General features: G+C 51.5%; 2 protein-coding genes, 1 non-coding gene and 1 pseudogene across 5 annotated transcripts; 2 read left to right on the top strand and 2 right to left on the bottom strand.

Moving 5' to 3' along the window:
- The first annotated feature begins 1,743 nt into the window (after nucleotides 1-1,743).
- Nucleotides 1,744-2,062, top strand: LOC121455714 (annotated as a pseudogene).
- A 10,496-nt stretch (nucleotides 2,063-12,558) lies between these two features.
- Nucleotides 12,559-12,687, bottom strand: LOC121456028. Its single transcript, XR_005975580.1, has one exon.
- A 2,809-nt stretch (nucleotides 12,688-15,496) lies between these two features.
- Dcaf15 (DDB1 and CUL4 associated factor 15) lies at nucleotides 15,497-23,382 on the top strand. The gene is made up of 13 exons (XM_041663426.1): nucleotides 15,497-15,628; nucleotides 17,168-17,265; nucleotides 17,350-17,485; nucleotides 18,001-18,107; nucleotides 18,201-18,340; nucleotides 18,426-18,596; nucleotides 21,071-21,505; nucleotides 21,593-21,684; nucleotides 21,775-21,903; nucleotides 21,982-22,067; nucleotides 22,236-22,340; nucleotides 22,598-22,713; nucleotides 22,936-23,382. The coding sequence occupies exons 1-13, from the start codon at nucleotides 15,497-15,499 to the stop codon at nucleotides 22,989-22,991; spliced, it is 1,803 nt and encodes a 600-aa protein (XP_041519360.1). The 3' UTR covers nucleotides 22,992-23,382.
- Nucleotides 23,383-23,449: 67 nt separating this feature from the next.
- Rfx1 (regulatory factor X1) lies at nucleotides 23,450-53,987 on the bottom strand. Of its 3 annotated transcripts, none has more exons than XM_041663422.1 (21): nucleotides 53,703-53,987; nucleotides 46,327-46,671; nucleotides 41,141-41,250; nucleotides 40,909-40,992; nucleotides 39,940-40,047; nucleotides 38,245-38,358; nucleotides 36,809-36,901; nucleotides 35,312-35,406; nucleotides 32,883-33,246; nucleotides 30,354-30,535; nucleotides 29,614-29,733; nucleotides 29,188-29,300; nucleotides 28,090-28,208; nucleotides 27,854-27,963; nucleotides 27,616-27,767; nucleotides 27,444-27,541; nucleotides 25,566-25,715; nucleotides 25,273-25,481; nucleotides 24,919-25,072; nucleotides 24,798-24,843; nucleotides 23,450-24,675 (listed from the first exon to the last, which is right to left on the bottom strand). In XM_041663422.1, the coding sequence occupies exons 2-21, from the start codon at nucleotides 46,628-46,630 to the stop codon at nucleotides 24,506-24,508; spliced, it is 2,895 nt and encodes a 964-aa protein (XP_041519356.1). In that variant the 5' UTR covers nucleotides 46,631-46,671; nucleotides 53,703-53,987; the 3' UTR covers nucleotides 23,450-24,505. The 3 variants fall into 3 exon arrangements, with proteins under 3 accessions (XP_041519356.1, XP_041519357.1, XP_041519359.1); XM_041663423.1 differs by having other exon boundaries at nucleotides 38,284-38,358; XM_041663425.1 differs by lacking the exon at nucleotides 41,141-41,250.
- Between the last annotated feature and the right edge of the window lie 8,489 nt (nucleotides 53,988-62,476).

Below are 62,476 nucleotides of genomic sequence, written 5' to 3'. Positions count from 1 at the left end.
TTGAGTTCAATCCCTGGGCCCCACATGGTAGAGACAGCTACAAGTTGTCCTTAGACCTCCACACGCGCCATGGTACAAACACACTGGGGTAGTTTGAGTGTAATTGGCCCCCTGTAAGCTCATAAGGGAGTGGCCCTATTAGGAGGTTGTGGCTTTGTTGGAGGAGGGCAAGCTTTAAGGTCTCATATGCTCAAGTTGCATCCCATGTCTCAGTTCACTTCCTGTTCCCTGCACAAGATGTGGAACTCTCAGCTACCTCTTCAGTCCTTTGTCTGCCTGTAAAGTGCCATGACCCATCATGATGGTAATGGACTGAACCTCTGAACTATAAGACACCCAATTAAATGTTTACCTTTGTAAGAGCTGCTATGCTCATGGAGTCTCTTCACAGCAATAGAAACCCTAATGAAGCTACATATGCATAATAATAATAATAATAATAATAATAATAATAATAATAATAAATAACAAAGCCTGTGCTCTGTAGAATTTTTACTTTTCTTTCTTTCTCTCTCTCTCTCTCCCTTTCTTCCTTCCTTCCTTTCTTTTCTTTTTTTTTTTTTTAAGACAGGATTTCTCTGTGTAGCTCTGACTGTCCTGGAACTCGCTCTGTAGACCAGGCTGACCTTGAACTCACAGAGACCCACCTACCTTTGCCTCCCAAGTGCTGGGATTAAAGGCGAGCACCACCACTGCCCCACCTTTTTTTTTCTTTTTTGAGTTTTTTTTTAATTGATTTTAACCATATAGATGTATGTGCATGTATGCAGGTGCCCACAGGGGCTCTGGCATCGAGTTTAGAGTTACAGGCGGTTCTTAGCCACATGACATAGTTGTTGGAAGTCACCTGGGGTCTTCTGGAAGAGCAATACAGACTGTTAACCTGAGTCATCTCTCCAGCTCCCCACACTCCGTGGTTTGCACAAGAAAGGGAGGAAAGCCTCCAGGGAAGAGGGGAGAACGTTGGCAAAGGGAGAGGGTCACCTAGTTGAAGAAGGCAGATGTGAAAGAGGAGACAGAAGAGGTGGGTAGCTCTAGGCCGGCCTCTGGTATCTCAGAGGCCTCCTGGAGAGGTCAGAGGGGAAACATTACGGATCTATTGAGGTATTGAATACAATGTATTCTGTATTGGCAAGATGTCTCCAGGTCAAGGCCCTTACACAAAACCTGAAGACTAGAGTTCAGTCCCTGGGGTCCACATGATGGAAGGAGAGAAATGACCCCAAAATTGTTCTCTGACCATACACATGCCCTGGCATATGTGCACACACACACACACACACACACACACACACACACACACACAAATGTAATAATACATTTTTTAAAAATGTTTTCTAGGGGCTGGAGATATGGTTCCACAGTTAGAGCACTTGGGTTTTCCAGACGACCCAAGAAGTAGCTCACAGCCGTTTGTAATTCCAGCTCCCAAGAATCCAATGTCTTCTGAGCTCACCTGTGCCAGACACACACATAGTACACATATGTAGACAAAACACTCAAATAAATAAAGCTTTGTTGTTGTTTGTTTTTTTTTCATGACAGGGTTTCTCTGTGTAGCCCTGGCTGTCCTAGAATGTGTTCTGTAGACCAGGCTGGCCTTGAATGTAGAGATCCACCTGCCTCTGCCCCCCGAGTGCTAGGAATTAAGGCATATACCATCGCACCCAGCTCAAAATAAATATACACTAAAAAAGTTTATAAAAGTTTGTTCTTTCAGATCGCTCTCCATTCGCCGCTACTATGTCTGCGCTGACGGCGGCTGGCACCTTTTGGTCTGTCGCCTGGGAGACTGCCTGCTTGGGGCTGCCGAGCACAGGTGGCTGGAGACAGTGGAGTCCGTCATGCTGGCGGTGGGGTGCATATTCTGCCCACAGGGAATTTCTCCAGCTTACCGGGAAACAGGTGATCCAGGGGGAGTTCTTCAGCTCACTCATGTGGTTCTGGATTCTCTGGTGCTTTTGGCGTGACTCAGACGCTGTGCTGGGCCACTTTTCATATCTAGATTCTTCATAGTGGAAAGATGAAGAACTGGGGGGTCCCTCCTGATGATGAGGCCTGAAAGTATAAACTCAATTCTGTACAAGAGCAAGGTGAGAAGTTTCAAGAAATTACAGCCTTCATATTTAAAGTTGTAAATTAAAGTGGTTTGCCAAGTTAAAAAAAAAAGTTTCTTCTTTCATAGGACTGGGGTGCAGTTCAGCAGAAATCCTGCTTAGCATGCAGGGGGATTTGTTCCATCCCCAGAACCATAGAATAGAGTGTACCCTTTATGACGTTACGATAGTATTGAACACACCTAACACTGGGCTCTTGGACTGGTTGCTCGGCTGACTGAGACAGGGTCACACTGTGGAGTCCATACTGGCGTGTAACTCCTGATCCTCCTGGCCCAGTCTGAGGACTGACACACATCATAGCCACACAATAGAGTCTTCTCGATTTTTAAATACTGTGTCCCAGTGAGAAGAGCTGAGGGCTGGGAGAACCGGGTTCCAGGTAGATTGGTTATAGTGAGGATCCACCTCCAGGCTCACAGATGGCCAGGAGGGTCAAATGACCTCCTTGGGGTCCTGTTTATCCAGGCGCTGACCAAGTCCATTTCATTGCTACCACAGAACACCAGAGGCTGGGTCATTTCTAGAGTAAGAGATCCTGGATGCTGAAAGTCTAAGACCAGGCAGTTCATCTGCAGGGCTTTGAGTGAGAGCCTTGTGTCACGTTAAGTTCTGGTGGATGGCAGAAGGACAACAGAAAAGGGAGGTTGGATACCCAAGGTAGCTTGACAGTTCTTATGAGTAAAACAGTCATGACAATAACCCCTTTCTCCTTACAAACCTCTTAAAGTTCCCAACAGCTCAGCACTGATTCTGGAGACCAAGCATGCATGTGTGCACATGTGTCGTCGTGTGTATATACATTTGTGTGAGTATGTGTGTAGTTTGAACGAGAGTGGTCCTTTTAGGCTCTATGTTTGACTCTTTGGTCCTCAGTTGGTGGAACTGTTTGGGAAGGGTTAGGAGGTGTGACCTTTTTGGAGGAGGTGTGTCACTGAGGTGGGCTTTGAGATTCCAAGATGCTCAGTGCCCTCTGACTCCTGTTTGTGGATTGAGACGTGAGCTCTCAGCTGCTGCTCCAGCTGCTGCCACTATGTCCTGCTCTGCCTCTTACAAACTCTAACTAGAACTGTAAGCACAACTCAGCTCTTTCTTTTATAAGCTGCCTTGGTCATGGTGTCTTATCACACCAATTGCAAAGAAACTGAGAGAGTATACATGTGTGTAGGAGTTCATGTGTGTCCATGTGTGTAGGAGTAAGAAGTGAAGCCCAGAGTGAATGTTTGTTCTTTGACAAGGTGCCATGAACCTTGTTCATGCCTCAGAGCCATGGGAGTGGCAAAACCTTTCCCTGGTGAGAATGGGAGAGACAGCAAATCCTTCCTCTGCTCCGAGTGCCGACGCTGAGAGTTTACGTGGAAAACATCCACTGTGGTTTTCTTCCCCAGATGTTGACAACCTGAAGACTTCTTCCCTACGGAGCCTGCTTCTGCTAATGTTAGCCAACTCTGCCTTCTTGTTCAACCTCATATAATAACCCCACCTCCTGGTTTATCTGTTCCTAATAACATGCTGAGCTTCTAGAGTACTACTTCATCTGAGAGCCCAGACCACTTTACATCACTTTTTTCTCTCTTCATGTCTCTGTCTCTTCATTCCCTTGCCACCCCAGAGGTCAATACCTGGAGTCGTGCAGGCATGGTTCATGCATGCATGCATGCATGTGTGCACGCATTGTGTGCATATGGATATGTATGTGTATATGTGTATGTATGTGGTTATGCATGTGTATGGTTATGCATGTGTATGGGTATATGTGTGAGTATGCATGTATATGTGTATGTGTGTGTATGTGTGTATGCATGCATGTGTGTATGTGAGGTATATGCATGTGTATTGGGATGCATGGAGAGGTATACATAAGTGTGCATGTAGAGGCTCATTCACCTCAACTGTTGTTTCCCAGGTCTCATCATTGGCTTGGAGCTCATTGATTATGCTAGGCTGGCTGACCAGGCAGCCCCAGGGACCCATCTATCTCTGCCTCCCAAGTTCTAGGCTGGCAGATTTAAATGACCACACCTGGTGGTTTGAGGACTGAACTCAGGTCTTTGTCTTTGTATTACACGGGCTTTGACTACTGAGCCACCCCAAGCATTGAGTCACAAGCCATGTTCCAAGATCCACAAAAGGGTTTGGGAGTGGTGTGCTAGAACACAGGAGAATACACCAGAACACATGCAGTGTCCAAGTGCTGCAGCTGCAGCAATCTCTGCTGACATACGCGGGGTGCATCTTCTTGATAACTAGGAGACATTTGTAGTTCGGATGTTTCCGAGAGGACAGTTGATGCTGTGTACTGACTGGCGAAGAGCGCATCTAAAGAAGGCTGATTGAGCTGGGCATGGAGGCACACGCCTTTAACCCCAGCACTGGAGGCAGAGCAGGCGGATCTCTGAGTCCGTGGTCAGCCTGGTCTACAGAGCGAGTCCCAGGACAGCCAGGGCTACACAGAGAATCCCTGTCTCAAACAAACCGAAAACCAAACCAAACAACAGCAACCAGAAAAGAAGGCTGACTGTGTCAAGCATGCATGAGAAGTGAAGAAGCATGCAGGGAACGACTCAGACCATTTTACAGGCGGGGATGTGGACAGCTCCTGCAGTGCACAGAGGGCCCCATTGCAGTGCACAGAGGGCCCCATTGCAGTGCACAGAGGGCCCCATTGCAGTGCACAGAGGGCCCCATTGCAGTGCACAGTGGATGGGTTGTGACTCAATACCCAGTGGGTTAGATGTGCTCAATGCGCTGTCTACTCAATTAGCTTCAATTTATGATAGATTTATCTGGACGCAAACCTAAAAGCAAGGTAAATTACTCACATGAGTGTGTGTGTGTGTGTGTGTGTGTGTGTGCAAGTGTGTGTACGTGTGTGTGAACAGACAGCAGCCACAGCGGTTCTGAGGACCCAGCCGTCTCACGCTCTCCAGGCACGTGCTTTATCACTGAGGCACACCCTAGTCCCCTGTGGCTCTTTTATACTGTGCTTAGGTTGTTACACACCAGTGGTCTTCAGTATACAAAGAGCAGGTTCAGTTCCTGCCTCCAGGTTTCTGCCTAGAGTTCCTGCCCCGACTTCTCTTTCAGTGACGGGATGTGACCAGAGAGTTGAAAGATGAAATAAACCCTTTCTTCCTCAAGTTACGTTTGGTAGTGTTGTTTATCACAGCAACAGAAAAACCAAAGACAATGACTAATCAGAAATACATGTAGCAACATGTACTTGCAATTAGCATTGAGAACTGTGGCAGTCTTGTGGGACTAAGCCCTTAGCTGGTGGGATATGGTGCTACACCCAAGCAGAGTGTATCATAAGCTAGCTGTGGACATGAACTTGGACTGCAGGGAGCCCAGTAGCTTAGTGTGTACTCTACATCAACTACGCTAGAATTTATACTTTAAGAGCACATGTGCTAATTTTTTGTGGGATTGTTTTGCTTTTCTGAGACAGGGTTTCACTGTGTGACAACCCTGGCTATCCTAGAACTCACTTTGTAGACCAGGCTGACCTCACACTCGCAGAGATCTGCCTGACTCTGCCTCCCAAGTGCTGGGATTAAAAGTGTGTGCCGTCACTGCTTGGCTGCTAAAAATTTGTTAATGTTTAAAATTACATGCTGTTAATTTATTGTGTGTGCACATGTGTACACATTCTTGCAAGATGCTTATGTGAAGGTCAGAAAAACGTAAGCAATCAGGCCTCTCCCACCATCACACGGGGCCTGCAGATCCAGCTCAGGTCATTGGGCTCTGGACAGGCGCTTTTACCAATAGTTACTATCTCACTGGCAGGTGATGGTCTCCATGGGCAACTCTAAGATAATAGAAATATAATCTTTTTTTTTTTTTGAGACAATGTCTCACTATGTAGCCTTGGCTGTCCTAGAACTAGCTCTGTAGACCAGGCTGGCCTCGAATGCTCAGAGATCCATTTGCTTTCTGAGTGCTGGGTTTAAAGTAGTGCCCCCACTACTGTATTTACATGGATGAGTGTGCACATGTGTGTGGAAACTAGAGGACACTCTCAGGTACCATTTCTCAGGAACCACCCACCTTATTTTTTAAACAGGTCTTGCTGTGGGACATGGAACTCAGAAACTAGGTTAGACCGACTGGTCAGTGAGCCCCAGCATCCTAGAATGTACCTATCTGTGCCTTTCCAGGGCTGGGCTGATGAAGTGTACCCCTGTACCTAACTTTGTTTTGTTTGGTTTTTTTTTTAAATATTTATTTATTTATTTATTTATTTATTTTGTATACAATATTCTGTCTGTATGCCTGAAGGCCAGAAGAGGGCGCCAGACCTCTTTACAGATGGTTGTGAGCCACCATGTGGTTGCTGGGAATTGAACTCAGGACCTTTGGAAGAGCAGGCAATGCTCTTAACCACTCCCCCTTGTTTGGTTTTTTCTAGACAGGTTTTTTTTTTTTAAAGTATTTATTTGTTTGTTTATTATGTATGCAATATTCTGTCTGTATGCCTGAAGGCCAGAGGAGGGCGCCAGACCTCTTTACAGATGGTTGTGAGCCACCATGTGGTTGCTGGGAATTGAACTCAGGACCTTTGGAAGAGCAGGCAATGCTCTTAACCACTGAGCCATCTCTCCAGCCCCCCTTGTTTGGTTTTTTGAGATAGGGTTTCCCTGTGTAGCCCTGGCTGTCCTGGAACTCACTACACAGACCAGACTGGCACTATCAATGTCTGTATCTATCTTTCTTCCTTCCTTCCTTCCTTCCTTCCTTCCTTCCTTCCTTCCTTTCTTTTTTTGACATGGTTTCATTAAGAATATCTGGCTGGCCTGGGGATTTGCTATGTAGACTAAGCTGTCCTCAAACGCATCAAATGCATCGAGATCCGCCTGCCACTACCTCCTGTGGAACTCACAGAGATCCGCCTGCCTCTACCTCCTGAGGAACTCGCAGAGATCCGCCTGCCTCTACCTCCTGTGGAACTCGCAGAGATCCGCCTACCTCTACCTCCTGTGGAACTCGCAGAGATCCGCCTGCCTCTACCTCCCAAGTGCTGGGATTAAAGGCATGTGCCACCATGCCTGGCTCCCACCTGCCTTTTTTTTTAACACATGAATTCTGAGGATCAAACTCAGTTTCTCACATTTAAGTGACAGTCTACCGACTGAATCCCGTCAAGCTCAATATTAGTTGTTAACTTGACTCGGTCTGAGATCAACTAAGAGGCCCCTGGGTGTGTCTGTGAAGGCATTTCCAGGAAGGGTTGAGGGGGACTCACACACCAGAGAAGAAAACCTCACAGGCTGTCCTGTAACCTCCACACAGGTGCCATACACAAGCATGCACATGAACACACAAATAAATGTCATAAACATTTTTATAAAGAAGCCTGTGTTGCCAGCTCCCCAGAGGCAGCATACCTTGTACTGGTGAATTATCACTGCTGTGTGAGCTCACAGAGGAGCTGGCCTTAGAAGCGAGGCTGCCACCCTTAATTCAGGCCCAAATACTTCTGTGTTAAGTGTCCTCGAAGACTCCTTGTCTAGGGATGGGCTGCCCTCTTCCCCAAGCTGGTGTTTGCAAGGAAAGAACAGCAAAACAACCCAGGTGAAAAGGCCACGTCCTCGGGAGCAGCTGGCAGGTGAAGCACTTGCCGCAGTGCCGACTGCCCTGCCGTTCACACTGTTCACCCCACAATCCAGAAGTGCCAAGTGAGAGAGAGCTCAGTTCAGTGGAGAGAAGCTCAGCCGGAACCCCATCTGAGGTAAAATAAGGTCAGAAAGATCAGACTTACTTCCTTTTGTTTGTTTGGTTTTTGTTTTGTTTTTCAAGACAGGGTGTTAGATTTCCAAGCACGGAACTTGCTGCTTGGATCAGAATGACCTGGAGAAATAGCTGATACAATAGGTCCTGGCCCTTACTCACCTGAGCACCACAGCTTACACCTTAATAACCTAGCACACAGAAGCTTAGAACACATGCCTTTGAGAAGAAAAGGCTAACGGCCATGTATGACTCTGTAAAAACTTTCTGGCTTGCTCACCCAGTCTCCGGCTTTAGAGTATAAAGTGAGAATGCTCACTGGTCCTGGGCCCACGGTTTTCAGGAGCTGTCCTAGCTTTGGTCCATTAGTGACATCTCTCCTCTTCCACTCTCAATGATATTGGGATGTTTATTCCAAAAAGATTCCCGCAACACATCCATCCATCCACCCACCTATCCACCCATCCATCCATCCACCCATTCATCCACACACCCACCCACCCACTGATCCACCAATCCATCCATCTATCCATCCATTCATCCATCCATCCATTGATCTACCCACCATCCACCAATCCATCCATCCATCCATCCATCCACCCACTCAACCATCCGTCCATCCACCCATCCACCAATACATGCATACATACATACATCCACCCACCCATCCATCCATTAATACATACATACATACATATACCCACCCATCCATCCATCAATGCATACATACATACATCCACCCACCCATCTACCAATCCATCCATCCACCCATCCACCAATACATGCATACATACATACATACATACACTCACCCATCCACCAATATATACATACATACATACATACACCCACCCATCCACCAATACATACATACATACATACATACACCCATCCACCAATATATACATACATACATACATACACCTACCCATCCACCAATACATGCATACATACATACATACATACATACACCCACCCATCCACCAATATATACATACATACATACATACATACACCCATCCATCCATCCACCCATCTACCTGGCTATCATCTGTGTATCTATCATCACACTAACATCACTTGCTATTTATTATTTCACTATGAGTTGTTATATACTTAATGAACTCACTCATACAAAGGCCATAGCCAGATGCCCTTGGAAGCTAGAATTGCCTGGTAAGTTAACCTCTGGGTTGTTTTTCTCTTGTTATATACATTTCTATTTGCAATATAGTGTGTGTACGTGTGTGTGTGTGTGTGTGTGTGTGTGTGTGTGTGTGCCATAGCGTGGGCTTGTGAAACTTGGAGGGAAATTTGTAGGAGTCAGTTCTTTTCTCTCATCATGTTGGTTCCAGAGGTCAAATGTAGGTTGTTAGCAGGCTTGGTGGCAAGCACTTTTACCCAGTGGGGCACATCAAAGGCTCTAAAAGTGGTTTTCTTTTCTTTAGACAGAGTCTAAAGGCTATTGTAGTCCTGGCTGTCCTGGGACTCACTATGTAGACCAGGCTGGCCTTGAACTCACAGAAATCCACCTGTCTTTGCTGGGATTAAAGGCATGCACCACCATGCCCCACAGTCCTCAAGGTCTTATTTGGAAACCAGTTTATTTTATCTAAAATTTGCAAAGATGTTGAAAGGCATTCTTGTGCTGAACTCAGGGGGAGCCACCTGTAATCACAACGCTCAGAAGGCTGAGACAGAGGATGACTGTGAATTTGAGTCTCAAGAAGGAGAGGGAGGAGATTAGAGATTTTTTTTGTGGTATGTGCGGTAGATGCATGTATGCACACGCGGAGGATGCTGTCAGTGTATAAATACCAGCCCAAAGCCCAAGGACCCAGGCATCAAAGTAAGACCGAGCATTTAGCACCCCAGGAAGCTGTTTGTGGAGAGGCTGCCTGGCATTGAGGTTCTGGCAGCAGCAAGACCAGCTGGAAGCTGGCAGTGCCGTAACACACTTGCAGTCTAGATATATCGGAAGTAGAGTCTGGAGGATCAGAAGTTCAAAGCCAGCTTTGTCCTCACAGTGATTTAGAGTTCAGCCTGAGATCCATAAGATTCTGTCTCAAAACAAAACAAAACAAAAAACCCAAAACCAAGTAGTTCATGGCGGCCAATGCCTGTAATCCCAGCACTTGGAAGTGGGTGGAAGCAGAAGAATTCAAATTCACCATCAAAAACCCAAAACAAAAACAAGGCTTGGAGAGCTCAGCTGGAGGGGGTGGGGTTGTGGCAGTGTGGGGAGCAGGGGAAGCCTCTGTGACCTTCATTGGCAGCAGAGTGAGGAGCTTCAGGAGGCAAAAAGGCAGCTCAGCACACAACTCAGTAGCCACTGTTGGCTCAAACTTCGGGAGTCCGACCCTGAGTGGTTTATTTAAGCACAGCAACATCTACTGAAAATTACTTGTGATGTCTAACTCAGTCTCTCATGCACAGCAAAACATGCCTAAATCTCTTTGAGGAGCAAAGGAAGCTACATCCAGAACAGATGTGACTACAAGTCTCTGTAACATGTGATGCCTTCCATAAAGACAGGTTTCACAGACTGACTGAGAAGTGTATGAGAAGGGTATGGTGCTGGGAAGTCTCCAGTCACACAGACTGTGCACAGGTCACCAGGCCTTCTGGATGGAAAACAGGCTTTTTATTCCTTCCCTTGAAGGAGCAACCCTGTCCCTATAAGTGCGTATCTGTGAGCACCAAGGCCTCTGTGCCTCCTACAGACCCCTATCATTTGGGTTAGAAAGATGGGCGTATGAACAGATCCCTCCGGTTGTTAATTTAAGTGTACAGTGTTCTGCCTGCATGTATACCTGAAGGCCAGAAGAGGGCGCCATATCTCATTACAGATGGTTATGAGCCACCATGTGGTTGCTGGGAATTGAATTCAGGACCTCTGGGAGAGTAGCCAGTGCTCTTAACCTCTGAGCCATCTTTTCTGCCCCACCCCCACACATGGTTGTTTTAAGTAAAAGCCGGAGGCTCATCCCTGAGCAGAATCCACACACCTCTCAAGGCTGCCCATGGTGGTTTGCTGGGGAGTTGCACAGGAGAGACCCACAGCATCCCTTTCCAGCAGAGACGGCGGCTACAGCTCAAGCTGGTTACCATTGTATAGTATGCCAAGTCTGTAGTCACCCAGTTTCCTCTGTCAGTGTCATGTACGACCATGGAGCCTTTACCACTTCCAGAATTGTTGGTAACCGTGGGACCACATTCACTGAGCCACAGATTACTTAAATTTCATCAGTTTTCCCTTCTCTGGTCCAGGATTCCACCCAGAAAAGTCGCATTTGCTTGCTGACAATCTACATAATTTCACTCAGTTTTACGTCCTGACACCCTGGAAGTTCATTGTTCCCTGTGATGGGGCACACAGAGACCTGAACCCAACTCTGGGAGTCACTTTACTCCGTCTTCTGTGGGTGCTTTGCAGATTAAACTCAGGTCACCGTAGTTGGCCCCAGATACCTTCACCCCCTGAGATGGGGTGTGGATATATTGCACGGTTGGCTTTTCCCTCTCTGATGCTAGGATTGGAAAACACTCTAGGCCTTCCTTTCCTAACATGGGTTCTGGGGACTCAGACTCAGTCCTCATGCTCAAACTTGTTGCTTAGACCTGATTTTTTAAATTTTAATTAATTATTTTGAGACAGGGTTTCTCGATGTAGCGCTGGCTGCCTGGAACTCATTCTGTAGATCAGGCTGGCCTCGAACTCAGAGATCTGCCTGTCTCTGCCTCTGGAGTTCTGATATTAAATGTGTATGCCACCATTGTCTGGCTGTTTTTATTTATTCATATATAATTTTTTTTTTTTTTTTTTTTTGTTTTTCGAGACAGGGTTTCTCTGTGGCTTTGGAGCCTGTCCTGGAACTAGCTCTGTAGACCAGGCTGGTCTCGAACTCACAGAGATATAAATATTTTTTATTTATTTAATTTATTTATTATGTATACAATATTCTGTCTGTGTGTATGCCTGCAGGCCAGAAGAGGGCACCAGACCTCTTTACAGATGGTTGTGAGCCACCATGTGGTTGCTGGGAATTGAACTCAGGACCTTTGGAAGAGCAGGCAATGCTCTTAACCACTGAGCCATCTCTCCAGCCCCTATAAATATTTTTATCTGGAGATATTCTTCTTTTTTCTCTCTTTTTCCCCTCGGTTGCAAGTAGCTCTGGCTGGTCTTGACTCGCTACAGGACCACGAGTGACCCAGAACTCACAATCCTCTTCCCTCCACTGCCTGAGGACTGGGACCGTAAGTGTGTGCCCCCTTGCTCAGCTTGCTATTTTCCTTCAGGGTGTCTCTCTGTAATTCAACCCAGGATCTAACTCGAGGCAATCTTCTTGTTTTGGCTTCTTTTTAAAATAAAAAGAAAACGACTTAATTTTAATTACCTCTATGTGTATGTGGGGATGTACTGTGAGTGTAGGTACCCTCAGAGGCTAGAAGAGGGCAATGGATTTCCCCGGAGCTGGGTTTCCAGGCAGCGTGAGCCTCCTGACATGGGTACTGAGAACCGCTCAGTTCCTCTGTAAGAGCAGCAAACAGCCAGCAAACTGTCTCCCTGCAGCTATTTTAATTTCTTAAATGCTGGGATTACGGTCCTATGCTACCATACCCAGCCTCTGCTCATAGTTGATTTATTATTTCTTTGCTCTTCAATTGATGTGTAACTTAAAAAGAGCACTAAGATAATGCTGGAAAATGCTGGCTCGTAACTCAACCAACCCTCTGGTTTCCTCCAATCAGGGCTGCCTTCTCCATCCCTTTGCCTAGGAGGAGGGCTCAGCAAAGGCCTGCTCTTTCAGACTCAGACTCCTTGGTCCTCAGTTATTTTATTATAGGATGTTCTTGAAATGATGTGTTCTCAGGGTTAGATTGAGGTTATCAGATTAGGGTAAATGTTCTCAGAAGCCAAGAGTAGTGGCTTTACCTGTCATTCTAGCACTGAAGAGGCAAAGGCAGGAAGGAAGGCCCAGAGTTGAAGGCCAGCATTACATAACAAGACCATTTCTCAAGGAAAGAAAAGGAAAGAAAACAAAAGGGAAGAAAAGAAAAGAAGAAAAGGGGCTTGGGCATGGTGGCACACAGCTTTAACCCCAGCATTTGGGAGGTAGAGGCAGGTGTGAGTTCAAGATCAACCTGGTCTACACAGACAGTTCCAGAGCAGCCAAGGCTACATGGTTGAAACCCTCAAAATAAGGTGGGGTGTTTGTCATACAAGCCTTCCAAATGAATTCAATACAGGGAATTGGCCAGGCATGGTAGCAAACATTTTCATTCCTAGCACTCAGGAGGCAGAGACAGGAGGATCTCTGTGAGTTTCAGGCCAGCCTGGGCTACATAGTGAGTTCTACATAGCTAGAGCTATGTAGAGGGACCCTGCTTTTAAAAACATAAACAAACAAAGACTTAGGAATCTAAAGTAGGATAAGACCAAGTCATGAACGTTACCCTCTGACCTCCACAGAGTGCCATGATGTCCTTGCACACATACACACACATCAACGGTAACAAATGAAATAAGAAGAAAGAAAAAAAGGAAAAAAAAGTATTTTTCCTCAGACCCATCACAGGTCTCTGGATCACAGCTGGTGGCTTTGACCTTGGCCTCTTGGTTAAGGAACTTTCCACCAGGCCACTTTTCTTCTACTTTCCCTTTTATTTGTCCATTTGTTTAATTATTTATTTTGTGGCAAGTTCTCACAACATAACTCTGGTAGGCCTGGGACTCTCTCTGTAGACCAGACTGACCTGGAACTCCCAGAGATCACCCTGCCTCTGCTTCTCTAGGACTGGAGTTAAACGCAGGCAGCACCATGGATAGTTTCACTCTCTTGTAAAGACACTATTCTAATCCCTAAACCAAGGAGGAGGTAAGCCTCCCCTCCTGGAGGGAGGCGAGACTGTAGTACAAAGCTCCAGGGATGAATACAGAAGGTTGGCAAAGCCCACTAAAGTTTCATTCCCAGCCTTAGCATCCTTGAGTGGGTCTTGCCTCCTGGCTGAAATCATAAACTTCAGGCTCGGTGGGTCTGGAGAGATGGCTCAGCGGTTAAGAGCATTGCCTGCTCTTCCAAAGGTCCTGAGTTCAATTCCCAGCAACCACATGGTGGCTCACAACCATTTGTAATGAGGTCTGGTGCCCTCTTCTGGCCTTCAGGCATATGCACAGAAAGAATATAATAAATAAATAAATATTTAAAAAAAAAAAAAACTTCAGGCTCGGTGAAAGACTCAAGAGGTGGGGGGGGGGGCGGTCTCCTGAGTTTGAGGACAGCTTCATCTACATAGAAAGTTCCAGGCCAGCCAAGACTATACAGTGAGATCCTGCCAAAAAAAAAAAAAAAAAAAGGAAAGAAAAGAAAAAATCCCACCCCCAAATTAAGGTGGTCTCTGCATACACACTCATGGGTAAAGCACGCCTGCACATGTGTGAACACACGTGCCCCTTCCCTCCTGATAATTCCTGCCTTGGCCTCATCAGCCTACGACTCAGCTGACGTGAGGCTGTGGGTCTACACATGCAAGGTTATGTCGGCTCCTCACGCTGGAGGGCTTTTAGTGAGGACTCTGGGCTTTGCACTAAGATGAAATCACCTAAGGACAGTATTTCAGCACATCTCCATCAATAATCAATACCTCACTCCGGTTTAGTCGCAGTCTTGAAGCTCCCCAGAAGCCCTTGTCTTTGCTCCTACACTGCATAAATCTGTTTTCGAATTGTTTTTCTCCCCTTACCTGGAATTCAAGGACAGATGCTCATTTCCTTGTTTATGACCTGTCCAGCTCGTTGGGTTCTGAATAAACCCTATGGTGTATGTTGGCTCGTCTGCCGCTGTAATAAGAACAGCCAGCAGCCTCAGAACACAAGTGCCGTGTATTCAGGAGAGCTCGTTTTATGTCTGTTTCATGTGTAAAATAAAGGACCGTTGCAGAGACTGAGTGGATGCACGCAAAACTTGTGCACGAAGCAGTCGTGTCCAGTAATGTTTATTACTATCATTATCAATATGGTAGGCTTAACAGAGCTTCCCCAAGGATGTGCAAACACAGAACCATGCCATGCAGAGCATTTTTTTTTAAAACAGCCTGATATGTGACCGATGCTATCACTACCACTGTCGTCTGGAAGATGATATAATAGCAGCCATTATTTTTTTTTTCCCACCGTCGTTTCCTGGTCTCCTTGGCCGCCCAAGGATGCTTCTTAGGCCTCTGCCCTCCCGGCTTGAGCCAGAGCCAGAGTGAGGATTCAGGTCCTGTGGACCACTGGTTCCCATCGCCCCGCCCACAGGCCTGTACTGCTGTGGTCTCCACGGAAACCCACTCAGAGGCGGGTCAACGTCACGCCTGACAGGAATCTTCGCCTATTCAGTTAAAGTTTTCTGGCCGAGGAGCATCAGAATGGCTTCTGAGTGGTTTATCCTTAATGAAGGGCGGGGATAAGGCGGGAGCTGTTACCACCTCTACCAACCAAAAGCCGAGATAGCTTTGATGGACAGGCGTAGCGGGAAGAGGCCAGGAACGCCGGTTGTCACCCAACCGGCTGGCCGCTGTGAGGAAGAAAGGCCAATCAGAAAGCGGAGGGGGCGGGGCCAAGGGACCGGTTGCTCCGGAAGTGGAGGGAGGGGGTGAAAATGGCGCCCAGCTCGAAATCGGAGCGGAACAGCGGGGCCGGGAGCGGCGGCGGCGGCCCTGGGGGAGCCGGGGGGAAGCGGGCGGCGGGGCGGCGGCGGGAACACGTCCTCAAGCAGCTGGAGCGGGTCAAGGTGAGGCTTGGAGCCTGAGGCGAGCGCGCCCGGTGGTGAGGAGGAGGGGACGCGGGAGGCGACCGAGGGAGGGCGGCGCGGCGGGGTGGGGGGCGGGGCCGGGAGGGGGCTGGGCGGGCCGGGCGGTGGGGATGAGGAGGGGATGGCGGGGTTGCGGCTGGTGCCGAGGCGCGGTCTGGGGTGGCGAAGGTTGGTGACATGGATGGAGCAGACTGGGCGGGTCACCTGCAGGGGGCCTTGGATGAAGGCGGCCGGGCCAGAGCATCGGGGAAGGGGCTCTGGTGGAGGAGGCCGGGGCGAATCATGGAGGAAGCATTGGGGATGGAGGCGGCTGGGCGGGATACTGTAGAGGCCGCCCGAGGAATCTGGAGGAAGGGAAGCTCTGCCCCTTACTGGAGCTTGCCGCCCCACTCCCCAGCCCCCTTGCCGAGGTTCCTGCTGCCGGCTCTGGGCGTCCAGTGCCTGGTGCCCCCTCTGTCCCAGCTCTGACCATCTCGGAGTTCGTGCACCTGGGTCTGCCTCGCTCATTGATTGGAGGAGTGTTTCCAGGGTAGTGGAAGCCCCTTGATCAGGGCTCTGTCTCCCTCACCAGAGTCGGGCACCTGGAAGGGCAGGAATGGGAATATCCTGTTAAGTGGGCAGCAATGGAACAAGACTGTCTACGTGCACTAGAAGTTAGGAGCCGGGTGAGGGCAAAACCGTGCCTCCACCTTTTTAACTGGTGCTCCCTAGGCAGGACTCAGCCTGGGCGCTCCCTGGGCAAGGGTTATATCCTTTCTGGAAGACTTGGCCGACAGAAAACCATTCCCTTTGTGGGTTGAGATGAACTGAGGGCAGGGCGCCAGCCCTTCCCTTGTAGCTCTTTTCCCACTAGATGGCTATCTTCTTGAAGGCAGGCCAAAATAGCTCCCCCGTGGTCAGCTCATGTCTGTCAGTTTCCTCAAATCCTTCCTTGGCGATGTTTTAGGGTGTGACAGTTGGCAGTTAGTTAAGAAAAGGATTTGGTTAATAATGGATTGGAGACAGTTTGGGAATACTGGGTGCTTTAGGCTCAGGGACCAGTGAGATGGCTCCGTGTCATATGATGACAATGACGTGGGTGATCCCCTGGACTCCCATGGTGAAAGGAGATAGCACAGTCCTGCAGATTGTCCTCACCTCTACACGTGGGTTGTAGCTTGCACGATAAATACATGTGAAAAAGAGAAATGGGTCCCCGTGTGGGCTGAGAACAGGCAAATGGCCCTACATCCTGGTCTCTACTCTTTCATTTCAGCTTTCAGGAAGGAGCCAGGTGGCCCAGGGAGGGGATTTTTCCACAGGGAGGGGATGTTGGGCTTAGGCTGGGAGGGCTTTGGATCCACAGGGTAGGACTGGGGTGCAGAAGGAGTCCTCCGTGGGGGGAGGGTGCTTTGTATGGTCACGTGGCCTTTGTGTCTCCCTCTGCCCCAGCAGTGGACTGTGGAGGCTGCCCAGCCTGCCTCTGGTAAGGAGGTAGGGAGCCACTTGACTGACGAGCTCTGGCTGTCTCTTCCCCAGATCAGTGGTCAGCTTTCACCTCGGCTTTTCCGGAAGCTGCCCCCCAGGGTCTGCGTGTCCCTCAAGAGCATCGTAGATGAGGATTTTCTCTATGCAGGGTGAGGTTGTGGTCAGGCTGGGGGGCGGCAGGTTGGGCCGCAAGCTTACCCTCATCTGCCCCCCATGCCCGTTCTGCCCCACAGCCATATCTTCCTGGGATTTTCCAAGTGTGGCCGCTACGTCCTCTCCTACACCAGCAGCAGCGGGGATGACGACTTCTCCTTCTACATGTACCACCTCTACTGGTGGGAGTTCAACGTCCACAGCAAGCTCAAGCTGGTAGGACTAGGCCTTCCCTTTCAGGAGGCCCTGCCCTGGGCTGGCCCTTCAGACAGCAAGGTCTCAGCAGCTCCTGCATCATTCAGCCTGTCTCCTGTGTATGATATGGCAGTGATGTACCAGTGGGGTGACCCTTGTGGAATTGCTGACTTTGCAGTTAAACTGATCATTTCATTTGGCTCAAGGAACATGTATAGCCTCTGACACCCTTGGCCTGGGTCAGGATGCAGGCAAATTTCTTACAGCTACACAGGTTGATGCAGTGGCATAAGCATTATCCTTGACACCTGCCCCTTATTACTTCAGTTTCTGTTGCATGTGGGCTTCGTTACCTAGAGGGAGCAGGGAGGTAATATATTCAGTCAGGTTCTCTGCAGCTGGCAGGGATCTCTTGGCCCAGGTCTCCCTGGGCCACTTGTGAAGGGAATTCTTTTGTAGCCTGGTTCTGGTGTAGATCTTCCTTCCATCCCTGTCTATCCCTGCTTAACCTCACACTGACTGAGCGTGCCGCTCAGGTCCGGCAGGTGCGGCTCTTCCAGGATGAGGAGATCTACAGTGACCTGTACCTGACTGTGTGTGAGTGGCCTAGCGACGCTTCCAAGGTCATCGTGTTCGGTTTCAAGTGAGACTGGGGGCAGGCAGGGTGGCTGCGGGGCAGGCAGGGTGGGCTGGTAGCCCCTAGATAGGCTTCAGGCTGAGGGTGTGCCACCCCTAGCACCCGCTCAGCCAATGGGATGCTCATGAATATGATGATGATGAGTGATGAGAACCATCGTGACATCTACATCAGCACTGTGGCTGTGCCGCCTCGGGGTCGCTGTGCTGCCTGCCAGGATGCCAGTCGTGCCCACCCAGGTGAGGTGTCGGGCCCTGGAGGGGTACGTGGCCGCTGGACCCCTGCCAGGGCATCAAGTGAACTATATAGTGTGTCTTGCTGCAGGGGACCCGAGCGCACAGTGTCTGCGGCATGGCTTCATGCTGCACACCAAGTACCAGGTGGTGTACCCTTTTCCCACCTTCCAACCCGCCTTCCAACTCAAGAAGGATCAGGTGGTGCTGCTCAACACCAGCTACTCGCTGGTGGCCTGCGCTGTCTCTGTCCACTCAGCAGGTAGGCCCATTTCTATTCACAGGGTGGACCAGGAGACCTGGCTGAGAGGGCTCCAGAGCTGGGAGGTGGGGAAGCTGGTGCCATCACCTCAGTACTGTGCACTAGAACTTTCCAAGGGGCTGACATGTTCAGTGACTGCCTGAGTGTAGTCTGTGAGCCCAGGAGCTGCTTCAGCAGTAGTGGGGCTAGAAGTTTTGCTCTGGGCAGGTAGCCTGCTGCTGTTAGGATGCACTGCTGTGGCAGCTCCGCTTGGAGACCTTGAGCACATACATGCAGCGCTGTGTTCCTTCCCGGCATGATGGAGTGCGCTTCAGCTGCTGTGCTCTGAGGACAGGGAGATGTCCTAAGCAGTGCTCCCTTGGGCAGTTTGAGTGAGAGACCATGTTCATACAGTGTTGGTGAGAGTGAGAGACCATGTTCATACAGTGTTGGTGAGAGTGAGAGACCATGTTCATACAGTGTTGGTGAGAGTGAGAGACCATGTTCATACAGTGTTGGTGGTCTGACATCAGGTAGTGCTCCGAGGCCTCCATAGCCAGTGGTGCCTTCCCTGCAGCCTTGGTGTCAGGGAATGCCAGTAACAAATGGCGTGGTGCCTCTTGTTAGACAATGTCTGTGTAGCCCAGGCTGTCCTGGAAGGAACTCACCATATAGACCAGGCTGGCCTCAGACTCACAAAGATCCCTGCCTCTGCCTACTGAGTGCTAGAATTAAAGGTGTGTATTACCACACCTGGGTCTTGTGGTATGTTCTCTATTTCTTTTTTAATTTTTAAGTTGCATTTTATTTATTTACTTTTTTTTGTTTTTTGAGTCAGAGTTTCTCTATATAACGGCCCTGACTATCCTGGAACTAGCTTTGTAAACCAGGCCTCGAACTCACAGAGTTCTGCCTGCCTCTGCCTCCTGAGTGCTATGATTAAAAGCGTGTGCCACCATGCCTAGTGCATTTTAACTTTCTCTTACTTAAAAAATTTTTGTGTGTCTCTGTGCATGAGTGTGTACACATGCATATGTCATGTACATCAGGATAACTTTCAAGAGTTGATTCTCTTCTGCCATGTGGGTTCAGGAATTTGAACCCAGGTCCGCATACCTAGTGGTAGGTACCTTGACCTGCTAAGCCATTTCTCCATGTCTTGACAGAGTGGCATAATAGGCAGTGGTATGATGTCACTGTCTGGCAGGAATAGAGTGAGGGTCCGTGAGTCTGAGCCCACAGTTCTGCCCTGCTGACTCCCCTGAGAAAGGCTGAATTCTCCAGGTGTGTGTTCAGGTCCATATCAGGGAGCCAGGGGCCTCCTGATGCCTTCCTTTTTTTTTTTTTTTTTTTTTTTGGTTTTTTCGAGACAGGGTTTCTCTGTGGCTTTGGAGCCTGTCCTGGAACTAGCTCTGTAGACCAGGCTGGCCTCGAACTCACAGAGATCCGCCTGCCTCTGCCTCCCGAGTGCTGGGATTAAAGGCGTGAGCCACCACCGCCCGGCGATGCCTTCCTTTTTTGTGGTAGAACGGGGCCAGTCAGTGTCCAGTGGGACACCAAAGAAAGGACATGGCATCCATGTAACACAGCTGGACACAGACACAGAAGAGAGATCGATAGCTGTGTATGGCTTTTGGGATAAACTGATGACATGTTTTGATCTGGGGAGGACTCAAGACCATTCTCATTAAAATGACTGTCCTGGGGCAGGGGAAGGGCAAGGCAGAGGAAAGTGCATGTGACCAGCCTGGCCAGCAGAGGATGGGACACTCAGTCCTCAGACTCAGCCCTGCCCTGGACACCTCTGCCATTCTGGGAGAGAGACATAACCCTTACCAATGTTTTGCCACCTGACTGTTGGCCATGAGCTTCCCACACAAGGCTGAAGGCAGGACTGAAGACTCTTAGCCTGGAGATCAGTATTAGCTTTGTCCCTAACTGGTGTTCAGCATATAAGTGTATGCCAAGCCATTTTCAATACCTTCTTTCCTGAAAGTGTCCCACCATGGCCTGTTAGGTAGTAGCCTCTCCGAGGGGCATGGTGCTGCTTAGAGGGAGAGGCATGGCACTCCTCTGCTGACCCCCACTCCTGTGGCCTGTCTGCCTGTGCTGATCTGGTCGCATAGTGAGAATTCACCTAGGTGACTCTTGCTGGTCCTCACTGTGATCTGCACCCCAAGGGCATCTCATTTGCAGTGTCCTTTCTGAGTAGCACAACACTTGTTCAGAGGTGAGGTTTGAGGCTGCAGGTGGCTCAGCGGGGGAGTGAAGGCTCTGGGTTCTAGCCCAGCATATTCTTTAAACGTCTTGAATTCATGCATGTCTTTGTGTTCAGAGTATGTGTGGTTTCTGAACTCCAGAGTTTAACACTGATTTCAGGACAGGAAAGGTTCCAGGGGGCTCTTTCAGGGGGGTTTCTAATAACCCAGGTTTGAGGTAGGCCAGAGTAACCTTGAACTGTGATGACACATTCCTTCACGCTTTGCTTCTTGCAGATGACAGCAGTTTCTGCCAAATCCTGTACGACCACACAGCTTTGCCCCCAGCTCCACCCAGCTCCCCAGGACCTTGGAGCCCTGAGGCAGCCCCTGCCTTCCCCAGCCCTGGCCTTGAGGTGGTCCCAGCTCGGCCCTCTGGAGCTCCTGAGCCCTCACCAGCTATTGCCAAGGCCAAGGAGTTTGTGGCTGACATCTTCCGCAGGGCCAAAGAGGCCAAGGGTGGTACCTTGGAGGAAGCTCGGCTGCCCTCAGGCCTGGGGCCCTCAAGTAGCCGCTGCCGCCCATCCTCAGAGCCACCAGCCCCAAGTGGGGAAGTGGTACCCAGGGACAGTCCTCCTGCTTCAGAGGCGTCTGCCCCCGAGCCTGGCTACATCAACTACACCAAGTTGCACTATGTGTTGCGGTCTGGGGAAGGGACAGAACCTGAGGATGGTGAGGGGGTTTCCTGGGACAGGCTCTGGGATGGGGCAGTCCCAGGAGGACCCTTGGCCTGCTCCTACCCTCTTCCTGCCTCCCCAGAGTTTGAGGATGACAAGATCTCCCTGCCCTTTGTGGTGACTGACCTCCGTGGCCGCAATTTACGGCCCATGCGAGAGCGGACAGACATGCAGGTGGGTAGCCATGGTGTAGGCCATAGGTGACCCGGTATCTGTGGGGTGGTTGGCACTACCTACCCCTGGCTCTCTGACGTCTGTCACCAGGGCCAGTACCTGACAGTGGAGCAGCTCACATTGGACTTTGAGTATGTCATCAACGAGGTCATCCGCCACGATGCCACCTGGGGTCACCAGTTCTGCTCTTTCAGTGACTATGATATAGTCATCCTGGAGGTGAGACTAGGGCACAGCAGGAGGCTGGGGTGTTCCCACTGTCTGATCTCATCTATAACTGTCACTGCCTGCTCCCAGGTCTGCCCAGAAACCAACCAGGTCCTGATCAACATTGGCCTGCTGCTCCTAGCCTTCCCAGCCCCCACTGAGGAGGGCCAGCTCCGGTAAGTGGCAGGGCCCTTGGCTAACTCTCACATGGTGGTCATACACAGACCCTCAGGACAGGGGTAAAGGGTGAGCAGACAAGACCTGGATGCCCATCCTGGCACTGGTGCATTGGCAAGCCAGTGCAGGACGTCACTGGCCCATCCTCTTGTCCTCCACCACCACAGACCAAAGACCTATCACACCAGCCTAAAGGTGGCCTGGGACCTCAGCACGGGCATCTTTGAGACAGTCAGCGTGGGTGACCTAACCGAGGTCAAAGGGCAGACCAGGTGAGGCAGGACAAGAGTGGGTTGCCAGGGAGGCTTGGCTGGTTGGCAGGAAAGGATCCTCTTCAGCCGGGCGGTGGTGGCGCATGCCTTTAATCCCAGCACTCGGGAGGCAGAAGCAGACGGATCTCTGTGAGTTCGAGACCAACCTGGTCTACAAGAGCTAGTTCCAGGACAGGCTCCAAAACCACAGAGAAACCCTGTCTCGAAAAAAAAAAAAGAAAGAAAGGCTCCTTTTCACTCATTTCCCTGGCTCCCAGTGGCAGTGTCTGGAGCTCCTACCGAAAGAGCTGTGTGGACATGGTCATGAAATGGCTGGTGCCGGAGAGCAGCGGCCGCTATGTGAACAGGATGACGAACGAGGCGCTGCATAAAGGTAGGGATTGGGCACTACTCTTGTCTTTCCCTGGATTTGAGGGCATGCTGGACGTGCCAGGGGTGTCATAGACAGAGTGCCATCCAGCTGGGGGCTTACTCAGGGTATAACCATAGCTGGAAAAGGGAGCCTGTTTTGGGACTTTCTGGGTCCAGTTAGGCCATGGAGGTTTTCTGCAGGGCTGGACAAGTGGATCATGGTTCTGTGTGTCCTCCTCTGCAGGGTGCTCACTGAAGGTTCTGGCAGACAGTGAGCGGTACACGTGGATTGTGCTGTGAGGGCTGACTGCCCTGGACCCTGACTCCAACTACCTCCGCGGGCCCGGGAGAGGACTGCCTTCCTGGGCTGGCCCTAAAGGGGCCACAATTGGCACTAGTGTTAGGTTGCGGGATGGGACTGGTACAGCAGCCTTTGGTGGCCCCGAGAGTCTGGATGTGTCTTTATTTATGCCTATTTAAGTTGGGAAAGGGCAGAGGGAGGGGCCTCTTAGGCCTGGCCTGCCCCAGCAAAGCCCGGTCCAGCTTCCTGTGCTCTGGCCCCTTTCCTTGGCTGCAGGTGTAGCCCCTTAGGGAGGCCCAGTGGTTCCAGCCTCCCTCCCTTACCTGGGGTGGGAACCCTGTGGCCACTTGGCCTTGTTCTTCATGTACTAAATAAATGCTTTATTTCTGAGCCTGGCTGGTGTCCTCTTTCTGTCCTCAACACACACACACCCCACCTTGATAGTCATCAGTAGACAAAGATCACAGCAGTATTTATTGTTTTAAGAAAGACTACAAAAAGGTAGAAAACAGCACACTAAACTACCACGCGCGTGGATACTTTCACCACTGGGAAGGGAGGCCCCATGGGGCGTGTGCAGGACCACCCAAAAGCTGTAGCACGCGGAGCACACAAAATAGTGATTTCTATACAATAGGCCGGATTTCTTTTTTTTCCATAAACATCTATCACAGATTGAAGACACTGAGAAAACGGGAACGGATAAGGCCATGATGGTTGGAAAAAAACCCAACAAGTTACTGACTCCGCTCAAGCGGCACTCACTAATCACAATAGTTACAGGGGTCAGGGGCACGGCACAGAGGAGAAGCATCTCTGGGAGCAGGTTTCGGTCACAAGCCGGTAGGGTGGAAGGCGCAGGGTGCGGCCTCTGGTCTGGAGCACCTGGCCCTGCAGCCAACAGGATGCTCCTCTTTGGAAGCTGGAGGCCGGGGCCCTTCACAATATGCCCCTCTCTGGGCTGCGGGGCCAGGAGAACCCAGCTCTGGAGAAGGTGCGACACCCACAGCTTTAATTGCACTTATACCAAGAAAGGGGAGCAGTGGGACTGCTGCTGCTGACAGTGGGGGGTCCCCGAGTGCCACCCACCTGCGCCTGACCAGGCTCAGGTCTGCCTGGGCAGGCTGTGCAAAGCCAGAGAGCAGAATAAGTTAACAGTTCGCAGGGGAGGAGTCAGCCTGCTGCCCTCTGGGGTGGTGTAGGGGAACAGGGCTACGAGCTGGGGCAGGAGAGAGGGCACCTGGGCAGGTTCCTTAAGGCACGTCTTTGTGTCAGGGTTTGCAGCTTCAGTTCTGCCCAGCCCAGCCCATGATTGTATCGGCTCCATGTGAGGGGAGGCTCCCCTGGCCTTCCCTGTCACAGGGACCCTCTCCAGCTCTGGTGTGGGCTGGAAGGGTGACAGTGAAGCCACAAAAGCTGAGGGACCGGACCCTGGCTCGGAGGGACTGACCCTGACCCTTGGAGGGACGGTAGCTGCGGGTGGGTGGGTGGATGGGGCAGGGATGTCTCGGGCTTAGCTGGAGGGCAGGGCCTGCACGAAGAGGCCACGTGTGTCAGTCCGTGCCAGCTTCGCAGGTGGCTCTAGGGCTTCTGGGCCCAGCGCGGGGGACTCGCTGCCCGCTGCCAGCGAGATGTCTTGTGGCAGTTCATCTTCACTTTCCTCTTCCTCCTCTTCCTCCTCGTCTGGAGGACAGGGAGCAAGCCCAGCTCAGTGAAAGACTTGTGAAATTCTAGGGACACCTGGCCTCCCTGTCAGCGTCCCCACCCCTGGATCCCAGGTCCTAGGTGGGGACATGCATTATTACCTTTGTCAGGATCCAAGGGATTCAGCGAGGAGGTCAGGTTTGCAAACTGGAAGAAAAAGAAAAAGGTTAGGATTCCACTGCCTGGAGCCTACCCATGCACCCAGTACCTCATCGGGCGCACCTCTCCCATGACCGCGATTGGGGTCTCGCCCTTGGCCTGGGCCACACGGTGCTCGATCAGATAGTACATGTACTCATCATAGAGTAGCCGGATAAGATGGAAGGAGCCGAAACTGGCAGCGCTACGCAGGGTCAGGTCCCGGATTACCATGGAGCTGGGGGAAGTGACCAAGAGACTGTCAGGCCTGCAGGGCTGTTTTCCCAATGTCTTTTATGAGCTACAGGGCTTTCCCTAACCCGTTCACAACTCTTCACAAGCACATCGTTATAGGAAGGCTTTCTCACACACATACTGGGATTCCCACCCCTATTCCCACCCCGCCCCCGGCCAGAAGCCCGCAGGACAGGCACGCACCTGTAGAAGGACCACTTGAGGAGGAAGAGCTTGGCCGCCTTGGGGAAGCCTGAACTGCCCTGGTAGGGCTTGAGCACCTGGCTCACGACGCCGTCCAGCCAGGCTGCCCATTGCTCCAGTGAGTTCTGCTGCTGCAGCGTCACTTTGAAGTCCTGCTCCAGACGCTGCACCACACGGTCCTCGCAGCGGCACACCCACGAGGCCTGCTCCTGGAGCATAGCAGCAGCTGCTCAGCTTTCTCGCCCGGTGCCCCTCTACTCTGCCCCATCCCAGCCCCATTGGTACTCGCTCACCTGCACATTTGCGAAGTCCACACGGTTGAGGTCGCTCAGCATTTGGTTGATCTGCGCTGTATTCTGCAACACGGCCCGCGCTGCCTGTGCCAAGTGGTTGAGTGACGTGTAGCGCCGCAGCGTCTGTGCAAAGGCGCCGGCTGCTGCCACCTGCACGGGGGACAGTAGACTAGTGGCTTCCACACAAACCTTGCCTGGCCCGGACTCACCTGTTGCTACCCAAACCCTTTCTTAAAGCCAGAAGGGTTGCATTACCGCTTCTGTTTGGAGACCAAGGGTGGACTTCCAGTACTAGTGTGGGTCAAACACGCTGTGCCCACTGGGACTATTATTTTTCTATTTATTTTTTGGTTTTTCGAGACAGGGCTTCTCTGCGTAGCCCTGGCCATTCTGGACCAGGTTGGCTTTGAACTCAGTGATTTGCCTGCCTCTGCCTCCTGAGAGTTGGAATTAAAGGCGTGTGCCACCACCACCATTTTTCTGTTTATTTATTTTGTGTTTGTGTGATGGCCCACGTACGAAAGTCAGAGGGCAACTTGAGGTTGTCGACCCTCTTCGTCCACCATGAGGGCTGGGGTCAAGTTCAGGTTGTCAGGCAGGGAAGGCAAACACCTTTACGCTCAGAGCCATCTCCCTGGCCCTGGCATTTTTTACTGTGTGTGTGTGTGGTGGATCCATGTTCATACGAAGTCTGTATTCCAGCACTGAGATTCACTGCCAAGCACAAAGTAACTGGGGTGTTTTTGGTTTTCCCCCTCTGAGGCAGGTTCAGATCCTTGGTGATCCTTCTGTCTTATCCTCTATGCTGGGATTACAGCTATGCCTCTTCATGTCACCTCATGCCACTTTCAGTGGCATAACACAAAGCCCTGCCTCTCTGGTGCTGAGGCTGGAACCCAAGGCCCTGTACAAACAAGGCAAATGCTGTCCCACTAAGCTCTATATGCAAGGGTAAATTACTGCTTCAATCAGAGCAGCCTTGGATCCCTGCTCCATGAGGATGCCCATCACCATGAACCCCACTTTGCCATCAGCCCTTAAAGAACGCACACCACATGGACTGACGACTGTGTGGCTCACCAATCTGAAGGCCTTCCTTCTGTACCTGCTACGCTCGCCAGCTCTCCCTGTCTTTCTGTCTAGGTGAGGGTGACACAGACACCCAGCTCCGGGCTGGAGGTGCAGCTCAGTGGTAGAGTGCTTACCTCCCTATGTGCATGAGGCCCTGGCTTCCATCTCCAGCACCAGACACCAGAGCAAGCACATCTTGGTGGATGTACAGCATCAATGAGGTGCTATCTCCTTATACATAAAGAAAACAAAAAAATCTCTCTCTGAACAGCTAAGTTACTTCCTTCAGTCAAGAACAGAGCTTCCATTTGTTGTTGGGGTTTTTTTTTCCTGCTTTATTGGTTTTTTTGTTTTGTTTGTTTGTTTGTTTTTTCAAGACAGGAGCCTGTCTTGGAACTTGCTCTGTAGACCAGGCTGGCCTCAAACTCACAGAGATCTGCCTGCCTCTGCCTCTCAAGTGCTAGGATTAAAGGCGTGCCCACCACCGCCCAGCTCGTTCATATGGTTTTACTGTTTTGAGACAGGGTCTCTGGCCTTGCGCGGGAGCTACAGGTGTGGCCACCATTTACTATGCTGCTATGCTGTTTCAGAGTTCAGTCTTGCTGGGCTTGGTGGGGCACACCTTTAATCCCAGCACTGAGTTCTAGACCAGCCAGGGCCACATAGTAAATAAGACTCTGCCTCAGCCAATCAGTCAGTCAGTCAATCAATCAATCAATAATGTTTTAAGTGCTGAAACCCTGGGAGCCTCTCAGCAATGGGTCCAGAAGGTGTGCAGTACAGGACAATGCCCAGTCCAGCCCTCACCTTCACCCGCAGCATCTCCTCAGGGATGTTCACCATGGCATGGGTGAGCCAGCTCTCCAGGCTCTTGGCAAAGTTCCGGATTGCTTGGGTCAAGGCACCTGTGGAGGATGGGGGTGCTGGTCAGGGTGGACAGGGGCGCCTTCTGGGAAGAGGTACAGCCACTGGCACTCACTGGGGATGGGCCGCAGAACGTCAGGGATGAGGATCTCCACCAGGCCCTGGTACAGCACGTTGTCACAGCGCTTGGTCCACTGCAGCACGGGCTGGAACTTGGAGAGGAGCACCAGACTGGCTCTGGGCAGCCGCTTCTCTGCCTCGTCATGCCTGTAGGAGCCCACCCAAAGTCCAGTCAAGGGCATATGTAACCCCTACATGTGGGGGTCACCCCCTTCCAAGCCCTGGGGACTCACACGGCCAGCGGTGGTGCCTCGTTAGGCTGGCTAAGGTTATATCTCCAGAAGGTCTTCCACAGTGTTTCCACCAGCGTGAACTGGAGATTTACCATGACATCCACAATGGCCTGCAGGGATAGGACTTCACAATGGGGAATGGGGCTGGGCCAGCATGGGGCTTCCTGTCAAGAAACCAGCTGCATTCAAGGGTAGTGCACCCACCCAACCACCCACTCACCATCTGACTGCCCTACCTCACAGTGTTCCCGGTACAGGACCTGGAAGGCCTTGACATCCCCGGGGCCGACGCCCTCAGGCAGCACTTTGCCCTGAAGATCCAGCTCAACAAAATCAGGGAGACTCCTGGAGGCATCTAGGGGTAGGGGCAACATGAGGCCATGTCCACCTGCCAACCTCTCCTGCTGCCTTGGGGTCCTAGTCACCTGTCTTCCTCCCAATGTGTCATCCCCATGTATGCAGTGGATGATGAGGCTCAAGTAGGGTGAGCTACTGGCCCAAGGCCCCAGGGCCTCCTCCACAAAGCATATGATGTGCTTGTCCTGCTGAGTGTTGCTTCTGACTGGTCCTTACACACCAAGTGCCAGGCAGCCTCCCTGCCAAGCAAGCAGGTGTCTAAAGGCCCTATTAATACCATAGGGACACCGTTCAGGGTTAGCATGGGTCACCAGGGCCACCCTTGACTCTGAGCATCATCTCCACATCTCCCTTCACTCCCCAGCCACCGTGTCATCTTTCGTGCGTGTAGAAACGGAACACACACCCTGGTCCACACTTGAGCCCCCAGTCACTACTAGTCACATGACAGAGCTGAAGACCAACAAGGGTGGAGCGCCTGTCATGTTAGGGGAGCACTGTTGGGCCAGCCAAGGCATTACCTGCTGGTGTGGGATTCAGCATTACTAGGCTGCGCTGGGTGCACAAACAGAAACATGACAGAAAGGAACGGGATGGTGCACACCCTGGGATCCCAGCACTGTGAAGGCTGAGGAGAAGACTCACGAATTCTAGATCAGCCCTGATTAGACAGTGAGACCTCGTCTCCAAAGTACAGGGTGGGCTAGGCACGGTGGCGCATACCTTTAATCCCAGCTCTGAGGAAGCAGAGGCAAGTGGATCTCTGTGAGCTGGAGGCCAACCTGGTCTACATCGTGAATTTCAGACTAGCCAGGACTATACAGTGAAACCCTGTCTAAACGCCCACCCACAAAATGGGGTTGGGAGATCTTAGAGAAGGTTTCTGGGGATAGAACAATCCCACAAAGACAGACTCCCCCTGTGGGCCCTCCTGAGTCCCCGGGGCAGGCTGCACTGCCCTGCCCATCGGCTCTCACCCAGGAACTGCTGGTACTGCTGCACCTGGGCGCTGATGTCTGACAGCCCTGTGCTCTGCTGCCCCACGGCAACACCGTTGGCCACGCCCTCCATCTTCTGGATGGGCTTGAGCCTGGAGGGGAAGGGGTAGTGGGGTGGCTGGTGGGGTGATGGGCCAGCTGGGATGAGGGGGTTAAGCCACCTGGTTGGGGGGGTAAGCCCAGCTGTGTGGGGATGAGGTTCTTGAGGGAATGGGCTGGGTGGGGATGGGGAGCAGGTGAGGACTGATGGAGGGTGGTTGGTAGTAAGTGATGGGTCACCTGGAAGGGATAAGTCACCTGGTGGGGGGATGGGCAGGCTGATGAGAATCGCCTAGGGCATGGTCAAGTGGTACGGTATAGCCGCCTTGGCAGCTCCTGCTCAGTTCCAGAGCAGGAGGCTCCTACCTCTGTTTCTGGGAGAAGGGCTGGCCTCGCATGGCCATGTGTTGCTGGTCCTCCATCAGCCGCAGCAGGGGCGAGCTGGCTTTGATCCGCAAGCCATAATAATGATACTTGGAGTTGCCCCTGGGAAGAAGAGGTGAGGTGCTTTACCAGCTGGGCAAGATACTGGGGTTCTCACAGAGCTTTCCTCTCACTTAGGGGCCTGGGCAGAAAAAGGTACCCTGATGAGCTGAAGAAGGAAGGACATCAGGTACCAAGACTGAGGACAGGGCAGTAGGAGTCACCGCTTACTGCCAACTCTGACACCAAGCAAGCACATGGCTGTTGGTCGTAAGGGCATGTGAGGCACTTATAACTGAGCATGTAACCTCAGTTTACCCCGACCCTTCGGAGGGTGTTCCTGAAAGCTTGGACAGACATGAGAAAGCTGAGACAAAGATCAAGTACATCACCAAGGACAGTATGAACGAATGGATGAATGCATGTAATGATGCCTGAGCTACTAACTGGAAGAGAGATGAGCAGGCCAAGGGGTAACCGAGTAAGGAGATGGAGGAAGTACAGGAACAGGAAGATGCCGCAGGAGCAACATGCCAGAGGCAGGCACAAGAAGTAGGGCGGCGTGAGTGAGCAAGGGGTTCTGGCCCTGTGGTTCGAGACCACTTGGGGTTGAGGTGGGTCATATGGGCAGAAAGTATATGCCCTTGGGGCCCAGGGCAGCTGAGGGTGGGGGTGGGGCAAACCTGGTGCCCAGGCGGCGCGTGCGCAGACCCATGAATACCGAGCGGATGAGCTTGCCGAAAGAGGCGGCATTAACTGGCTCCAGCTTCTGCTCCTGGCAGTGCAGTAGGTAGTGGCAGTAGAGGGTGCTCCGCGGCAGGCTCACGCCCTCGGCGGTCTCATAATTGTCCAGGAGCCACTGGACCTGGGGTACACGAGAGGACAGGGCGGTGCTGACAGTCCTTGGCATCCTCTGAGACTGTGTGGCTGTGTACTCTGAAACTACTTTCACTGTGGTTTGGACAGCCACCCTGGCCGGCTGTAAGGCACACGTCCTGTCACGGTATTCCTGGGAACTACAGTCTTTCAAAGTTACTAGAACAGCACTGACCAATACACTCGCCACCTGCAGCTACTTTAAGACAAAGCTGTTAATATAAGAGGAATGAAAATCAGTCTCCCGAGGTCACAGACTAGGAGTTCATCTAGAAGTGACATATAGAGACAGATACGAGATTCATGGTTCCTGGGGAGATGGAAGAGGGCAAATAAGAAGCGATGAGATCTCTGAGGGTAAAACAGCCTGCATTCTTCCCATATTGCTCCGACAGAACCTAGCTCTTCACACAGGCAGGCAAGCCTTCCCTTCTTTATTTATGTATCCTGATTGTGGCAGGTTTCTCTCCACATTTACAATCACATAGAGCAAGTGTGGTACTCCCAGCATTGGGGAACTGAGACAGAAGGATCACAAATTCAGGGCCATCCTGGGCTACAAAGGGGGATCTGTCTTAAAAACAGTAGACAGAAACCACCCCCGGTAGCAAACTAAGATTTCTAGATTGGATGCTGTCTGTTAGGGAAGTGGGACTGAGCAGGGAGCCCAGGAAAGTGTGCAGTGTGCATTTCTCAGCACATTTTATTAGAACTTTTTGTTTATGTGTGCGTTTAAGGGTTCATATGAGCGACACACAGGAAGAGGTGTGGGGCAGGAGCATGTGTGCACAGGCCAAAGGCTGACAGCGGCTGTCTTCCCCAGTTGCTGTCTGCTTTGTTTCTGCTATTGTTTTTATTTTATATGTATGAGTGTTTTGCCTACATGTATATCTGTATACCATATATGCCAGAAGGGGGGTGTCAGATCCCCTGGAATTAGAGTTACAGACAATTGAGAACTGTCATGTGGGTGTTGGGAATTGAACCCAGGTCCTCCAGAAGAGCAGCCAGTGTTCCTAACCACTGAACCATCTCTCCAGCCCCACCCCACCTTGTGTTTTTGAGAAAGCATCTCTCACTAAAGTTTGGCTGGCTACGAGGCACCTTCCTGCCTCTGCCATCCTCGCATTTGGGTTATAACCCTGCAGAGGTGCTGGGGACTCAAACTCAGAACCTCCCGCTTTCACAGCAAGCCCTTGATTACAGGGCCATTTCCTAGCTCCTTTCTGTTAACTGTTCTTGTTAAATGTTCCTTTATTTATTCTGTGAGGACGGAATGCATGTGAAGGTCAGGGGAGCTGGTTCTCTCCTACCACATCAGTTCCAGGAACTGAACTTAGGCAGTCAGTGCCTTTATCCGCCGAGCCGCCTCGGCAATCTGTGTGTCTACAGAAAGAAACCCATGCTCTGTGTCCCCAGCTGGCTTCCCACGCGTTCCCAGCCTGCTCCTGACTGCCCAGTGCTGGGATCGTGGCCTATGCCACCCAGTCAGTGCATGGTGTCCTTTTTATAGCTTCCTGCGAATCTAAATTCTTTCAAAACAAGTACCTGGAAAAAGAAAAAGAAACCAAAAAACCACACAACACAGTTTCTCAGTGCCCTTAGTCATGTGGGCCAACGGCACACAGGGCAAGGGACGTCTGCCCCAGGCTCGAAGAACTCCGCCTCCTCAGAACCTGCTCATTCTACTGGCATGTGTGGGGTTTTGTTTTTGTTTTTTGGTTGGTTTGGTATTTCAAGATAGGGTATCTCTGTGTAGTCCTGGCTGTCCTGGAACTTGCTCTGTAGCTGGCCTCAAACTTACAGAGATCGGGCTGCTCTGCCTCCCAAGCGCTGGGATTAAAGGCGTGCCCACCTCACCCAGTGACTCGTGCATTTTAAGCAGCACCTGAGGACCCACAGGGCCGTGAAATCAAATGGTTCATAGCAGAGTCTTCTAAAACAGCAGACTAAACAAACTAGTGAAGACTAGCAACCAGGGTGCCCTGGTATGTAGGGGATGTGTCTGTGGAGGGTGGGGGGAGACGGCGACGACAGGTGTTCTGACCCAACCCACGGTTCCTATTGGCTGGCCTGACTGGGGCTGGAATTCAGCACCACCAACAGTAACTCTAGGAGCCCACATCTCACCACCAATTCTGATTAAGGACATTTCGGGAGTTGTCCCCAGAGTGTCACACAGCTGATGAGCACCACCTAAGGCTACACTGCATGGGACATCGGGGCTCCTGGGTCAGATGAGCACTGGACCACGACCCTGATTATAGCCAAGGCCCCCCCGCCCCGCCCCCGAGTGCTCACCTCCCGTTTCCTCTAAGTAGGGCTGCATCACTTACTGTGGCTGGTGAGGCACGGGTGGTGTGGGAGTAAGACTGGCTGGCGTTGCCTAGCATGTAGCCGCCTTGGATGACGTAGGTGCCTGCTCCACTGCCGCCGCCGCCACTGCTGCTGCCACTGCTGCCACCTCCCCCGCTGCCTCCTGCACCCACGCTGCTGTTGCTGGCCCCAGCGTCGCTGCTGGAGGAGCTGGCAACAATCGGGCTGCCGGACACATACATGGGCACTGAGCCGCTGCTGGCCACAGTCTGGGAAGTGGCTGGTGTGCTGACCTGGGGGGGTGCGCCTGAAGCCTCATAGTAGCTGGTGCCTGCTGGCTGTGTGTAGATCGGCGTCTCAGGGTAGGGGTAGGTGCTAGAGCGGCTGCAAGAATCAGACATGAGGCCATGATCAGTGAGCCCTGCACAGGAAGTAGGGGTTCCAGGGGGGACCAGAGAAGCCACAGAGCACCAGTGTGGCCACCTTCACATATAAGGGATGGGGATGACCTGAGCACTGAATGAGCAACCATTTCTTGTTTATTTTCTAAAAACTATTTCTTTATATTTATTTATTACTTGGAGGGGGCACACATGAACCATGGTATATGTGTAAAGGTCACAGGACAACTTGTGGGAGCTGCATCTCTCCTTTCACCACATGGGTCCAGGAGATTTAACTCAGGTCGTAAGGTCTGGAGGCACGTGCCTGCTGAGCCATCTCACGGGCCTTCTGTGGGTGATTTACATTGGCCTATGCGGCAGCAGTCTGAAACAAGTGTCACTTCCCTTACTGCGGAAGTGGAGGAGATACGGTGGGGTCCAGAGTGTCAAGTACAATACACACATGCTGCCTCCAGCAACAAGTAAGCTCTGGGTTCAGGGGAGGGAAACCCAGAGGACTGTGGGCAGGCAGGCAGAGGAGCGCCTGTGCCGCCTACCTCTTCCTAGCAGGGAGCTGCCCTTCAATCTAGAGCATGTACTGAGACACTGCCCTGTAACACAAGCTGCAGCTCAACTGCAACCGCAGGAAGACATCAATAACACCTGGCCCATCTTAGCAGGCTGCAACTAGAGGGCTAGGGTGGGGTGAGGAGAATGAAGATGGCCGCCTGGCCGTCCTCCTAAACCAGGCACCAGTGGACAAGCAGAGACAAGAGGTTTGGATGGCAGCAAAAGACCACCCTAAGTGCAGGTAGAGGGCTCTGTGGAGAGGGGACAGACAGAGCCACCTCTGTTTCAATCTTGGAGCCCTCTCAAAATGTCAGTGATTAAGACATGAAAACCTGAGTCAGGTGGATGGCTCAGTAGGCAGGGGTGCCGCCCAACAAGCCTGAAGACCTGGTTTTGAGCCCCAAATCACACATAGCAAACAGACTCCAATGTTGGCCTCTGCACTCCACTTACTACATGGTGCATGCACACACACGCACGCACACATACACCCTGTCCATACACACACACGAGGGCCAGGAAGATGGCTCTGGGGTGACAGATGCATGCCAGCCACCATGCCAGGCTCTTATGTAGGTTTGAGATCTGACCTCAGGGTCTCATGTTTAATAAGCAGGGCATCTCCCCAGCCCCTAAGGAAAATTTTGAGACAGAATTGTCAGCTGTATTTCTGAAAAAAGAAATGGATCGTTTCTTTTATATTTTGGCTTTTTGGAGACAGGACCTAATTGTGTTATCTAGCCTTCAACTCAAGATCTTCCTGGAGACTAGCAGGAAGACTCAGGAGGTAGGGGTGTCTGTTACTAAGCTTGAGGAACTATGTTTGACCCCTGGGACCCATGGGATGGAGAGAAAACAGACTCCTTGGGTTGTTCTTTGAGCTCCATGTGCACCATGACACACACATGCCTTCCCCTTGCACATAAATAATGTAAAAAAAAAATCCTCCTGTCTGTCTCCCCAGTGCTGCTGAAACAGGACACTCTGTAGGACACTAAGGGTCAGATCTGAGAACTGAAGAACTGCTTTTTCCTGCTTAATATAGATAAATTTAGCCAGGCAGTGGTGGTGAACGCCTTTAATCCCAGCACTTCAGGAGCAGAAGACAAAGATCTGCCTGTCTCTGCTCCTGAGTGCTGGGATTAAAGGTGTGTGCCACCCCCTAGCAAAAAAGAAAAACTTATATTGTAAAAATATATGTATAAATATTTATATATATCATATGTATACATACACGTATGCTCTTTTCCCTTTTCCTTCTAAAACAGAAAGCCATCTAACCACACAGCCTGTAATTAGTGGAGGAGCCTTCCCAGCTGGCCAGTGTCCATTCTGCTACCAGTAGCCTATATTCCAGGTAGGTGGCTCCCCCTGGGAAGTTCGCATGGGGGTGGGTAAGGCTACCACCGGAGCCTTGAACGCCAGTTGGGAGCTAGAGCTGTGGTCTGGCGCCCTAAGCAGATCTGCGCCCTCCCTCCGTCACTCTGTCCACTTACATGGCGCTGGCTGAGTAGCTGGCGTCGCCACCCTCCACATACTGCACCTGGCTGGGGTACACATGAGGGACAGGCACCTGCTGCAGCTGCTGGACCTGCAGCAGGAGGAAGAGCGAGCGGGGCGGTGGGTCAGCGCTGGCCACATCCAGTCTCCCTGACCCCGAAATAAACCCCAGGTGGAAGGGTGCGCATCAGGGTTCTCTGAACAGTATGGGCCAGAGGTGCAAACTGAAGAGGGAAGGCTCAGGCCTTGGCCTCAGCTGTGGCTGAGAAATGGGAGGTGCTGGATTCTCTGCTTTGGTTGGGAACAACAAAGAGGTTGCGGACGCTGATGGGCAAGGGAAGGGACGCGAGATAGGATTCTACAATGGGTTTGGAAGGTGGAAAACACAGGCACCTGTGTGTCTTGTTTAATTAAAAACAGGGCCTGAGGGGCTTCTGGAAACCTAAAAGTTTCCCAAGCAAAATATTCAGGGTGGAGCCTGGAGCGGGATCGGTTTACGTCGACTGAATCTGAAATAACCGACACCACCTTAGGGGCGGGTACTGGATAGCCCGCCTCCACCCCCAACCCGGATTTGCAGGGGTGCAGCCTGGAACTCAGTTCCTGAGGCAGAACCTGGAATGACTGACAGCAGTTTGGAGGGCGGGACAGACGTCTCACCCCTCCCTCCTTGAACTGCAGGGGCGGAGCCTGAGGTCTAGACTTGGCTTAGAGGCGGGCAGGACGCCCCGCCCCGACCGCCCTCCGACCCCCCCGCTGTGCGTCCGCGGTTCGCCGCCACCTACTTTGAGGGCGGTGCCGAACACTAGCACCTGGGGTATTCTGTGGATCCTGACCCTCAGGTCGGGGCTGGCTCGGGCCGAGAGCCCCGGCAGTGGCTCGAAGACTACCCTCTGCTGCGGCAGGAGCAGGTGTGGGGGCAGCACGCCCACCAGCTCCACCCACTGCTCCACGCCCGGCTCGTAATGGGGCGGCGGCTGCTCAGGGCTGCCTAGCTGCGAGGCCTCGCCCCAGCACGCTGGCCCGGGCCCGGGAGGCCGGGGCGGCGGCTCCGGCGGCGGTGTGGGCCGGGGTTCTCGCTGCTCTGCCTTCCTAGCGGGAAACTGACTGCCTGAGCTCTGGAGGACAAACAGAGACACTGGGGGGTCACCGGGCTGTGTGCACACGGCCACCCGGCTGAAGATTCCCCACCTGGTGTCTTGTTAGGGATGTGAGGAATGGACTGAGTAGTATCAGAAAGAAGCAGGATTCAAATCCAGACCTCTCTTAACAAGCCCCTTGTCCTGAGCGGTCAGGTGCCGGGATGGGGATTCAGAATGGAGCCCAGGGCCCGAGGGAAGCCTGACTTGCGCAGGCCTTCAAATCTCCCATTTGTCTCCGCCCTTCCGGGCCCCAAGATGGCTCCATTCCTCCCTCGGGATTTGGTGCCTGTACCCCCAACCACAGCCCAGCACCAGTCTGATTGCCCCGACACAGAGAGATGGGACACGCACCTCTTGAGCAACGTGAACTGGCTGCAGTCCCTGCACGGTCAGCTGCTGTACCGGGCCAGCTTTGGTCTGTGGAGTGGCCTGGACTACTGACCTCTGGGGAAAAAAAAAGGCAAGTCGGACTATGGTAACCATGGCAACCATGGCAGCAAATCCCATGCGTGTTTGGGAACCTCAGATCAGTCCTCTAGGGAAAAGGCTGCCATTTTCCCAGGCAGAGGGCAGCCTTTCCCTGTGGGGTCCAGGAACACAGGCCTTCCAGGTTCCTTACTGCCTGACTCTTGGCTACCTGGAGGTTCAGAGTGATTCTAGCCCGAGGGAAGATCTGTAAATCCTTTGGGTTGGGTGGTTTGTTTCCTCTAGGGAAGAGTCTCTGTGGCTTTGGCCGATTTTTCAGCCTAGTAGTGGGGAACTTGGGGCCTTATGCATGCTAGACAAGCCCTCTACCACTAAGCTAAATCCCCAGCACTTTTTTTCAATTTTTGTTCTGAATCCGGGTCTGACTACATTGCCCAGATGGCCTTGAAGTTGAGCTCTCTTGGCCTCAGCCTCTCAAGTAGCTTAAACTATGAGGGCACACAAAATCTGTCTCATCCTGTTTTTTGAGGCCAAGTATCCCAAAAGTTAAGCAGTTAACAAGGACAAACAAGACCACCCTTGCCTCTTGGTCTGCTCGGGCCACTGTGGCTGGCACTGGGGAATTTGGCTTCCTCTGGAAGGTTGGGCACATCCTGAGCATGGTAGACTTGAGAGATGGCTCAATGGTTAAGAGAACTGGCTGTTCTTCCCGAGGACCCAAGTTCAATTCCTAGCACCCACATGGCAGCTCACAACTGTCTTTAGCTCCACTTCTAGGTACACACACGGTATAGACATACATACATTAAAAACAAAATTAAAAACCTGAGGCCTCATCCTGACACCTCAAGAATAAACAAGTACTTGGCCTTGGCGAACACTCCCCCCCCCCCCCCAGTAAACTGGCATAAAGAGGCCAATGTGTGTTCTTGGTCTTTGGTTTTGCAGAATCAAGATGGAACCCAGGGCCTTGGCATGATGGGTAAGTGCTCTACCCAGTACACCCCCAGCCATCCTGAGGTGAGTTTTCTTTTCTCTTTCTTTACTGTCCTGTTGTCATTCAGGGCTCAAGGATGGAATTCAGGCTGTCAGGCTTGGAAGCCAGTGTCCTTTCCCCACTGAGCCGTCTCCCTGGCCTACCAGTGTGAGTTTTCAAAGCCAGAACGTGACCTCTGAGGTACTTTTACAAGTGTCACAGCCAGGGACACTGAATCTAGATAGAGCAGAGATTCTTGTCACATGCCCACATGGTAGGCTGGAACTGGACCATCTGCTTGGCTCTAACAGGTCAGGAACACAGACAGAGATGGCTACATGGCCTAAACCCCTAGCCCTAGCTACTACCCGCCCTGGCCAGGCACCTCTTGGGTGACAGGGACACTCTGCTGGACGCTGTGAACCTGTAGTTGCTGCACAGTGCCTGCAGAAGCCCCAGCTGTCTTGCTGGTGGAGTTGTTGGCCTGCACTGGTGACCTCTGTAATAGAACAAACAGAAACAATGTCAGGGCCGGCCTGGGTTGTATCTGGAGCACCTAGGCCCTAACAAACCTGCCTGAGAAGGACCCCTTGGAGAGGGTGAAACATCCCACAGCAGCCGTAAGCATAAGCCTCTGTAGGGAGGAGCGGCAGGGTTTCCAATCCTCCCACGGGGATCAAAGTCCACTTGCAGCTTCCATAATCAGAAGGGGTGCAGAGAAGGTGAGAAGGAAGGGGCTGGGAGCTTTCCTCCAGTACAGGAGTAACAACGTGGTCTCTACCTTCACATCTGCCCCACCATGTGCTGCAGTGCAGTGGGCACTTCTGATCCCCATGTCCCTGGGCCACACAAGTGGGTGGACTTGTGTTGATCTGGGGCATGCAGCGCTAGGATGAACTAATTCTGATAAGAGGGTGCAGATGAATGGCGGATTTCATCGGCTTTTTCTTTTTTTTTTTGGTTTTTCGAGACAGGGTTTCTCTGTGGCTTTGGAGCCTGTCCTGGAACTAGCTCTGTAGACCAGACCAGGCTGGTCTCGAACTCACAGAGATCCGCCTGCCTATGCCTCCCGAGTGCTGGGATTAAAGGCGTGCGCCACCATTGCCCGGCTTCATCAGCTTTTTCTGAGACAGGGTCTCGGTATCAAACTTGTTAGCATCCCATCTGAAATCCTCCTGCTTCAGCCTCTCGAATGTGAGTATGTGGCCACACATGCAGAACCATTAGCTCTGTTAGACACAGAAAATACTGGCTGCAAGGCCGGAAGACTCAGCTAAGCCTGGCATCTGGCCGTGTATTCTTTTTTCTTTTTTGAGGTTTTTGTTTTGAAGACAGGATCTCACTATGTAATAGGTCAGGTTGTCCTATTTGGTAGGACAACTGTGTAGACCAAATTGGCCCCAAACTAACAGAGATCTACCTGCCTCTGCCTCCAGCCTGGGACCTCCAAACTCTTACTGGGGTGGGTGTGTGTGTTTTAAGGCCCCAATGAAGGACTCTATCCACTCTGAAGGTGGAAGAGGAGACTCCTTTTCTTTCTGGACTACAGTTCTCTCAACCTTAGCTCAGCTGCAGGGCCAGGCTAGCTAATCCCACCCAGGGTCCATGGAGCAGGGGTGCTAGGACTCAGGAGCTACAAGTGAATTCAGTTCTTCATGTGAGGCCAGGCATTGTGGTGTACACCTGCAACCCAGCACTCAGGACTGAGTCAGGAGGATCCAAAGTTAGGAGTCAGCCTGCTCTACATAGGAGTTTTGAGGCCAGGTGGTGGTGGCACAAACCTTTAATCTAATCCTAGCACTTGGAGGCAGAGGCAGGTAGATCTCTGTGAGTTCAAGGCCAGCCTGGTCTACAAGAGCTAGATCCAGGACAGGCTCCAAAGCTACAGTGAAACCCTGTCTCAAAAAACCAAAAAGAAAAAGAAAAAAAAAAAAAACGAAAACAAACAAACAAACAAAAGAGCCAGGAGTTTTGTATCCGCCTGAATGACATTGTGAGATCTGTCTCAAAAACCAGTGGAGGAGGCAAATATGGGGTGCATGGCTAGAACAGGGGAAGATGTCAATGTGGCACCACCTACCTCAGGGGCGGAGTGCACCTGCTGGGCACTGTGCACCGTCAGGGAGACCTGGCCACCCTTCGTGCCCGGTGCTGTGCTCTGCACCACCAGGTGCTGTGTGGGGACAGCCTGGAGGCGGGAGAAAAACGAACATGGTCACCAGCATTACCAGCCACAGCCAAGCTTCTGGTGTTTTCCTGTGCTAGGGATAGAACCTGGACCTCACAGACACCACTGCCACCTCTGAGCCCCATGCCAGTCCCTAGCAACCTCACTGAGCACCTAAGCACTAGGAACGTTCTAGGCGCTCAGGAACTGCCCCTCATCCCAACACAGCACAATTACGGCTCTACTCTATAGCAGGTGTCACCCAAGCTCATACGCAGTGAAGGGCTTGTTGAGCCCTGAAACCAAACAGCAAAGCCAGAGTTGGTTCCTGGCTCAGAAGGCATGTGGAATGTGTTTTAGAGCCCAGTGTGGGTGCATGCCTGCAATCCTAAGATCAGGAGTTCAAGGTCATACTCCACAACATACAGAGTTTCAGGTCACATGAGACCCTATCTCAAAACACCCCCCTAAAACAAAAAAGAGAGAGAGAGAGAGAGAAAGAGAAAGAGAGAGGAACACATATTTGTCCTGGGCTGGGGTGTGGCTTCGTGGTAGAGCACATGTAATATCCCCCCGTGCTGGGCTGCAGCATCAGTATTTTAGCACAATCCAAATAGGAGCTGACAAACTAGAAATGGTCAAAGGCCCCAGCACCAGACTGTGGCCTTCTTGGACTTGACTATGAGAGGCTGGGGCTGGACCCACAGGTTCCCTGCTATCAATCCTCCCCAGTTCTCAGTATAAGTACAATACTCCTGAGACTGCTTGGACATCAGCCCCTAGGGTATCTGATCTTGTCTGTAGAGAGCACTGCCCAAAGCTAGGCAGGCTGGCAGCAGGGCACTGGCTCTCTACCCTGGAAGGCTAGAGCAGAAGCCTTACCTGCTGTGGCACCTGGATGTTGGTAAGCTGCAGGGGTGACACGTGGCCTGGCTTGGCCTGCACACTGGCCTGGACCAGCAGCCGCTGTGGAGGCAGAAGAAAGGGGCTGAACTAGGGTTGCTTACCAAGAGGGTGGCTACTGCCATATCCTGATGAGACAGGTAAACAGATGTTCATGGCTGGGAAAATGGGGAGATTGCCTCCCCTCTCCCCAGCGAAGGCCATGTCCTACCTGCTGGCTGCCCTGCACCTGCTGTACCACCTGGGTGGGGACACCGGTCTGGCTTGCTGTGGAACTGGGGCTGGCCTCTGACACAGTCTCACTAGCTCGCAGGGCACCTTCTGTGGGAAGAGGTTGGGAAGTCAGTGCTGCCTCTGCCTCTCCAACAGTGAGTCCAGCAGTAGAGGACGATGCAGCCTGTAGTCTACCCTCAATGGGACCTGGCCTCTCCAAGTCCAGCCTGCTCTTTTCTTTTCTTTAATGGTTTTTATTGAGCTTTACATTTTTCCCTGCTCCCCTCACTGCCTCTCCCCTCCCCCAAGGCCCCCATGCTCCCAGTTTACTCGGGAGATCTGGTCTTTTTCTACTTCCCATGGAGATTAGATCTAGGTAAGTCTCTCTGACGGCCTGGCCTTTCCTAGCATCCATCATAGGAACGTGGCAGGATGGGATGAGGACCCAGAGGACCCAGGATCTTTGATATCTGGGATGAGGCCCCTGATTTTCTTTGTTCTGAAGTTGTATGTCTGAGGAGCCCGTTTCCCACAAAAACAGAACCATGGATATGGACAGGGAGTGGCCTAAACCCCCCTCTCCCTGGCTCAAAACCTGACAGCTCAGGAGGGGCCAAGGCACTGGGCTTCTCCTGGCTTCTTAGGAGACAAGATGGTCAAAAGTGCCCCAAGCCTTCCTCCCCTACCAGAATGGAGGGGAGGTAGCAAGGCGCTTAGAGCCCAAAGTGCAAGTACTTACGTTGGCGGGCAGCCAAGAAGAGAGGATCATAGAACATGGTGCCCCTGTCTACTCCCAACCCTGCTGTCCAGCAGGCCCAGGAGGCCAGCAATGCGGGAGCAGCAGAGCATGCAGGTGGCTTTATACCTGCAGCCTTGGGGAGCTAATCCCTGCCATGAGCTCAGAAAGCCTTCATGCCCTCAGGTAAACAATCTGCTTCGTGCAAGCTGCGAGGGGGCTGCGTCAGGGCAGAAGGAAGGCTGGTACCCAGGGATGCTATCAGTCAGAGGCAGGTCATGTTTCGTACACATATTGCTAAGTGATTCATGGGGCAGCAGGGAAGTGGAGAGGGACACACTAGCTAAGAGTCTCACCCAAGCTGGGCTGTCATCTGACCTATCCCCTATGTGGCCTAGCTTGTTCCACAGCAGTTTAGGGGCCAAAGTCAGGTTGGGGTGGCCATGTGACTGTTCTCAGTCTCCAGTAGAGCCTAAAGGAACCAAGGCCTCAGGTCTATCTTCCTGGGATCTGGCAGTGGGCAAGGGGTAGGAGTCCAGAGAGGTTACCTAGCCCCCCACAGGGCTGAAGGGTTACATGGCAACAAGGGTTATCAACCAGAGGGCTGTGGATACTGATACTGTTTCTGGTGTACCAGGTGCTGCTCTAATAGATTCTGGGCCCTTGGAGCCAGTACTTGCCTTTCTCACTCATTTGCATGTGGCAGAGACTTTGTATCACCCAGCTGGGGGGCCTGGCCTGGTTCCCAGGTCTCCCTGAATGCCCACATGGCCCAACCCCACACACCAATCTCAAGTTGCTGGTCTTATTAGGTAGGATCACACAGACTGGCTTAGGAAGCTGGGGCCCTCAGAGACACTTCAAGGTTGAGGTTTCAATTATAGAGCTCATTCTCCATAAGGGACACAGGAAATGGGCCTGGTGAGGCCAGGAGATTAGCCCAGTCTGCCTCAAAGCATCTGAGTATGCACCAGATGTGGCCAGATGTGGGGACATTGTCAGGACAGACTTCCTGTGGCTCTCCCCAGGTCTACTCAGGTAGCTACACCAATTCTAAGCAGTAGTAATTAGATTTTGCTGGAATCTTCCCTTAAAACTGCTTTAGGTCCCTGAGAAGGACCTCTCCTTCAGCCTATCTGAGTGAGATTTAAGCTGGCCTAGAGTCAGAGGCTCCCCACCCCCACATATCTGCACTGTCTGGAATACAGGGAGTCAGGCCTGGCCCAAGGATGGTTGCTGACCTGAGACCCATGGACTTGCTGTTGCTCAGGGTGGGAAGCTACACAGGACATTGATCCAGACCCTCCGCAGCTGCACACCTGGGGATCTGCTCCAACCAGTTATCCACCTTGTCATCACCTGCCTTGGGGTGGCCCTTACGGCCCCAGGCTTTCCCCTACCCATCAACACCAGGAGGGTGAATGGGCCAAGGGCTTCCTAGTGTGTTTTGGAAGGGGAGCTGGGAGGAAAGTAAGGGAAAAGATGGAGTCAAGGGACAGCTGTGTCTGTTAGCCATCTCTCTTCTGGGCATGTGCATAGGCAGGGAGGCCCTGGAAGCTACGGTTAGGAGCCAGAGCTCACCTCCTGCTTGGCTCAGACAGTCTGTCTCGTTCATGTGGTCACTACTTCCTCCAGGCACCTGGCTCTCCCACCTGTCTACCTGGCCACCTCTCAGCTTAGACAGCAAGCTAGCTCTTCAGGAAACTGAAGGCAGGCTCAGGAGGCTGAACCCTGGCAGCCTCACCAGCCAGGCCCCTCTCCCCCAAGGGTAGACAGACCTATCTGCCTCTCTTCTGAAAGTTCAGGGCAAGGTTCTGGGCCCCTGCTGTTCCAGGGTCTTGTGTCTTCTTGGACCTCAGTTTCCCCACCTTCACTGAAGATGCTGACAAGCAGCCCTATTTCCCTCTTGTGGGCACAGCCCTCTTGAGCTCTGGAAAAACAGGAGCTGAAGGAGGCAGAGAAGCCTGGGTGGCTGCAGCGCCTCCTGCAGGCTAAGCAGGAGTCTGGCCTCACCCTCCCAGACTGCATCACCTCCTTCCACCTTAAATTCTGGAGGCCTCTCAGGGGAGGACAGGGATTATGGATGTGTACCGGCTGGCCAGGGAAATCTGAGCTTCCTTCCTATTGTCACCAAAGTCACTTGAGGGCAGAGCATGGCAGGCCCAGGCTGGAGGTCTCAGCTTACTTCTGCCTTCTGGCTTCCAGGGGCAAGGGGCAGCCTTCCCCCTGCAGTGAACCTGCAGGGTTCCTGGTCAGCCCAGATTGCTCTTGGCCCAGGGGCTGGCCTAGGTACTTCCCTGTTTCAGCTTCTCTTTCCTCAAAGGACTGTCTCACAAGGGCAACCTGGGAAAGGGATTAGGAAGACCCTGACACAGAAGCTAGAAGGTAGCAGCCTTTCCTCTTCCTCAGAGCTCAGGAGGCGGCAGGGTCCTTTGTAGGGATGGGCTCTCTCCTGCCAGAAGTGAGACCGTGGGAAGACATTCCCCAGGATCACTGTGCAAAGCAGGCAACAAGCCACTGTCTGAGCCAGGGGTGAGAGCCTGGCAGTGATACTGTAGCCTAGCCTGACACGTGCTGTGCCGTGCCGTGTTCTCTGTAGCATGCTAGCTCCCCACCCCGCAGCTAGTGAGAGTGGCCTAGGTCTGTCTAACCTAAAAGCCACTCTGTGGCCTGGCTTCCCTCGCTGTGCCACTGTTGGACCTGGTGGCATACCCTGCCATCAGCTTCTGACGAGGTTCAGGCAAAAGGATGACAAGGCGAAGGCCTGCCTGGGTTACAGAGTAGTTTCAGGACCAGTGTGGGCTACTTACTGAGACCCTGTCTCAAAATAAAAAGTAAAAAGAGGGCTGGGGATGTAGTTCACTGGTAGAGCACTGGTCTAGAGTCTGTGAAGCTCTGGGAAGAAGGAAGGGAATAGAAGCCATGACACCTCTCAGGTCATGAGAGCATGATTGCTGGAGCAGAGAGGGGCCCAGCCTGAGCCTGAGATCTGCCTATGGCTCAGAGGTGAGGCGACCAAGAAGATGAGAGGAGTGAGTGAAATCTGGGCAGGTGTGCGGAGCAGGTCTGCAGTCAGAGAGGAGTAGGCGTGCCTGTCACTGCCTAGAGAGGCCAAGGATAACAAGAGTCCGGAGTGACTAATGAGTCTGATGTGGTGAGAGGATGGGGACCCCAGCTAGAGCATGTGGACGAGGAAGCAGGAGGGAAAGAGCTAGTATTCTAAGAATATCTGAGTATAAAAGAGGCTGAGAAGTAGACTGCAGGTGCAGGCAGACGGCAGCCTGAGGGGTCCTGGTGAACATGCTGTTTGTCTAACTTAGCTGCAGGAGGGATGTGTACAAAGGGTCACGTCTGGCAGGAGCTGCGGACTCTGCAGGAGAGGCTGGGGTACCTGGGCCAGTACCTGATCCCACTAAGGTCAGCTGCACGCTCAGGCACTGCAGAAAGAGTGCAGGGCACATGGCAAGGATAAAGTACCACACTGGGCACGTGTGCGTGAGTGCAGGGCACACGGCAAGGATAAAGTACCACACTGGGCACGTGTGCGTGAGTGCAGGGCACACGGCAAGGATAAAGTACCACACTGGGCACGTGTGCGTGAGTGCAGGGCACACGGCAAGGATAAAGTACCACACTGGGCACGTGTGCGTGAGTGCAGGGCACACGGCAAGGATAAAGTACCACACTGGGCACGTGTGCGTGAGTGCAGGGCACACGGCAAGGATAAAGTACCACACTGGGCACGTGTGCGTGAGTGCAGGGCACACGGCAAGGATAAAGTACCACACTGGGCACGTGTGAGTGAGTGCAGCACCTTCCTCCTTCCCCTGTTTCCCAAGAAGGGAAGGGGGAAAGGGACAGAGGATGGGGACCTGTAATGACACCCCAGAGGTACAAAGCAGACCTAGGGCGCTGGGCCAGGATGGGCCACCTGCAGTGGTTGGGTTTTTCTCTTGATTCTAGCCTTCCCTTTTCTTCCCCATTCTCATGCTGTGGCATTAGACTTTTTCCATGGCACAAGGGTCATGGACACAGGAGCTTGCTTGGCCCCCAGGAAAGAGAGGGGACACATCACAGCCATCTAGACAGTCCTCTCAAGGACCCCTCTAGACCAGCCTTTTAAGCACCTCTCACATGGCCCTAGACAGAGAAGCCATAATGGTCCCTGTATCAGCAAGAAAACCTAGGCAGAGAGGCCCAGGGCTGGTGGGCATCCCAGCTTTTGCAGGTGTGTGCAAATTGAATTTCATCATCCCATCTTTTCTGGGGACAGATTAAAAACAGGAACATCTCAGTGGGACACAGAAGTATCTCTGCTTGACCTGACTGCCTTTGCCCAAAGATGCCCCAAATCCCACAGGAAGCCCCAGAGAAGATCCCTGGATGCTCCTCAGAACTCCTCCCAGAGATTTTCCAAGCGTTCTCCATGAATGTGGGTGTGAACTTACCCGAGACGGTGACCACGATGTACTGCTGAGCCACAGGGGATGGGGCAGGCGTGGCAGGCTGTGAGGGCGCAGGGGCAGCTGGAAGCTCGGCCACATACTGCTTCTGGCTGCCCGGAGGCTGCGTCTGCGTCTGCGGCGGGGGGCTCTGCAGCTCGGTGACATACTGGGGCTGGGGAGTTGCTGCAGCAGGAGGCTGGGGTGCTGCTGGGGGTGGTGGCTGGGGCAGGGCCTGGGGTGGGGCTTGTGGCGGCTGGGACGCTTGTGGGGCTGCCTGTAGCTCAGTAACATAGGACTGTGTTGCCATGCCAACAGTGAATGATAATAAATAAGGCTGTTTTCCTCTTCCTTGAGAAGAAAAGTGGGGGAGAGAGAAAAAAAACAAAAGAAGAAAAGAATTAATCTACCAGCAGAGGAAAACAGGGCCAGCTCCCAGCTCCCTGGAGATGTCTTTGGGTTAACTTGATTAAATCTCTGGCTAGATACAATGGACCATCCCTGTAGGGGATCTGGGAGGAGACAGAGTCAGGATTCCCTGCCCTCATCCTGAGCTGTGGCTGTTGCCCTTGTCTTCCACCCCCTGCCATCTGAGCATGCCCACAGTGCCTCAGGTTATGCTTGGGACAACTTTCCAGACTGCAAGTGATTCTGTGTTCCTCTCCACAAATGGCACGACTGTCACCTGGGTCAGGCTTGGGAATGTCAGTGGCCTCTAGTGTAGACGGAAATTGCGCTGTTGTTGCCTAGCCATTGTTGATGTATTTATTGCCTGTATATATTGTATATAGTCATTGTATTTATTGTATATAGTTTTCTTACACTTATATCAGTTATAGCCTTTTTTTTATTTGACAAAAAGGGGAAATGTAGTGATATTTCATTTGTATTTTAATAAATAAAGCTTGCCTGAAGATCAGAGAGTAAAACAACAGCCCCACTAGTCAGCCTTACAGACCAGACAGTAGTGACACACACCTTTAATCCCAGTAGCCACACTAGTTTGCCACAGAAACCAGGTGGTAGTGGTGCACGCCTTTAATCCCAGCCCTAGAGAGGAATATAAGATGGGAGGAGACAGCTCTCATTCAGTCTCATTCTGAGATTCCTGGAGGCAGGATCGCCATTTCAGACTGAGGTAGAGGTAAAAGCCAGTGGCTGGCTGTTTTGCTTTTCTGACCTTCAGATTGAACCCCAATATCTGTCCCTGGGTTTTTATTGCTCGTGCTACACTCTAGAGCACCTATGTTATTCCTCTCACCATCAAGCCCAGTGAACACCTCTCCCCTTTGAGACAGGATCTCACTATGTAACCCTGGCTGTCCTGAACTCACATTGTAGACCAGGCTGGCTTTGAACTCACAGAGATCTGCCTGGCTCTGCCTTCCTAGTGCTAGGATCTCTTTTCTTTTGGTGTCTGAGGATAGGACCCAGGACCTTGCACACGATAAGCAAACATTCTACCCGGAAGCCATCCAATCTTTAGCACTTGTCCTTTGCAACAGGCCCTCCCTGTGTAGTCCACGCTAACCGTGAGTTTGTGACCCTCTGCCTAGCCTCTGGAATGGCATTTGCTACTATACTACCTTTAACTGGGCATCTCCTGGCCTCCTGCTGCACACGCACATTCCAGATCAGTCAAGCTGACATCCATCACACACCCATTTTAGATCTGCAACCACCACAGTGAATCAGACTGAGTTTGCCAGCTGAGCTGAAGTTCAGAGAAGATAAGGTGCTGGCCCCAGGCCACACAGCAGGGAAGTGGCAGGGCTGTCTGAACCGTGGGCACGCTAAGCCCTTGACAGGTCGTGGGTAAAAAGGCAAGTCACAGAGAAATTTGCCTCAGAGCCCTGTGTAACAGCAGGATGCCATTCACAGGTCCTGGCAGAAACTGCAAGCTCAGGGTGGGGGTGCTTCTGAGGCAGGAGTGGCTGGTCTCGCTGGCCAGTGCAGCTTTCCTGGCTGGTACGGGGCTTATCCTAGCATGAGATGGGCAATGCCTTGGGAGGATGCCCATTCCCAGTATTTTCCTGCTCTGTGCTCTGGAGGCTAGCTGTGACTCTGAATCACACAGCACCCAGGCTGGGAGCCTGCCAACCGGGAGGCTCTTCGGTCCTGACCTCTGGCACCACTGTGCCACACACGCCATGTCAGCAGGCTGACCTAGAGTGAGGTCTCCAAGCGGAAGGCTGGGAGCCAGACTGAGCTACTGCCCCAGCCTTAGCACTACGAACCCATGCATCGGTCCGTCACCAACTTGACTCAGTCCTGAGGCTCGTGCTAACACTGCTGGGTGCTCTCAGCACCAGTAAACACTAGCCCAGAACCCCAGCCTGGACATTAATTCCTTCTAACACTCAGTAGACAACACCTTCTCTGTGCTTTCCACCAGAGGTCCCGCTACCGACCTAAGCCAGATCCAGGGAGTCAGCCTAGCACCCAACAGGGGCCACTGACAGCGCAGCCTCAACATGCTTCCCTCTCCCCGTGCCTGCCTCTCCAGGGATCCGGGCTTCACCCTCAGGTGGTAAACTCAGGCATTGGGTGGCTTTGCGGGAGCTCCTCCACTGTTTCCCTGTGGAGTGGAGGAGAGCAGCCCCCACTGTTGAGCTGTGGCCATGCCTGCACAACAGGCCCTGGGTTCTACTCTCAACAGCACCCACCCCACCCCAAAAAACGGAAGAGAGAAAGAGAGAGAGGAAGGGAAGCCTGGGCAAAGCACTAAGGACATCTGTAGCACAGTCCCCAGAGACAAAAGTGATTCCAAGGAACAGGGCTTCCACCACTCCTTGTGTGTGTGTGTGTGTGTGTGTGTGTGTGTGTGTGTGTGTGTGTGACAGCCAGTGTAGCCCTGGAACTACCTGGTGCTGGGCCATCTGTGTCTTAGTTTACCCATCTGTCCATCTGTAACCTGGGTTCATGGGATCACTGTAAAAATCCAACGTGATCACGTGAGCTGCCACTACCATCCATTCCCAGCTATGCATGCACTTCACAGCAGCCCCTGGGGAGGTGGCTAACATGCAGATCCATGAGTTTCACTGCTCAGAGTCTGGGGTGGCCCCAAATATATTTTAACTAGTCCCCCATGTCCAGGACCACCTCTCTTGCCCGGGCTGCTGCAGAGGCTGTTGCTCTCTGACAGGAAAGGGCTCCAAAAGTCTGTGCTCCTGGTGCCTTCTCTAAGGACTCACCCATCCCTCCCACATGAGCAAGGGTCAAGTTAGGGGCTCTCTGCAGGGGAACGAATCACACATTTCCCATGCACGTGTTTCATGGAAGGTAGTAAAAGGAAAAGGTACCTGCAGGAAGCCCACCTGCTTTCTGTCAGTGATCTGCTGAACCAGCATCTGAACCCATTCCCTGAGATGAGAGTGACTGTTTGGTTCTGTGGGCAGACAGTGTCTGTTGGTATCCACCTGACTTTGCCAATACAGTGGTGGTGCAACAGGTGAGCAGATGTGCAGACGAGGGGCAAGAAAAGCGACGGGAGACACAGACTTGCACTTTGTAATTTTTCATGTCATGAAATTTATAAAATATTCACATGATAAAGTATTCTTTTGAATTTTTCCAGTCATCCCAAAAAATCATTCTTACCCATACACAGTCAGCAGGGCAGGAGGTTCCAGACCACAGAAAGCAGCCTAGCCTCTGTAAGGGGAAGTAGACCCATTATCAAACACAGGCAACAGCCAGTAGAACAGGTCACAAATGTCAGACTCCAGAACCAAATGGTTCACAAGAAAGGGAGAGAACACCTCCTCTACTCAGCTCCTCTGTGCAGCAGCACTGGTAAGGGAACAGTGTGGAAGGCAGTAGGAAAGGTCAGTATTGGTGCACCCCGCCCTTGGCATTTGACACATCTCCTGGGCTGGCCACTTCTCCACCTTCACTGGGGCCCTGGAGCACTGTCCTCAGGATCCGCTGAGCGCCTGTCCTGTCCCATGTCTCATCAGAGAACATATACCACTCACGATCCTTCTCATGACTGTGGGGCCTTCAGGACCCGTCCCCTCAGACCATGTGTGTCTTGTCCCCTGGATCTTGGTCTAATAATGCTCCCATTCCCTCCTGCCTCGGCCTTTGCACGCCCCCCCCCCCAACTTATATACTTGCTTCTGACCCTGTCCCAATCCCAGCTACTTAACTTCAGACCACTTCCCCTGGTCACGGTGTGTCGGCCACTCAGTACTCCTTCCATGTTCTCCCCACTGTATAGCCACTGGTTTACTCCCCAGTTTCTCCTCCCTCCTGAGTAAGCTCATAAGGGTTCCCTTTTACCCCAATCCTAGAGCACTGATGGGCATATGTTGGGAGTTCAACCCTTTTTTTTTCTTTTCTGCAGTGCTAGGGCTGGAAGGCAGGGTCTTATACTCACTAGGCAGGTGTTCTACACTGAGTTCCAAGCCCCCAAGGAACTCAGCTGTCATGGTGCATTGGACATATGCAGCTGAATAAAGACAGGGCTAGCGAGTGTGGAAGGCGGGCTGGCTGCACTCCACTGACTGCTTACTTCTGGGTGGAGGTTACAGTCTCTGCAGTAGCAGGTGCCGGCTGACCCTGCTGGACTGCCATCCTTCCTGGTTCACAACAGGACTGTACACGAGACCCTCTCTAGTTCAGGGCTCATGGAAAAACACGAGTCCTTGTTCAAAAATACTCTTCCTACCTTCTCCACAGCACTGCTCAGTCCTCGAGAGCTGTAGCTGAGCCAAGGTCTCTACTCAGACAGCACTTTTTTTTCCTGAATACTCTCAGAAACAAAAGCCACTCGTGTGCAAGCAAAATGGGCAACATTTCACAGAACGTGGAGCTCTTAGTCTGGCCTGGTGGCACAGGCTGGTCATCTCAGCTACTCAGGAAGCTAACCAAGGGGGCTCACAAGTTCAAGGCCTGCCTGGTCAACTTAGCAAGGCCATGTCTCAAAATAAAGTAAAATGGACCATTAAGATGACTTATCATAGGCCGGGCGGTGGTGGCGCACGCCTTTAATCCCAGCACTTGGGAGGCAGAGGCAGGCGGATCTCTGTGAGTTCGAGTCCAGCCTGGTCTACAAGAGCTAGCTCCAGGGCAGGCTCCAAAACTACAGAAAAACCCTGTCTCAGAGGGGAAAAAATAAAGATGACTTATCATGTAAAGGCCTGCTATCAAGCCTGACGACGCGTTCAAGCCCACGGATCTACCTGGTAAAAGGATAGAACTCGTTCCCTCTGGCAGTCCTCTGCCTGCACGTGCATGCTTTAACACGCGAGTGCTCATGTGTGCACACACAAATCAATAAAAAGTAAACATTTAAAAACTTGAAAAAGAAAAAATAGGGCTGGGTGTATAGCACAATGCAGAGCACTCTCCTAGTTTGGGGGTGACTTAGGTCAATCCCCCAAGAGAAAAGAGAAAAAAAAGCTGCATCCCTGGTCTTCAGCTTCCTGTTGCCAACTCATAGCATCAGCCTTCTCTCTCATACAAAACGATAAAAATAAAACACCAGCTAATTCCGAGGGTAGACAGGAAGTGATATCATTTGAGCACTACTCTGTATTTGACGTGTGATACATTTCATGGGATCCATATACAGTAATCTATAAAGCTCAAATGAGGTGTGTCCCTAGATGAGGGCACATGGAGGTCTAAAAAATGTGATATTATTCACCCAAGAACACATAGCTAGAGAGAAACTGTTTTAGGTAAAGAGAAACTGAGGCAGTACCAGCCTTCCCCAGTCAAAAGGCTCTTGCGGGACCAACGACTGTGAGAACAGCTGGGAAGGATGTCCAAGCAGTTGATGAAACCAGAATCAAAGCTGGGCCGTGGTGGTGCACGCCTTTAATCCCAGCACTTGGGAGGCAGAGGATCTCTGTGAGTTCCAGGCCAGCCTGGTCTACAGAGCTAGTTCCAGGATAGCTAGGGCTGTTACACAGAGAAACCCTGTCTTGAAAAACTGAAGACTTTTTTTTTTTACTTTTCTTTTTTAAACCAACCTAGCAAACCCCAGCATCTTCCTGAAAGTTAATGTGCACAATCTTAACTTTGAAGAGAGTAGGAAAAGTCCCCCTAAGAGGGAGCTCACACTTCCCTGCTTAATTTCCAATGGAAAAGTCAGTCTTCTTATCGGCTGCCGTGTACACCAGTGCCAGCTGGAATGCAAATCAAGGAACAGCACACAGCCAGTAAGAACTGCCGTGGCTGGTCTACTTCTGCACCCACCCCCGAAAAAGCAGCTGCAAAGGCCGCGCACTGACTGTGTCCCCTTGGCTCTGACATGGCATCTACTCCTGCCCATGTGGGACGGGTACCACCTTATAACCTCTGAGCTCTGGATACTGACTTGACAGAAACATGTGGCAGGTCAGGAGATGTGACTTAAGGAATCCACGACAGCTCCATTGGCTCTGCTATTTCCACAAGACCTTAATGGCTAGGGAGAAAAGTCCAGTCTCCAGAAACAAGAGCCCCACAACTGCGCCACCGCACGGCTGAGATGACACCGCAGACAATTTCAGATCCTCTAAATCTGTGGTCTAAGATCACTTCTCTCCAGCCGGAGCTTCAACTTCTGACAACTAAATTCCCCAGGCTAAAGACAGTCTGACTGGAAGTTGACCATCTCCGCCTCCTCCCGGGTTTAGAAGTGGAGGTCATTCTGCAATCAATACTAACAATTTATCAAATCTTACTGAGAAACAGTAGACGTGTGTGTGTGTGTGTGTGTGTGTGTGTGTGTGTGTGAGAGAGAGAGAGAGAGAGAGAGAGAGAGAGTGAGAGAGAGAGAGACAGAGAGAGAGAGATTCAAGGATGAGCCCTTGTAAAATTCCCAGAAGGAATTAGGAATTTCTATAATGAAGGGGATGGCGACACTTCTTCCCATTTTATAGGAAGAAAAACAAAGGCCTAAACTGGAATCGTTGAACGGCCAAGTTCTAAATCTTAGGCAGGTAGGCTACCAAGCGGCCTCTCCTCTATGGACTGTCCTGGCGGCGGCGGCCGCACCCGACTCCGAGGGCGGAGGGACGCTAGACTCCGCCCACCTCCGGTCAGGCCCCGCCTCCGCACGCTGTCATTGGTCCAGCCTCCATAGGCCCGCCTCACCGCACCTCCCGACACATAAATGCGCCCCCCCTGCCCCCCGCCCCAGCCGCCCGACCTCCACTCGCCCGCGGCCTGCGAGCACCCGCCCTCGCGGGGGCCGGACTGCGGGGCCGGGGGCGGGTGGTGTCGCCGGGGCCGAACCCCGGCCCCCTCCCCCACGGTCCCGACAGTCGGCGCCGCCATTTTGACCGCCCGCCCCTTCCCTCAGGACTGTACTCAAGCGACAGGCGCCGCGCGGGCCCCGCTGCCCGCCCCGGCGCGCCCAGCTTGCCAGGCGCTGCCCCGGTTACCTCGGCTTCTCCGCACTTGTGTCCGCGGAAGGCTTTGAGGAGGTGCGTGGGCGCTGTGCAGAGGGGACCGAGCGCGCCGGGGTCCCCAGGCCGGGCCGGGGGCGTGGGGGCGGGGGGCGGCCTCGGTTGTTGTTGTTGACTGGCGTTGCTGGGTTGCTTGGTCGCCACGACTACCGTGGCTATGGCGCCTCCGTTTCCCTCACCGGGGCAACTGTTGCTACCCACCCTACTGCGTCACGCGTCGGGGCGGGGCTCCAGAGCAGCGATTGGACGGCGCCGGACCCTTGCAGCATGCTATTGGCTACCGTTCACGCTTTTCAACACCCTCTGGACTTCTCCGAGCTCGGATTCCTCGGTTCGGACGTCTGTCAGAGGAATCTGAACCCTAGAAGGCAGCGAAGCCCGTCACTCGCGCGAGGAAGCAGCTCTGAGAATTACAGAGGGGTGGGATGACGCTCTAAAGTCGGCCTTCTGGTTGGACCAAGGAAATAGCAATCTCGTCCAAAAGTTTGTCGCGCTCTCTTGCACAGGTGCAGGGAGCGTTGGGAGTTGTAGTTCTGCTCCTACGTACTGATGGGAACCGCAAGACTTCCTCCTTGCTGGGCCACTTTCTGGCCTCTCACGCTCACGTCCCCTAAGGAACGCTGCGACTCAGCGCTGCCCTTCTGTGACGTCAGCGGCGGAGGCCGGACTCGGAATTCGATGACGTCACAGACGCGTTCTCCCAGTCCTAGAGGGTGGCGAGGCAGGGGCTGGTGCTGGGCGAGTCGGAACCTCTAAAATGTCACAGCCTGGCCGCGCCGCTATCTCGACCACGCAGGCGGCAGAAAGGTCTCTGGCAGACGGGGATTTAATGAGAGGACGAACGATAAGCAAAGGTCAGCGACAGCCTGTCCCCAGAGCTCCCCGCCGCTCCGGATCTCAGTTTCCCCAAAAGATAGGTCAGCTCCAGCCGGGGACGGTAAAACAGAAACAGCTTTGGAGGGAGTGAGTTCCTCGAGCTCAGAAATTAATCATCAAGATAATATTCTAATGCAGTATTTTAAAATACCAATGGAAAAAGTAGACCCGCGGTGAACAAAATGTCAAATGTTAAATACAGTCATTCTGCTGGCACCGAGATTAGGGTAAGTCCTGCAAGCTCGGGGCAGCATCTTGTGCTCACATTTTTTGTTTACTGACTCAAGATTTTTTTACTAAATGAAATTCAAACTGCTCTTTCTTTCCACAGGAGAGCATGAGTAACGGTGATTAATTAGTTCCTTTATAGTAATCATGTTGCTATACCAGTTGTGCATAACGTATTGATTGTCTACTTCAAAATGTACAAAAATGGCCAAGTTGGGTAAGGTGGCCCTGTAGACACAGCTCTTTGCAGGCTGAGGCAGGATGATTGCTGGAGCTGAGCTATACCCCAAGTCCCAGCTCAAAAAATGGTCTTTTTTTTTTTTTCTTTAGACAGGGTCTGAAGCCCACAGTTGACTTCAGACCCCCTCTAGAGCTGAGGATGACCTTGAACTGACTGTTTGACAGGGGTTTATTATCACACCTTTAAGTTTTGCCACTACATGCCCGTGGAGTTGAGGATGGAGAACGATCTAGAAACTTTCTGGGGACACAGCTGACTAGAACGCCAACCTGATTCAACCCTAGTGCCCACACAGCCAGGGCACCAGTTCATTCACAGGAAGTGGAAAGGGTGGAGGTGTCAATTAGAGAGTGGTGAGAAGCCACAGGGCTGGAGCTTGCGTCAGTGGCAGAGTGCTTGTCTGGCATCCTCGAGGACTGGGTTTATCTCCATCCCTGGAAAAAAGGGTCTAGGCAGAAGTCTCGGTGGGAACACTGTTTGCCTTGCAAATACAAGGATCTGAGCAGAACTCCAGAACCCACAGAAGCTGGCAGGCTGGTGCATACCTGTAGCCAGCCAAGTCAGTGAAGGTGTGCCCGGACACTGACGGCCCATGTTGTTCTCTGCTCTGTGTTTGCACACGCACACATTCCTGCATGTGCACGCTGTTGTGTAGCAGATCACAGCCTTGCATCTTGGAGGAAAGCTTTTTAAGACACAGGATGTTAAAAGAGAGGTGAAACAATATGATTTTATAACCTGGTGTGCAGGTGCACACCATTAATCCCAGCATCCCAGCATGTGAGAGGCAGAGGCAGGCAGATCTCCAGGTTCAATTCAAGGCCAGCCTGATCTACATGGGGAGTATCAGGATAGGGCTAGCTACACCGTGAGACCCTGACTGTGTTAGGGTTCTCTAAAGGAGCAGTGTGGTAGTTTGAATGTAACTGGTCCCCCATAATCTCAGGGAGTGGTACTCTTAGGAGGTGTGGCTTTGTTGGAGGAAGTGTGTCACTGTGGGGGCGGCCTTTGAGGTTTCATATACTCAGGATACCACTCTGAGACAGGGTTTTCAACCTGTGGCAGTTGATTTCCTGTTGCCTGCAAGATGTAGCAGTCTCAGTCCAGCACCACCTCTGCCTGCACGCTGCCATGCTCCCCACCATGATGGACTGAACCTCTGAACTGTAAGCGAGCCATCGCAATTAAACGTTTCCTTTGTAAGAGTTGCCGTGATCATGGTGTCTCTTCACAGCAATTGAAACCCTAACAAGCAGAATGAATTGGATTTATTATGAATTGGATTTTTATGAATATGGATTTATTAGAATGGCTTATAGGCTGTGGTCCAACTAATCCAACAATGCTGTCTACCAACAAAAGGTGCAAGAATCCAGTAGTTGTCAGTTTCAGCCGGTCTTTAGTGGACGCCAGTTTCCAGGAGGCTCTAATGCACTCAGTGAAGGAATGGACTTGCCAGCAAACGGGAGAGCAAACAGGCAAAGAATGAGCTTCCTCTTCGTGTCCTTCACATAGGTTGCCTTCCGAAGGTGTGGCCCAGATTAAAGGGGATTTTTCCACCTCAAAAAATCAGGATTAAACTGGGCAGTGGTGGTGCACCACACCTTTATTCCCAGTACTTAGGAGGGAAGACCTCGGTGGATCTCTGTGAGTTCAAAGCCAGTCTAGTCTACAGAGCAAGTGCCAAGACTAGGGATACACAGAGAAACCTTGTCTGGAAAAAGGGAAAAAAGTGGACTAAAGGTGTACGCCTCAGAAGACTGGGTTAAAAGTGGGATTTCTGGGGCCTAAAGAGATAGCTCAGGGGCTGGAGAGATGGCTCAGTGGTTAAGAGCATTGCCTGCTCTTCCAAAGGTCCTGAGTTCAATTCCCAGCAACTACATGGTGGCTCACAACCATCTGTAAAGAGGTCTGGTGCCCTCTTCTGGCCTGCAGGCATACACACTGATAGTCTGTTGTATACATAACAAATAAATAACTAAATACTTTTTTAAAAAAAGATAGATCAGTGGGTAAGAGCACTGACTCCTCTTCCAGAGGACCCAGGTTCAATTCCCAGCACCCACATGTCAGCTCACAACTGTCTGTAACTCCAGTTCCACGAGACCTGACACACATGGTAAAACATCAATGCACATAAAATTGAAAAAATAAATAAATTTAAAAAATAAAAAGCAACAAAAAGAGCGGGTCTTCTAATCCAACTACCACCCAGGCCCAGAACCAGGATTCCAGGAAGTCCACCCCACACCCATCTCGTCTATGAATTTCCGAAGCATGTGGAGGGGCCGAGCCTACTTCAAACAACACAGGGCAACAACAGGATGTCCGAGAGGAGCCCCAGTGAGGGCCCAGTATTGACGGTGTAGCCGAAGCCAGAGGCCTTGAACCAGACCAATGGCTCATTGCAATGGACACTCACAAGTAAAGATGTGTGGACCAAAGAAAGGGTGCACTGTGTGACTCACCGGGCCACACTGCAGCTTCCTTGACGAGAATTTTATTTTTGTTGTTTGTTTGGTTGGTTCTTTTTTTGGATTTACTTTTAGATTTTGGTTTTTGGGGGGTTGCAAGGGCAGAGAACAGAAGTAAGGGATCAAGCAAATGAGTGGAATTGGGATGATGATATGAAATCCACAAAAAAAATTAATAAAAAGTTTTTAAAAAAATGGGTCTTGCCGGGCGGTGGTGGCACACACCTTTAATCCCAGCACTCGGGAGGCAGAGGCAGGTGGATCTCTGGGAGTTCGAGACCAGCCTGGTCTTCAGGGCTAGTTCCAGGACAGGCTCCAAAACCACAGAGAAACCCTGTCTTGAAAAACCAAAAAAAAAAAAAAAAAAAAAAAAAAAAAGGGGTCTTCCCAGTCAGGTGTGGAATTGGTTTTTTAAGACAGGGTTTCTCTGTATAGCTTTGGAGCCTGTCCTGGCACTAGCTCTTGTAGACTAGGCTGGCCTCGAACTCACAGAGATCTGCCTGCCTCTGCCTCCCGAGTGCTTGAATTAAAGGCGTGCACCACCACTGTCTGACCAGGTGTGGAGTTGTACACTTTAATATGAGCACTTAGGAGGTAGAGGCAGACAGATCTCTGTGATTTTGAGGTCTGCCTGGTCTACAGAGCAAGTTCCTGGAACTATGTAGAAAGATCCTGTCTCTCAAAAAAAAAAAAAAGTGGATCTTCCTACTTCATGTGATTTAATTTTAAAAAACTCCCTCACTTGGGGCTGGAGAGATGGCTCAGAGGTTAAGAGCACTGCCTGCTCTTCCAAAGGTCCTGAGTTCAATTCCCAGCAACCACATGGTGGCTCACAACCATCTGTATGGGGTCTGGTGCCCTCTTCTGGCCTGCAGGCATACACACAGACAGAATATTGTATACATAATAAATAAATAAATAAATATTTTTTAAAAAAAATCCCTCACAGTTGTACTCAGGCACTTGGGTTTTAGTCGATTCCAGATGTATTCAAGTTAGTAACCAAGAATAGTCATCACTCTGTATGTGTGTGTATAATAAAAGAAAGTTTAAAAAAGAAAGAAAAGAAACAAACAGGGTGTTCTAAGAAATGAACAATTCAGAGGCTTCAGGAAGTCCCCAAAACTAATCAGATTCACGAGGTTCTTCCCTCTCCAACCTTATATAAGCAGTAAGGATGGCTACGAGCTACTCTCAGACTAAAGAAGTGACTGGCAAGATGGCTCAGCAGTTAAGAGCATATGCTGCTCTTACAGAGGACATGGTTTTAGTTCCCAGCACCCATATGCTAGTTCTACATGCCTGTAACTCCAGTCCCAAGGGTTCTAATGTTCTCTTCTGACTTCCATGAGTTCCTGCAGCCCACATGGTGTACACACATACAGTTAGGCACACACTGAATGTGCAAGACCATCAGCTAGGCGTGGTGACGCACACCTTTAATCCCAGCTCTTGGGATTCAGAGGCAGGAAGATTTCTGAGTTCCAGGCCAGCCTGATCTACAGAGCAAGCTCCAGAACAGCCAGGGGTACACAGAGAAACCCTGAATTAAAAATCTAAGCCACCTGAAAGAAGCAGAAGCAGAGAGAAAGGATGCTTTCAACCTCTTGCAAGTCCTGCAGACTGCAGAGCTCTTGGTCCCCAGCTTTTGTAAGCTATAATTCATGTTGGGGTGGGCATTTCATGATGCCCTTTTCTGGTGTGCCGGCAAACATTCAGACAGAACACTGTATACGTAATATTTTTTTTTTTTTTTTTGGTTTTTCGAGGCAGGGTTTCTCTGTGGTTTTGGAGCCTGTCCTGGAACTAGCTCTTGTAGACCAGGCTGGTCTCGAACTCACAGAGATCCGCCTGCCTCTGCCTCCCAAGTGCTGGGATTAAAGGCGTGCGCCACCACCGCCCGGCCGTAATATTTTTTTTTAAAAAAAAAAGACCACGGGCTGGAGAGATGGCTCAGAGGTTAAAGCACTCACTGCTCTTCCAGAGGTCCTGAGTTCAGTTCCCAGCAACCACATGGTGGCTCACAGCTGTCTATAATGAAGTCTGGTGCCCTCTTCTGGCCTGCAGGCATACATGCAGGCAGAACACTGTATACATAATAAATAAATAAGTATTTAAAAAACACAAGCAATTGGCAGTGTAATCATTTGTTGGAGAGATTGCTCAGTGCTTAAGAGCATGCACTTGCTCCTGCAAGAGGACTCACGACTTCAGCTCCAGGGAATCCAGCCCCCTCCTCAGGCCTCTGATCATACACACGCAGTACTCAGTCACATCCACCTATATATACAATCTACACACACATACAAAAAAAAGTTTTAAGAATGAGCTCATGCCGGGCGGTGGTGGCACACGCCTTTAATCCCAGCACTCGGGAGGCAGAGGCAGGCGGATCTCTGGGAGTTCGAGACCAGCCTGGTCTACAGAGCTAGTTCCAGGAATAGGCTCCAAAGCCACAGAGAAACCCTGTCTCGAAAAACCAAAAAAAAAAAAAAAGAATGAGCTCATTTCTAGAGTAAGATGCCCTTGGGTCAATAAATGAGATATAAAAACTGGCCGGGCGGTGGTGGCGCACGCCTTTAATCCCAGCACTCGGGAGGCAGAGGCAGGCGGATCTCTGTGAGTTCGAGACCAGCCTGGTCTACAAGAGCTAGTTCCAGGACAGGCTCCAAAGCACAGAGAAACCCTGTCTCGAAAAACCAAAAAATAAAATAAAATAAAATAAAAACTGGTCATGGGGCACGTGTCTTTAATCTTAGTACTCAGAAGGCACAGTTAGGCAGGAATCTGAAGGTAGTCTTATCTACATAGTGAATTTCAGGTCAGCAAGGACTAAGTAGACAGAAAGGAAAAAAAGGACAATCGAGATGGTACCATGGGTTAAGGTGCTCACTGCCAAATCTGTCGACCTAAGTTCAATTCCCAGTGGCAGATGTGTATCCGTACATACACAAAAAAATGTAATAAAATTATTTTCTTCTGCCTTGGGAAGTGGGTGTGAACATGCCTCGGCACGTGTGTGCAGGTCACAAGACACGTGTGGGAGCCACGTGTGGATCTGGAGGACTGAACTCAGGTAGTCAGCCTTGGCAGAAAGTGCCTTCACCACTGAGTTACCTCCTTGGCCCCATAGGTTTTTTTAAAGATGAGATATGAAGACCTCTAGGGGGGGTTGGTGAGATGGCTCACTGGTTAAGAGCATTGCCTGCTCTTCCAAAGGTTCTGAGTTCAATTCCCAGCAACCACATGGTGGCTCACAACCAGACATACATGCAGACAGAATATTGTATAAATAAATAAATAAATAAGAAAAAAAGAAAAAAAAAGAAGACCTCTAGGCAGAACACCAAGTCCCTGGTGCAAGCCATGAAGAAGCATGTAGTTAAGGCTCCTGGACAAGGAAAGCCTGCAGATCCTAACCAAATGCAACTGTGCTCCCTGAGATAAGTGGAAGAGGGAGCTGGGCTCCCTGAAATTAAAACTGATACTTGACCGACAAGGTTTCCCTTTGTGTGGCCCTAGTTTGCCTTGGAGCTCACAATCCTGCGCAGGCTGCTGGCTACTGTGGGACCAGGAAGTGCCTTCACACTTGGTCTGCAGAGGAATTCAGAACCCACGTCTCTCTCACGTTCAAGTGAGTCCTGAAGTTGGCTGGCTCTTGGTGCACTGGGACTCACAAAGACTGGGCTAGGGGTGTGGCTAAGGGGGTAGGGTGCTGGCCTTCCATACACAAAGCCACGGGTTCTATTGCCAGCATCTCAAAAACCAGGCTTTGTCAGCAGAGTTTTCCTGTCCTGCAGTTGCTCTCAAATAATCACTCAGAGGCTTAATATTAATTACAAATGCTTGGCCAATAGCTCAGGTTTATTACTGACTAGCTCTTATATTTTACGTTAACCCATATTTCCTTATTTACTCTCTGCCGCGTGGTGACATGGCACAATCATCTCCTGTGTCTGCTGGCGACTCCTCTGACTCCGCCATTCCTCACCCCGTCATTTGGCTTTCCTGCCTAACTTCATCCTGTTCAGCTTGTTTATTAAACCAATCATAGTGACATGTACTCACACGGTGTACAGACGGAATATTTCACAGCAAGGCCTCAAGGTGACTCCTGTAAGCCAGCATTTGGGAGGTGAAGGAAGGAAGATTAGGAGTTTAAGACCATCCCTGGCTGTAGTGAGTCTGAGGCCAGCCTGGGCTATGGAAAGCCCTGTAAAGAGGTAGGGGCTGTAAACAAGACATTCTTTCCAGGTGGTACCTATCACAGAAGCCAGAACATTTCTGCTAATCACATAAGAAGCCCAACATTGATTTGCAGGCTGATCCCTATAACAAATATCACAGATTTTCGGAGGCTAGGCAATAGCTGTGACTGGGGACAAATTTGGCTCAGTGGCAGTGCCCCTAACTGGAATGCCCCAGTGAGGTACTGGGATTGTGGTTCAGTGATGAAGCCCTGCCTAGCACCTGTGAGGCCCTGGGATCTATCCCATCAATGCAAACATTGTATGTATATATGCATATAGACAGATATATCCAGGGATAAGATCTGGCTATAGACGTTGAATGACTCCCCAGCATCATATAAAAGCTTCATGGTGGCACAAGTCTAATCCCAGCATTCTGGAGGTGGAGGCAGAAGGAGTAGGAAGCTGAGAAGTTTGGAACCAGCATGGACAACATAGACCCCATCTCCAGAGAAAAGTGGGTCACTGCATGACCACCAACACCTTCCACCAACACCTCCACCAACACCTTGGAGGGGCTGCACTAGGTTTGGACTCCGGCAGATGCTTGGGTTCCCACATGGCTGCACTAGGTTTGGACTCCCGGAGATGCTTGGGTTCCCACATGGCTGCCCATGTCAACCATGCCTGTTTCCCTTCAGAAAGGCCAAATTCGGCTGGAAGGGGGCAGAGAAGTGAGTT

Source organism: Microtus oregoni, unplaced genomic scaffold, assembly GCF_018167655.1.
Source record: "Microtus oregoni isolate MIOR12 unplaced genomic scaffold, Mior012 000014F_ref0000157, whole genome shotgun sequence".
Lineage (NCBI taxonomy): Eukaryota > Metazoa > Chordata > Mammalia > Rodentia > Cricetidae > Microtus > Microtus oregoni.
This window is presented reverse-complemented; position numbering and strand designations above follow the sequence as displayed.

What these genes read in the sequence shown, in the direction of transcription:
- Dcaf15 (XM_041663426.1), top strand. Translation starts at nt 15,497, where the DNA reads ATGGCGCCCAGCTCGAAATCGGAGCGGAACAGCGGGGCCGGGAGCGGC. An exon ending in GAGGATTTTCTCTATGCAGG is followed by an intron (nt 17,266 to 17,349) that starts GTGAGGTTGTGG and finishes TCTGCCCCACAG; the next exon opens with CCATATCTTCCTGGGATTTT. An exon ending in AGGGACAGAACCTGAGGATG is followed by an intron (nt 21,506 to 21,592) that starts GTGAGGGGGTTT and finishes CTGCCTCCCCAG; the next exon opens with AGTTTGAGGATGACAAGATC.
- Rfx1 (XM_041663422.1), bottom strand. Translation starts at nt 46,630, where the DNA reads ATGGCAACACAGTCCTATGTTACTGAGCTACAGGCAGCCCCACAAGCG. An exon ending in AGGTGCAGGGCAGCCAGCAG is followed by an intron (nt 40,993 to 41,140) that starts GTAGGACATGGC and finishes CTGCCTCCACAG; the next exon opens with CGGCTGCTGGTCCAGGCCAG. An exon ending in CGTTCTGCGGCCCATCCCCA is followed by an intron (nt 27,542 to 27,615) that starts GTGAGTGCCAGT and finishes CATCCTCCACAG; the next exon opens with GTGCCTTGACCCAAGCAATC.